The following is a 72089-nucleotide window of genomic DNA, read 5'->3' as shown; positions in this document are numbered from 1 at the left end:
CCGTGCAAGCAGCGCTTGAACATAGTTCCAAATTAGTGGGCACCCAGTTTAAAAGAGAGACTGAATAAGTAAAAGATATTTTTTTTAAAGACGTAAACGTAACATTTTCACTGGCCTCCATGCTGTTTACTAACCCTATGTGGTAGGGGTGGGAATCACCAGAGGCCTCACAATACGATATCGTTACGATACAATATTATTGCAATTTTAAACATATTGCAATATTCTGCGATATATTGCAATTTGACCTTTTTTTCCCAACTTCAATTTTTTTCCCCAATTTCAAATGATGTCCCCAAAAGGAAACTTTGTCAACATCTGTTTTATCTAAAAAGATACATTTCTCTGTTTGTTCATCTCATTTCAATTGTATTGCTGCTTAGAGAAGAGTCCTGCACACTGACCATTACGCAAGCAATAATTTATTTAGAAAAATACAACGTTTCGGTTAGAGGTCGACCGATATGGTTTTTCTCTGGCCGATGCCGATGCCGATCTTTAGAAATCAGGGTCAGCCAATGGCTGATAAATGCTGCCGATTTATTTTGGCCGATATTTGGCCGATATGTGCTTGTTTTTAAACCTCTATTTGAAAGATAAAATGTAACACTAATATACACAGAATTTCTCAACAAAAACATTTATTGAACACTTCACCAATCTACACTTCAACTTCAATTAAAGATGTGTAATGTAAAAACATACTGTATATTGTATAAATAATGTATGAAAAATATATTAAATAAACGAAACAGGTAAGAAGAAAATAAACTTTGTCAAATAAACCTTTCAATGAAAAAATAAAGTTTAGTGCACTTATCAGCATTTATTAAACTTCTGAGAATACAAATCTGCAAGCTTCACAGAAAGTGACGTTATTATTAATCTCAACACTATTTCCTCCTAACTCCTGTTGAATCACATAAGACTAGGGCTATCTAAAGTAGGGTTGCAACTAACGATTATTTTAGTAATCGATTAATCTGTCGATTATTTTTTCGATTAATCGATGAATCGGATAAAAAAAACATTAATTTACCTCAACTCAATACATACTTACATACATGTTGTTTTAGTTAATAGTTGTGTAAAGGTAAGTAACCCAAAGAGAAGATACAGACCACACACACACACACGAAGCTTATTCATTACATTATTACCATCATTGTAGTAAGTGCAAGTTAAGTTCATTTGTACATAGGCCTGTCGCGATAGTCAATAAATCAATTAATCGCACGATAAAAAAAATTAGCTCGATAATTTTTCCAGCCGCGATAACACTCTCTCTCTCTCTCTCTCTCTCTCTCTCTCTCTCTCTCTCTCTCTCAGCGTATCGAGGAGTGAACCCTCTTGTGAGTCGCATGGTCTTTGTGTGGAGGCGGGACTCCTGGCGGAGAGAGAGACAGAAAATGCGAGTAGTTGGAGCGGGGTTTTCCGCAGCACTTTGCCGTTAAGGCGCCGTCAAAAAAAGAAGACGTATATGAGCGATATCCGCCTTGTTACTCGGCGTCCGGTTTTCTCCCTTTCATTCCAAACCACACAATTGACAACCTGCAGGTGGAGGCGGTGGAGACAGGCACGGACATAAACGCCACTGTGGACTTGTCAGTCTTGCAAGCGGTTTCAGGAAAGTTGCTGTATGTGTCCGACAATGCACAGAACATTAACCGGTACAAGCCTACAGCTGTCAGTGTGTCAGAGGCTCCCGGACGGTGAACTGAGACTCCGTTACCTGCTTGTCAAAAATCGCCACTTACTAGCCAATAAATTAGCCTAAGGTAAACGCTAGCTAGCTATCAGTAAACAGAAGTGACGTGGTGGCTGGCGTCTGTTTGTGCGCGCACGTGTGTGTGTGTGTGTGTGTGTGTGTGTGTGTGTGTGTGTGTGTGTGTGTGTGTGTGTCGCCCCCCCGCGAAGCTCCGACCTGCAGAGGAGCAGAAGAAAGTATAGCTGCACCTTCGCCAAAATGAAGACTGAAAAACAGAACTATTTTGGTACAAACATTTACTCGCCATGTGGCAGATAGTCACATAGAAATAGATAGATAATGTATTATTTAAATTTAATATTTAATAAATAATTGTTAAATGCAGTACAGAGTCTGTAGTCTATCACAAACACTCGACTAATGCTGCAAACATTTGACAGCCAGTATGAATTTCCTGGGAGAACATACGTGTCACAAACGGCAATTCCACAACTGTACAACAGCGTGAAAGACGACATACTAAAGGAGATCAAAGACATATTGTGGATATTTAAAATGTCTTCCAGTTAAATATTCTTTAGAAATAAAAGTTTATTGATCTTTGAAAAGGTGTACCTGCATTATTATGTCATTATCATTATATTAGATGAAAATGGTCTCAGAACGACAATATTATCGTTTATCGCAATAATTTCAAAAAAGCAAAATTTGTTATCGTGACAGGCCTATTTGTACACCACATTTAAACACAGCTTAAGATGACCAAGTGCTATAAAAGAACTTTAAAATGAAATTTTAAAAGTACAACACACAAATACTAAGTCAACAATAACTGATATGGGACAAAGCACAGAATATATACATGACAATAGATTGAAAAATGAATGGGCCAAAAAAGGCGAGTGAATAAAAATGTGTCTTTAGTCCTGCCTGCTTTACTACTGTTATTAACGAGCTAACGCTAGCTTGTCATGCTTGTGAAGCTGGATAACGAGTAAACACCACACCAGCATCAGAAGAGCTACTGGAGAGACTTTACATTTCTCACTTCAAAACGGAACAAAAGTAGGATTCTGTAGGGACTTTACCCTGCTGTTGAACTTCCTTCCTCCTCATCAAGGACTCCAACATGTTTACGTTTTAGGTGCTGAATCATCACCGTGGTGCGCCCGTGCCATGCCGTGTCGCTTTTGCTTATTTTGCAATTAACACGTTTTCGATTTATTTAGTGTGAAATGCTCCCACACTTTGGATGACTTAGGTCGTACTGATTTCTCTGCCTCTGCCGTGTGTTTCAGAACAACATTACGGGTCTCTCCGGTCTCTCTCCGTATTTCCTCTACCCCCACTCTGCTCTTTTTTTTTTTTCTTTTCTTTCGCTCCGCTCCACACGGTACTCAACTTAATTGCTTTTATCTCCGCGACTGAGTGGCGTGTCGCGCGACACAACGAATCGATAATGAAATTCGTTGCCAACTTTTTTAATAATCGAATTTTATCAACTTTATCGATTCGTTGTTGCAGCCCTAATCTAAAGTCAATTCTTGTTCACCTTGTTTGTTAGATCATTGTTCATTTGTAAGTGTTTTAACTGTGTTTTGGGGACCCTACTGTTAGCCTACATGTCCTGTTGCACTCATTAGGATCTTATCTGAGCAGATTTCTGTCATTCAAACAACTCTTAGTTGTAATTTAAAACTCGTCCAGCCAATTTAATAAAATTAAGGGTTTTATTCGTGCTCGAGTCCATTGATGCAGTTAATGGATACAGGCACGGAGAACTGAAGGCTCTGTTAGCAACGATTAGCTCCATTAGCGGTTAGCTCCGTTAGCGGTTAGCTCCATTAGCGGTTATCTCCATTAGCGGTTAGCTCCGTTAGCAGTTAGCTCCATTAGCGGTTAGCTCCGTTAGCGGTTAGCTCCATTAGCGGTTAGCTCCAATTAGCTCCGTTATAGTAGTGGATGAGACTGCCATTGACAAGGGTAACAACCAGACTGATAAATGACATTCGGGGAGCTTCCACAGCGGTGTGGCCGCGGTGTTTTGTACGGTTTTATTAGTACAGTTAATCCCAAGGCAAGAACACCAGCAATATGCTACTACTAACGGTAGCGTCTGAGCCTGAAGTGACTGTGCGAGACCATGGATGTATTAAGAGTGCGAGAGACAAGGCGCAAGAATTCACGAGGGGAGGGGCTGGAGGCAGCTGGTCTAGGTGCGCTGTAAAAAATGTCGCCTATTCAGGTTTTTAACACTAGGCTGCCCGCAGATGCGCCTGCCTATTAAAATCGGCGATTATGTAAATAAATGCCAAAAATCGGCCAGCCGATTAATCGGTCGACCTCTAGTTTCGGTCCCAGACCTTCATCAGGTAAATTGTATTGCTGCAAAATGGAATTGTCAAGTGGACAAATGACCAACACATATATAATAAAAGATCGATACTATCGCGATTCTGTATCGATTTTTCCCCCCACCCCCACTATGTTGTAAGCGTATCTCTTTTGGAGAGTGGAGTGCATGTGTGCTGACGGATTTTGGTTACACTCTGAGGTGAAATGAGTCTGGCTAAACAGGTTTCGATTTTAGAGCAGCCTGAAAAATAGTTAAAATATAGCTTTAAATTGGACATTTTCAAAGCTTTTAATTTTAAAATCCTGCATCAGAATGGTCCCATATTAAAGCAGTTACACACCGGGCCGATAATCCGCCGTTGGACAGTCTGGCAAGGTCAGTGACTCGAGTCTGTTCGGTGTGTTCTGTGCCGTCGTCCGTTGGAGGAGCTGTCGGCTTTCATTTTCGCCGACCTGACATGCTCAGTCAGAGACGGGGCAGTCGGGACTCACCGGGAAACGGCAAGCGGGATGAGCGTGACTAAGCCTCTCAAAATCTGACGAAAATCTTTTAAACTGACCTTTGTCGATCTGAAATGAAGACAGATTCAGCAACTGCACGGCCTATTTCTCGCTTAAAATGTTTCCAGAAACACATTTCGGTGAACTATTTTAGTACAATATGAGATCGTATTCTGAATGAGTCGCCAGTAATGGCCGTTCGAAAAATCCAAAATCCGGAAGCAGCAGTCAGACCCATGTGACGCGTTCGTCCAATCAGCTGCCGGTTTTCATTTTTTGGGGGGACAATACAGATTAGCGCCGCCTGCTGTTATGGAGACGTATTACGTCTTGTCGCTTTGGTGTGTTCCGAGGCACTTTTTTGACCAACTCGGGGAGACTGATCAGTCCAACTGCCTTTTCTGCCAACGGTCGGCCGTCTGGTTGGTGTGTAACTGCCTTTACCCGATTGACAGTCTGGGTGTTGTACTATCACTCTGAGGTGAAATGAGTCCATCTAAACAGGAGGTTTCGTTTTTTTTTCCGATCAGCCTGAAAGAGTTATAATATACTGTAGCTTTAATTGGACATTTTCAAAGCCTTTCATTTTTAAATCCTACATCAGAATGGTCCGATATTACCCGAGTGACAGTCTGGGGGTTGAAGAGTGGTGGTGAATGCAGAGCGTGCAGCGAGAGTGGAGTTTGGTTTAGTAGCAAAAGATATCAAGTGAATGTTCATCAGAATTTGCAGTTTTGTGCACTGTATCAGAACACCGTAGCAGGAAAAGTTAACACCTACAGTGTGCACTGTATCAGAACACCGTAGCAGGAAAAGTTAACACCTACAGTCTTTCCCCTATAATTGCCAGGTTAACGAGAACCCCCGCCAGGCCAAAAATAACGGCAAATATCTATTGCGTTTCCCCTATATTCACCGCCATGAACTGCAGCGACGTACTGCCGTGAGTCTATGAACAAGGCAACTGTGAGTGTGTTATCCAAACTACTAAAGTCAGTTGAAACATTGTCAGTAGCCTAACTGTTACAAACAGGCTCGGTAGTGAACGACACACTAACGTGCTGACGGATTTTGTGTTTTTGTCTGTTTTTAGCTGAGCTGGACCAGAGAATATGCGGTTAGAACAGACTGGTGATGCGGTTTTGCCCTCACTGTTCCTGGAAGTGATGTAATGTAGCGTTTTATGTGGAGTGAGCACTGCGCCGGACTCTGTTTAAAAATAGCCTTTTGAATGCTTCATTGCTTGAAAGCAACAAAAAAAAAAAAAAAAACACGTGAGCTTTAAAAGTGACTTCTTTTTTTTTTTTAAATGCTGTTTGGTAGATCCAATTCATGCCGATATGAAGAGTGCTTCATGTGGATTTTGTAAAGTAACTGACAAATATTTAAAACAACTTTAAAATGTTACATTTACTATAACCCATTGTCTTTCTTATTTGCTCATATCTTTCATGTACATAGTCACGCTTTGCCTTCAAGCAGAAAGTGGGAGACAGCTTTCTCATAGCAAAGCCTCCAACATCACCTTCAGGCTGACCTCAAAACTAAAACTTAAAAAGTAGAGCAAAGACAAAAGAACAATACAATTCTGAATGACAGAAGTAGAATGTGTTACAATGTCTATAATGTTAGATGAAAAAAATGTAAATGATTTTAAAATAAACTTGAATCTCATGAAAATTCAGTCCTGCCCTATTTTAAGTTGACACATAATGCCATAGGAGCACTGACAATAACTTATATTGGCTTTAGGCTTTAATTATCCCAGAAACAAAGAATAGTCTTAGCTTTGTCCTTGTGTCCGCCTTCTCAAAAGAACATAGGAGTTGGCTGACAGTGACAAAAGATTTGTTTGCATTTCAAGTGACTGGCGTTTGTGCAGGAAGATTAAACACTAAGGTCAATGTTGAACATGTAAAAGCACTTGACAAAGAATGGCATTACAGTTGTTATTAATGTGTGTGTTTAAACTGGGTACACACACTTATGTTTTGTGTGTGTGTGTGTGTGTGTGTGTGTGTGTGTGTGTGTGTGTGTGTGTATAGTGTGTGAGAGGCTTTTAGCAAAATCAACAGGCAAAGCAGCTAAACAGGCTGAGCAGTGGCGATCACCTGTGGAGGATGTTATGGCTTTACTTAGCACACAAGCCCTGCCTTTTAACTTTCAAACTGTGAAAGCAAGATATTAGGGGATTTTCACAAGTCACATAAAGAATCATCTTAGCTGCTGTCACAACTACACACACGCAAAAATATTCCTGTGTCCAACATGAACTGACTGCTGTCACACTGTTTTGTTATGTATCCAAATCCTTATGATTTATAAACACTGTCAGTCAGACCATTTATGGGAAGTTGGAAAAGAATTCTGACCTGACACCAAGTTGGATTTGATGCCTCCTTGATCTACATCAGTAAATGCTCACCTCTTCAACAAAACACTTAGGTCAGAAAGGAAAAACTACACAAACAACTATTACAGAGTACAGACTGTGACTTCTCATCCTGAAACTGTCCTAAAAATTAAATTCTAATAATTTGCAACAACAAAACCTGTTCACATCACAATTTCCACTGATGGCAACTAAAGCATGATTTGCATTTGGTTATTTAGGCAACTCCAAGTGCTTGGTTAAACTTGAGGGAAGATCATCACCTTAGTTAAATGTTGAAAAAGTCAACAGTGACATGAGACAGGACGTGTTTACTTTTCCAAAAGCATAATCTCTGCCTTACCTTAACCAGAGCAAACTCTGGTCTATTGTGTCAAAGCCATGCACATTGTATGCCCACCATCCCCTAGACTACCTGCCTAAAGTACTACTTCTGTTCTGTGTGGTACAAGAATGTAGCACTTCTTGCCAGTGAATCAGTAATTTTAAGGAGACAAGGTTGCATTTGGCTGTCATTCCTCATAAGGCCTACCTTTCACCCACAATGAAAGCGTCCCATTGGTTAAACCCCATCCTTGCTAAGTGCAACATTATTTACGCTTGCTACACATTTGTTTTACTATCACAAATGATGAAGTGATAAAACTGTGTTGACATTCACTTAACAAGGTAAGGTCTAAGGCAATAGGTATGGACCACTGAAAATTAAACGGAAAACAAGGGAAGCCAATCCAGCTTCAAACCACCATTGTTTACTCCGAACAAACAAGCGCACGCACGCACGCACGCACGCACGCGCACACACACACACACACACACACACACACACACACACACACACACACACACACACACACTTTGTTGACTCGGGAGGAGACACAGGAGGTAGGTGGAAAGACGTGGTTGATGTGGAAGAGGGCTGTCATATATTTTCCAAGACAATAGTGGCAGAGAGTGTAATTTAGAACGACTAGGGGGTTAAATCAATATATTCAGCCATGACACCAATTTTTTATGGTGCTATAATGGCCTTTGTTAAAAATGTATACACAATGGCAACTGATACCGATATCTAACACACTGGCCACATCTATATGGTCATATCTACGTAACACTACTGTATAAAGACAAAGATTAAAAGAAAAATGCCTTGAATGTCACTTGCAAAACAATAGAGTACCTATCAGCCACAGTTTACCTACTTTAATCTCACCATTGTGTTCATGTGAGACAAAGCTATAGCACAATACAGAATGATTGGCAAGACAGGATTCAAAGGAAAATCTTTCACTCCCTAGATGAGCATTCAGGTCAAAAATAGCCCTGCATTACACACAAGGAGATGCATTGGTGTGGGCATGTTGTTACATGTACCAGTGGTAAGATGCAATATGATCCAGAAATAGAATACTATGAGGCCTGATTTACAAAGGAAATGTTATCACACCAACAATCATTTTATCCTGTTGTTACGATTGCAAAGTAGCCTAAACCTACGGTGGCCGACAGGGGCAAACACCCTGCAACTTAAGAAAACACACGCAAATAGACAAAACACAAGCAAATGAAGAATACAACTTAATTATTTTGACAACACATGCGCAGCATTCAGCAAACGCGCTGCACATGCACACAACACAACCAAATACATAAACGCGCTGCAAATATGAAACGATGCAAAAAGAAAAGCACACAAACCCAGAAAACAAATGCAACAAAAAAACGCTGCATCCAGATTACACAACGGAAGTTCTCCAGGCTTCTAGAGGGAGCAGCTAAGTGGAACAGCTTGATTTTCGACCCCACGAGGGGGGGGGGGGGGGCGCAACTGCATAGACTGTAAATATTAAGTCTATGTTTGAGATATGTTTTCTCTCGTTTGGTGGGTGTGTCTCGGCTCAGGTCACAGATGATACTCAATCAGCAGAGACGTGTCTGTAAACTCGTGGTGATAAAACATTTAAAACTGCATCCGCGTTTAATGTTGATGTTTGTTTAAGCCATATTACATGAGAGGGTTTAATTTCGAGCACCGAAAGGCGCATTACTGAAGTATAGTATATTGTATTTATTAGCATGCTTGCCGTACTGTTTAGTTCACAAACATCCAACACACCAAAGTACAAAGACATAGCGGACCAGACGCAAGCTTTTATTTTGAAAAGTCGAAGCTCGGGACGGCACCAGCTGGGACGGCATGAGACTGGAGCATAGACTGTATATTATTAATATTATGTTATTAATAATAATAATAACAATAACAACAACAACAACAACAACAATAATATGAATTTAATATACAGTCTATTAGGGCTGTGCTCGAATGAAGAAATTCTTAGTCGACTAACACTCATTCAATTGTATCGACTAATCGATTAGTTGATTTAATCAACAGATCTGTAAATCTGAGTTTCTCCGCAAAGAGTCATGCAAAAGCACCACTTTAATTCTTGTGTTTACCAGAGATGTGCTCGTACATTTCTTGGAAATAAGTCATTCAGCATGAAAAAAGCATAAAACATGACTAATCGACTAAAGAAATCTTAGTTGACTAAGACCAAAACGACCGATTAGTCGACTAGCTAATCGACTAAGAGGGAGCAGCCCTACAGTCTATGGAGTTCTCCAGGCTGCAGCCATACATGGATTTCTCGGCAACGTCATCACTGCTTGCGCACGCAACCGGGGGGCAGAAAGAAGACGTGTTTCGTGTAGCTAGTAGTAGTAGCAGCATAGCATAAGTCAAAATGCCAAGGAGTTGTTGTGTGGTAAATTGTACAAACAGAGCCAGTGATGGGTGCCTGATGTTTAACATACCTAGGGGGAAGCATGCTTTTGGCAAAACCCGGCAGAGGTTATGGCTTCAAGCCATAAGAAGGGCAGATTGGGGTCATATGTAAGAGTCAGGCTCCCATTGTATCAATCAGAAAAGTTGCAGCTTGTTCAGTTGTTCAGCTAAGTGATATCTACCTGTCAGGGCTGTAGTACTCGAGTCCGGACTGTAGATAGTTAAAGTTCCGGACTCGAGACAAGTTTAGACTGCTAGCTAAAGCTACGCCGATGTTTTGCTAACGTTAGCGCAACAGCGTTAGCCTAGCCTGCTAGCTAGGTAAATATTACGACTGCCTTCGTAGTTTCTTATATCTGTGTCCACGTTGTCAACATAAGACCTGTGGCGTTAGTGCTCCTTTTGTACCATAATGTTATTGAATAAAATATTAAGCTTCGCTCCTACGAGATGGGTGGGTTTTTATTACGTTACACACAAAGCTAACTGGCTATAGTTAGCCTATATGCTAGCGGACATTAGCTAACGTTGCCGAGACAGCGGCAGTAGAGTTTCAGCGAGTTAACCACGACAGTGTTGTCGCCCTCTCGCCCACAATCAACCTCTGCTGCTAAAAACAGTCAACCTGCAGTGATGTTTTAAAATGGAGACACACATATCGTACCTTTTCCCGGAAATCCTGGCCATTATTTTAACACATAAACCAACCATAGGGGTACACTCAGTTGTAACCCTGCTGCTAACATTGGCTATTACATTAGCCTAAAATGATAATTATAGCCATACATATATATCACAGTAACACTGCAAAGTTAAAGACAGACAAACAGATCCAACTAAAATCACGTTTTATTGAGTCAGCAGTTAGCTATATACAAACAATAAGGAAAGCTTAAGGTTGTTGCAGTAGCGGACCAGCTCACCAATCTGGCTTTTTGCCCCTGGTATGCGCACGCACCCTGTAATGTTTGTAAACAGGAAACCCGTCTATACCCAACTCTAATAAAAAGGCAGAGCACTCTCTCCCCTTGGGGTTGAAAATCAAGCTGTTCCACTATCTGCTCCCTCTAGAAGCCTGGAGAACTTCCGTTGTGTAATCTGGATGCAGCATTGTTTTGTTGCATTTGTTTTCGGGGTTTGTGTGCTTTTCTTTTTGCATCGTTTTTTATTTGCAGCGCGTTTATGTATTTGGTTGTGTTGTGTGTATTTGCAGCGCGTTTGCTGAATGCTGCGCATGTGTTGTCAAATTAATGAAGTTGTTTTTCTTTTTGTATCGCTTCTTTTTTCGGGGTTTGTGTATTTTTCTTTTTGCATCGTTTCATATTTGCAGTGCGTTTATGTATTTGGTTGTGTTGTGTATATTTGCAGCGCATTTGCTGAATGCTGCTCATGTGTTGTCAAATTAATGAAGATGTTTTCTTAATTTGCTTATGTTTTGTCTATTTGCATGTGTTTTCTTAAGTTGCAGGGCGTTTGCCCCTGTCGGCCACCGTACTAAACAGCAGAATTATGCCTTACACAATTACAAAGTAATCTCCTAGGAATGTGCTCTTGCAGGCAGTTGATTAGCCATCATTGACAGATAGCGATGCAGCAAAAGTTGAGCCAGGTTCAACTTTTTTGCTAGAGCCCCTGTATCAGCACCCCCACTGTGCCTGCTTTTGTTCTCACTGAAATGAATGAGCAGGCCATGTATTTTTTAAGTGATGTTATTGGTCTAAGTACTGCCCTACAGTACACGAAGCACGACCAACAACTAAGCATATCTGACAGTGACACATGACTCCAACAACAAACTGGGCCCTTTGCCAATGCAGTCTTGAAGAACCCTTTCCTAACACTTCAAAATCTTAAAAATAGAATCAGTACATAAGGGATAGTAAACTGCAGGTGATTGTAGCAAAAATTAACTTATGTTACAAATAGGCTAGCTAATTTTCCAGAGCACAGCATAGTGCATCTCTTCTGTAACTTACTCATCTTGTCTGCTGCTTTCAGTAACATCATCAGATGGCGTGGGGTGCGTTGTTTCTGAGGGCCATGCGTTTCAGGTTTCAAAACATTGCTCACTTGGCCTGAAAGTAAAAGATAATAATCTAATATGAATTTACCAAATGTTATTGTAGCATCGGAACTTCGTCAGAAAAGGCGTTAACGTATCACTATTCTCAGCTAAACTAGCTAACTTAACGTAAGTTAAGAACGCTACTTTGCATGTATTGTATGTGCACTACATGTCATTAACGTTACTCGAACTGCAATAAATTGAGCTAACTAGCTAGCTAGCTAATTAACCGTAACGTTACACCCACCAAAATAAATCAGTATTGACGTTAGCTAACGTTAACGTTAACCTGAAACAGTTACATTAACAAGCTCACCTTTCGTGTGACAGAAATGTGTGTACTTCTTTATCTGTTCCTAACGTATTGTTTTTTTAATGACCTAACTTGACTTGAAGAAATTAGTCGTGTTAGCCATGATCTCTAATCAATCAAACTAGCTACTTCAGGTGCGGACTAAACCGTTTGCGCCGTGAACAAAACTAGACTAATTAAAAAAATAAAATAAAAAAAGACTAATTTTGTGCAGCTTTAGGGCCACAACAAAGTGAGTGGACCTTGAGTTAAGATTTCAAATAAAATCAAATATAAGTTAAGACAATACAAACTGATGGCCACAACATAACAGTATCCTTAAATTATTCAAGACATTTCAGTGTTTCTGTGTAAATTATATAAAAAGAAAATATGAAAAAAAAATGTATATAAAAAGAAAACCTTGCAATGGGAATTTTTTTTTTTTTTTTAAATACTTCCAGAGCCAACAAAACAAACCCAGTCCCACCATCTACTTAATACTGTATACATTTGTTTTAATATAAATACTGTATAAAAATTAAATTACCTTAAAGCAAAGCAGGAGAAACGCTTTTTGGTGCACAATGCCCAATCATGTATGTACTATTGAATCCTAACTGATGACCTTCTGTCCTACTCCACCATATTATTAGTGAACTGGTTGCAGCTTTTTTCATTGGTGTGAAAGAAAGTCCACATGTACAAAAATGCATAAGTAATCATGTAATCTCACACCACAACCTATAACAGTATGCTTGTTTTTTTCCCAGCACATCTTTGTACGTACACATGCCAACAAAACCCACCACACACTGTATATCCACATCATACCCGTTATTCTTATATTCTTATATACTGTCTATGCATCATACTTGTGTCACACCAGAAAGAACATTTGCCTGAAAGTAACAGCTTCAGAAATCAAATACAGCAGTCTGTAATCTTTCACTTTCGCACTCAGAAGTACACAAAAAAGGTGACCTGTTTAATACAATGTACCAAAGCAAACATGAAATCTGCAGCGGATAAGAGGAGCCCTGTTTAAGCAGTCATTAGCAAGTTTGAGTTAAAGAAGCCATTTGGTAAAGCAGTCCTGTCATGGGGTATTTGCTCCGACACTGCTTAAAGGCTGGCTAGTTAAACAGGCAGGGAAGGAAGAGTCAATATTTTCACAGGCAAACCTAGAGACACAAGGGTTGAGATTGGCTGATAGCTACTTCCCACATTCTTACCAATTCCAACTGGTGCTGGGCCACAAGACAGGATGGACATCCTGCAGTCAACAAATATCAACACAGGATGAAATGACCAACTACTATTTGTCAATTTATGGTGAGAAGTAATGCATTAGCCTTCTCAATATTTTTTTTTAGAGAGGTATGCAAAATCCCTGTTAACATACTGTGAGCCAGGGAATAAGAGGTCTATTTATTGACACTTGTCTATAGCTTTATTGGTCTAGATATACAGCACTGTCAACAATATAGTATTTTATTTCTAGGTATTACCAGGCGTTTATTTAAAATCTGAGATCTGAGCATTCAGTCTGTATGACTTCATGATCAGTGGCCTCTAAATAGAAAAAAACCCAGCTCATATTTGATCAACCAGTTCCAGCAACCTAATTGCCTTCCATAGTCAATTTGCCAAGTGCACATTGCCCATTACCACGCACACTGTTCTGCTTAATTTACTGTGAAGTAAAAATGTGGCAATTTCAATCTTAGAGAGACATTAATGACAGCTCATCATCCAGGCAGAAAAGTAGTTCAGCAAATCAGTGACTTCATCATCCTGGTTGTCCAGGCATTCACTGTGAAATGATACCAACGAGGCAGCAGGGCATACTGGGAAGCGCAAAGCTGTCTAAAGTCAGTGGCAGTGACTGAGTGAGTGGCATTACACACCTCCTTATATGGACAACTGTCAAACTATCACATCAGATTTGACCTGAAAAAGATGCAAGCCCAAACTTTAGCCATTTGAAGCCAATCTAAAGCACTTACTGTATTCCTCAATTACCTGTTTGAAAATATGTGCTCTCTAAGGGAATTTAGTTCCACCTGCTGTTCACATTGTAAACTACAAGTGTTCTGTCCCCTCTGCTGAATGGATGCATGGCAATCACTTATAGCTGACCAAATAGTAAATTGTCAATAAAAGTTACTGCATACATAGTACAGCTCCCTTCAGCACAATAATATTAATAAAGCATACATCTTAAAAAATTAACTTTGGAATGTAAAGTTTCTGTTTGGCGATCCATTGGTGCCAATTGTATATTCAAATTACCTGTTAGGAAGGTCAGATTGAAGTTTGTAAAACATTGTTTTTCTCATGAGTATTCATAGAGTACAGCACAGTACACTAGCCTAAATAAGCCTTTGGGAAACTAAAGCATAAAGAAATACTAGGATGAAAAAACTGGTTCTGTGTAACGTGCTTTGTATTGGATGGAGGATGACACACCGCTCCTAGAAAGTGATGCTACAACAATCAGTCATCCAAAAACCAACATCCTCAAAGCATTTGAAACACGTTGTTGGAATTGGAGCCAACAGGAGTGTAAGCAGAGAGCTCCCGTCCACAGGACTTTAGCAGTGGTGAGAAGAAAAAAAATATACAGACTTGCTAGTGTATGCTTCTACCTGGTTGTGTAGTTTGGTTTGACATTTGTCACCTGTTGACAGGCCAAAAATGTTGCACAAACAGGCATAAAGTGTCTACTTGTCAGCAAGGCAAACTGTGCTTAGCCTTAAAGTGAGCCTTTGACTTTAGGCTGACTGGGTCATTGTGGCTTGAGTAAATGTGTGTTTGACCTGGAGCTTGTGGAGTTTAGTCTCTTTGTACAACTTATTGACCCTTGCCATTAAGATTAATTAAACGGTATAATTCCCAGCACAACATGGATGGAATTCAATTCTTTATGCTATCCAATATGCTCAGAATAGGGATTGTAGAATGTATACAATAGTTTTCATTAAGTCAAACTAAAAACAGATACTCAAGAAAATTCAACAAACTAAATACATAGCATTTGTTGTTTGTCTTATTTTCTATTCAATGATCTGATCAAATACGTGGAGAACCTTCCAATACCGATAGTTAATTTACAGTGGTAACAAACAGCTTGATAAAAAGGAAAGCAAAGGATGTCTTTAGGGTATGTTCAAGGCCTTAAAGATAGAGACTAAGCCCTTCTGTCTTCACGGATTATGAAATCATGACAGTGACACTTGGTGTTTGAATAATTTTAATGCCAGCAAAAATGGTATTGTGTTACACATCTCAGGAGTTGTTTCAATAAACTGAAGTAAAAAAAAGCTTCATAATACTTATTTAGTTAGTCAGATTGATTACAGCAAAACCTACTTAGCAGCTCTATTTACGGTCTACACATTGTAATTCTAAAATAACTATGTTCTTTACTCTATTTTTATTTTTTGTAATCAGCCATATGCTCAGTTTAACATCCAATAAATGGAAAAACCCTTGAAAAAAATGGCAAGCAATGCCATAAAGTAAAAGTAATAAACATGTTCTATTGCTCAAAAGCTCAAATATTCTAGTCTTTGGGTAGCAAAAAAAAGGCTGTGACAAAATTATGTAATAAAACAATACATTTATCACAAAACATTTATGTTGAGCTATTTAACATATCCATGTTGCGGTAATATTTCTAGCATTCAAAAAGAAAAAAGGACACAAATCCAGCAAATTACAATGGATATATCTTACATTGTTTAGTCAATCATTTTGGCAATAATTAAATTAAATTTGCACTCTAATAATTTGTAAGAAGATCATCATGAAAGAAAAATGCCCTGACTCTCAAAAAGATGCATAGTTTCACTGGCGGTCCCTTCACTATTCCAAAAGTAAGGCAAAATCTTACATATTTTCAAGAGGAAAAAAAGTTCCTTCATATGTACAGCAAACTTAAGGCTTTCTGCGTCTGAAAGAAAGAAAACAAAAAAATACAAAAGTTTATAACCCTCATTTTAAATCCAAGGCAATTGCTGGAATCTTATATACCATGGTAAACAGTGCATGCAAACAAACATGCTTTAATTGTCTTACTTTTGATACCAAAGGCTTGAACTTGTGCTTGCCACTGGAGGCTAATGGGAAGAAAAAAAGTTGAAAAGGGGGGACCATGTACACAAACACACAAATTATCCAATTCATATTAAATTTAGAATTCTATGAAAAATAATTCTCAAAAGACCCTAATTATTGATACCTAAGGATGTGTTGAAGAATATTAAAAATGATCATATGGTAATTGCACTAAAATGACCAGATTTTTTATTTTTATGTCTTGTTTGTTGAATTTTGTTTAATTAAGAGCTTACCCTGTTTTCTATGTCCTCCATTTGAGCTGCTCCTTCTCCAGATCCTGAGCGCCTCTTGCGACTGAAACAAAACACATAAGGATTGTCCAACTTGAATAAAATTTTTACAAATGAATCACAATACTGAATAGTGTAATTAGAATGTGTTTACGTTCATCACTTAAGAGACAGAGGCTTGATGAAATCGTGGCTACAAAATCGCTGTTGGCGTTAACATGAACCTATTGACATTTTAGCTGTTCAGTAGCACAAACCTTTAATTTTCAGTTTAACCATACTGGTACAGTGCCCGTTGAAAATGTGCCTGTTTGGAATGGGCCGATTGCTTGGCCCGTGGTATTGCTGGTGGTAGAATTCTCCAAAACCAAATTGTAACCCAAAACTACTTACAGAAGGACCCCAAACCACTTATGATGCAACTCCGCCGTATTGCCTACGACTGACTTACAGCGTAGGCTACTTCTACATCAGAGGAAGACATTGTACTACTATATTTACCTGACAGAGAACGTGGCAGATTCAGAATTTAATCACAAAATATCACAATTTAAAGTTCCCATATTATGAAAAAAATCACTTTTTCTGGGATTTGGGGTGTTATGTTGTGTCTCTGGTGCTTCCACACACATACAAACTTTGAAAAAAATCCACCCATGCTGTTTAGAGTGAGATACGGTTTCTGAATGTGTCCTGCCTTCAGTCTCTGGGTGAGCTGTTCAAAATCAGCACAGCTTGTGATGTCACAAGCCGAAACGAGCAGGCTAACCGCAACCATTAGCTCATAGCGTTAGCATGCTAACGCTATGGCTAACGCTAGCATGCTAACACTAGCATGCTACCTCGTTCTCAATAGCAAAGCACTGCTACAACACACACAAGTTCACCATAATCTACAAAAGAACTACTTACATGTGCGCCCCTCATTTAGAAGTCTCCCAGCTAATCCTGCCTTGTAACTGAGCAAAGTTGTAGAAACAGCCTTTCTTTTACTGTCTATGGAGCTAGCTAGCTGACATGATCTACATCTGAGCTACTGGGCATGTGCAGTGCAATCAAAGATAGTACAGAAGAAGAAGAAAAGAGGTCTCACTCTGTAGCTAAAACAGAGACCAGCTGAAAAGAGGATCTGCAGCAGTGAGAGAGAGCACTGCAGTACAACAAAAATATGGTGTTTTTTTGAAAATTAAACCATGTAAACCTATTCTGGTACAACCTTAAAATACAATTATGAACCTGAAAATGAGCATAATATGGCTGCTTTAAACATAGAGTAATCAGACAGTTGCCTCACGGACTCATGGCAATGTGCTACCTACCCGGCCCGTTATGAGAGCTAATCAGCACCTATCTGTGTTAATCAACCACCAGAAACAGAGCGAGAAGCCTACAGAGACAATCTCACATTTAGCCAGGCTCCGGACTGTTTGTGTGTGCAGAGAGAGAGAGAGTGAGAGAGTGAGTGAGTGAGTGAGTGAGTGAGTGAGTGAGTGAGTGAGTGAGTGAGTGAGAGAGAGAGAAAACATTTTAGTGTTCTCTTTTTCGTCACCGATATTGCATGTTGATATCACCACAGTTTAATGACGGCGGCGTTATCTCGTCTTATCGTTAATGAATTGAACACTTCAGCAGAGGTGTTAATTTCCATACAGGTTTAGTGGCTTGACGGTTAACGTTGACATATGGATTTGATTCGCCGGGGTATTTTGCCGACGGTAATGTTATTAGTATTATAAGTTAGCAATAGGCTATACTTAATTAACCGGACCCAGGGTGAGTCTGATGAAAACTGCTGTCTTTGGTCGGTCAGCTCCAAGATTGTCTCGCATTGCACAGCGCTGTGGAGGAAGCTCCGAGATTACGTTATGTTCTGCCTGTGTTTAGAAGTGGTGAATGTACAGCTCACAGCAACTTAATACAATATAGTGTCTGGCTTTTGTTTGATATTTAATGTTGGCAAATGGCTTTTTATTGAGTTTCCTCTTAGCAAAATAATAGACACGGAAAAGCCAGCGTTACGTAGCGCCTTTTTCAAAGACGCACATACATACATACATACATACATACATACATACATACATACATACATACAAATACAGAGGCGTCTCGCTTTATTAGATAGATGACCGAGTTTTTAACAAGGTCCGTTTGATTAAGAAAAAACCTAAAATACACATTTTTGTGGGGGGTTTGGTTTCAATCCACCAGTTTTTGAGAGGGAGAGACAGACAGACAGACAGACAGACAGACAATCCTTTTATCCAGTTTCTTTCTTTCAGTGTATTTAAGTGTAAAACTGTGTGAAACCTTTCAACAGTTTTTTTTGTGGCTTGTATTCAACGTTATCCACTTCCCTGTATTAATGTGTAAAGTGGGCAAAACTCCAGCAACACTTAGACCAATAAAGCTGCTCTATATACAAGTGTTGCTGGAGTTTTGACCTCCTAGACTTCTTTACCCTCTCCATGCACCTTGGAAGTATGTGAAGTTGTGCCAGAAACCCCTACTCTGTTTCTCCTGTATAAATGTTTAAACAGTTCTTGCTGCATGGGAAAAACGTATTTGGCACCTAAATACATTTTTAAACTCAAATAAAATAAAATATTTTGGTTGGACATGAAATTGTGACATGATGTCATCAAATACATTAAAACACACACATAGAAATATCACAGCCTGTAGTACTTGAGCAAATACTGTACCTTGCTGTTGGGCACTCTTGTGTTAGTGTCTCAATGTCAGTGAATTGCACAGCTTGTCCTCCGCCTCTGGTCTTAAAAACATTGCCCTGAGAAAGTCAGAAAGAAAAAAACAAAAAAACTCAGATGTCCAAAGGAGAACACAGGAAAAAACACATACTCACAATCAACAGCTAAAACAATAGCAGTGTCCCAGTAATATATAAATTAGGACCTCAATGTGACATCATACAGAAGTTGATATAGCCAAAGTCATGCAAGACATAAAATAATCAGTCTCAAATTAAGCAATTATGTAGTTTTACCTTGATCAATTTGGTCTCGATTTCCCCGTCTGAGGCAAGCTCTTGATGTCTAAGCACATACTTGTGGCATTTAGACAGAGCTTTCTCGTTTGGGGTCGACACCTTGATTGCATTGGGAATGATTGGCTGCATGACAGTATCTAGGTCCAAATTAGAGGCTGGTTTGTGGTCTACCCATTTCTCCCCACCCGCAGAGTGTGAGCGCCTGTGCGTTGGATGAACCGGAGGGGCCGTCTGGTGATCCCAGTGTAAGAAAGACAAACCAGGAAGTTATTCACAGGTGACACCAGCAGGGACCATTTAAAGTTTGTCGGGTGTTAGTAGTGAAGGTTGATGATTAGAGGGTGCTAGCTTGTGTTGAAAATGAATGTACTACTGGAAGTCCGAGAGGGACTGGGCATGTCCCACTCGAGAGAGTTTTAAATATTCATCTTTAGAATTTCAGGGAGAATAAGTATTTCCATGGTGTTGTAGCCCTCTACATGTAGACTCAAATTACATCCCAAACAAACAATATTCTGGCCTTCCAGCAATACATATTTTCATAAACTAACTAAAAAACACTGCATTGACAACAGCCCAGTAGAGTAAATACAAAATGAACATGCAAAGCAGCGCAAAAGTAGTGTGGAAATGGGTCTAGCAATTAAGACTACATGCAAACAGAATTGAAAATGTATATAGTGAATACATTATACTATTATAAAGATTATTCTGTTTTGGTCCCAACATACTGGGTCAATAAGGAACTCCACTTTTACTTGGTGCTCCTAATATAAAGTTATGTATGGCCTGCTGTGGTTGAAAGAGTTCATTTCGACATGGTAGTGGTTAAAGTCAGCCTGATAATCAGAGTGAAATTTTTCGTTTCACTTCATTAATCATTCATTATGTGAAACGCTGAAAAGAATCTGAGACGCTGGCAGCAATTCAGAAGTCTGGAGCCAGGCTAGGTAAAACTATAATTTTACAATACAGAGCAAATCAAAGGCATGAGTCGGACCTTGACCAAAAGACCAAGCAGTTACACATGTACATATTTTGTAAGAAGCCAAGTATCTCAATATGGAATTGCAGGTTTTAATTTGGTGGTTTGGTCCTCATGTACAGTCATACCATTTCTAATTCAAGTAAAGGTTGTAGTTCACATGTACATGAGGGTACCCAAAACCAATATGTCTGCTATTCCCATGAGGACATTAAAAAAGGAGCACTAGAAGACCAGACTTTTTTAATTATAGCAATAGTTAAAACCGGGACAAGCTGAGTACACTGAAAATGATCAGCGTTGAGTGCCACATCAAATCACTCCATGCAGAGACTAACCAAGCTCCAACATTGCAGTTCAATTTAATTCAAAACAACTTTATCCCTAAAGGGCAATTCAGTTATATGTTCAATGATGATTTTGGTTTTGTTAAGTGTATTTTTCCTTATCCATTTTGGTGTACTTTTTATGAATATCTGATTAATAAATGTGAACTTTCTGCATCACTCTTTTAAAATGTGCAATACTGCTGCTGCCTTGACAGTGTTTTCTGGGATAAACAGGTGTTTTTGTGCGTTTATTTTTGTGGCGATAGTCTGTTTAGTCATTTTGCTATTGAAATGTGTGATGATACAGTACAATGAAAAAGAAATTCTAGACAGCAGTTCGCAATAAGCAACAGAAAGAACTACAAACATGATATAACTATTGCTACTACTGAGGATGAAGTTGCAAGTCAAGAGGATTTACAAGTGAGACAGATCAGTGTGCCTTATAGTCTGGATAAGATAAACACCAGCATACACTGATGCAGCGCTTCTACTTGATGCATTTCTAAAACAAGCAGACTTCTACTGATAACATTACGGGTGCAGTTCTACACTAAGGCAAGGCTTAAAGTTCAGGAGTGCAGAGAAAAACTAAACACATCCTGAAGGACATCTAGGCTCTAACACACAAACTAACCCTTGTGCCTGCCTCTAGGTCGAGCCCATAGACAAGAGTCGTAGCAGGGGCACCAGTGTCTGTGGCCAATCGCTGGCCTCTCCTGCGACCCACGCTGCTGGTGCCGTGGCATTGGGCGGGAGTCCGGCTCCTAGCTTGGCTGCTTGAGTCTACAGGGAACTTGTGCTCCCAATCAGAGATGCAGGAGGCTACTGAGGGATAAGCTGAGGAGGAGGTGGTGGAAGTGTGGTAAGCATCCTGAACTGCCCTAACATTGGCTCGATTTTGGTGGGAGGGAGTTTGGCTGACGTCCTGAAAAGTGAGGGGATGGTGCCAAGCATTGTGGATGTTAGAGGCTCAAGATGAACACAAATACAAAACAGGGTAATATAGACGCTGTGTACAGAAAGCATCGAAATCTCATACAATTCATGATTAAGATTTTCACAAATGATGATTAGCAGCATGCACAATTTAACATTAAATAAAGGTTCATAAGAGAGTGCACACTGAAGGAACAGGCAGTGTTACAGAGTAAATAACTTACATGAAGTGGTGATGGCGAGGCAGACCTCTTCTGGCCCGTTCCGTGATCTCTCTGCCTTGAGGGCCTCTCAGGTTTCTCTGGGCGCTCGGTGGGAAACCCATCGCTGCCACAGCCACTGCTCTCTGTAACAATGGCCTTGAGCTGTTTCAACTTTTCATCCTTCACCCACAACTTGTTCTGCATCTCCAGCTGCTTGGCGTTCACTCGCCTCTCCTGATTAGAAAACACCAGCAGGAAACAAGAACGGTGTCATCATCTAATCCAGTCTCATCATCTAATCCTCATACCTCACTGAAATGTAGAGGGATAGAATACACAATACACAAGCAAAAACCTCTCTGTTTTTCCATGCACAAGAAAGAGTAACCTTACAAAATCTTATAATATTTTACTTGTTTAAGTGTACTGTATGTCACTAGGCTACTAACAAATTAATGTAAATGGACTGGATATGGTTTTTATATAGTGCTTTTCTAGTCTTAACGACTACTTACATAGTACATAGTACAGGAACCATTCACACACATTCACACACTGTGGCCAAGACTGCCGTACAAGGTGCCACCTGCTCATCAGATAAACACTCACACACATTTACACTCAGATGGCGCAGCGTCAACTCAGGGTTCAGTGCCCAAGGACACTTCAACATGGGACTGCAGGGCCAGGGATCGAACCACCAACCTTCCAATTGGCAGGCGTCCGCTCTACCACTGAGCCACAGCCACAATGAAGAGGACAGCATGGCACAAACAGCTCCATTGATGCAAATCATTGACAAGTATGTGCTAGCCCTCAATATACAAACCCAAAAATAGTAGGTAGTACTGTAGATAAATCTACTTACACACTCCTTCTCCCACTTGAGTTTGGTGTCTGTGACCATGCCATGCATTTGCTGCTCCATGCGCCTCCTCTCTGATAGCTCTCTCTGTAGCCGTTGCTCCCGGGTCTCCAGCTCATGCTGAAGTGAGCGCTTGTCATGTTCATACATGTTTGTTGTCTTCTGCAGGATATCGACCTGAAGAGAAGGACCAGTAGTGCGAGAAAAAAAAAGTCAAAACAGTAACTTCAAGCTTCTCTTTAAAATAACAAGGGAATTCACATATCATTACTTGTATAGGCGTGTTTAGAATGTTGTAAACCAAATGTAGAAAAGAGTAGAATAAGATAGTTCTCTAAGTGAGGGAGACACCTTGTATTCCAGGGTTTGGGATTTTTTCTCTAATCGCTCTAGCTCGGTCCTCTGGTTGATGATGAATTTTTCTTTCTCGCTCAGTTTGCTTCGCTGATCATGGAGGAGCATCTCCTTTGCATTGAGTTGACTGTCAAACTGCTCAATCATAGACTTCAGTGTACTGGCTGTAGGAGAGAACACATTAATTTAAACATTTGGCTTGAACTGGTTTTTAAACTTTACAGTGTTTCCCACACAGACTCATTTGTGGCAGTGCGCCACAAAATCAACACCGGCCGCCACATATTGCGTTTCGTTATTCTTTTTTTTACGCAGTGTAGACTATTCGTTCAGCTGCATTTCCTTTCCCTGCTCTCAGTCTCTCTCTCTCTCACACACACACACACACACACACACACACACACACACACTAAGTTCTCTATGAACCAGACAATTATTTGTGGCGTAGAAAATGGGCTTGTACCAGTTTTGTTGAACTGCTCGGCCAACATCTGACGGACACGATGCCTCCTTTCCAGGACGTCAATCAGGCGGGGCAACGTCTGATCATCAGCTGGGTCCACCAGCTCACAACGAGGCATGGCTGGAATGCTTTCCATCAGCTGATTCAGCAGAGCTGGGTCATCTACTGTGTGAATAAGAACACGTCATGGAAAGGTTTGTGTGTAATTAGTGACATACAGTAAGTAAAACAGCAACAATTCTGAAATGCATATTCAACATGTAAGAATACAGCATGACATATGCACAATGAGCTAGTACTAGAGATTTACAGGCATTACTGGGACCTCCTTGCTCTTCCAGGCGACGTGACAGCTCATCCCTGAAGGCACGGTTTCTGTGCCTGCGTCCTGCAGCAAGGGCACAAATTGTCCGGTCAACTGGCCGTGCCACCTCCACCTCCTGGGTCATCTCTGCAAAGCGCATCACCAGCTGCAGCACATTCGATGGAAAACCATTACAAATACTCCCTAACTTCCTTAAAGCACCCAGCAGTGCTACAAATCAAATACTAATGTTTTGAAACTCAACTGTGAAATATGCATCTGTGATGACATTTGTATATTTGGGGGACCAGGGAGTATATATTTAAACTAGGGCTGTCAAAATAACGAGTTAATTTCGATTAATTAATCTGAGAAAAAATAATGCGTTCAAAAAAACCCCGCAGATTAATCCATTCCATATTGACGTTTGACCCGGAGCCGTTCTAGCCACCATTCGACTGTAAAATGAAGGAGGGAGACGAGAATGTGCTGCCTGGATCATTGATTGGAACATTTACTTGTAAAAATCTTCTTCCTGCCAACCCTGGCTACCGAAATCTGGTGCCACTGATATGTCTGCGCTCTTCTCTCTGATGCTCTGAAACAGACGATACAGGCAACACAAACACCGCTGCACGTGACGTTAGTTAACACTATACTCAACAGCAGCTAACGTTAGCCTACCGCTAGCTAGTAGCTGGATTAAACACGGTTAAAATGCTGACAGCTAACGCTAAACGGTGTAAGTTTGACTGTGTTTTACTTTAGAGGATTCCAACACATGTAACAATCTGCAACTGCCATTGTTGGAAAAACAACACAGACGGTGCATTCAATGAAACTGGTAAACTACAGCCTCGTGGTGCATTTGAAGTTATTGTAAATGTCCTTTTCCCATCTGGTGGTTGTTTTTGTCGTTCAACATCAATTTACTAGTGAAATAAGTTATTGTTATACATTATTATTAAATCATTTAATTTTGACCATATGGCCTAGCAATAAAGAAGCCGTTCTTTAATGTCACCGACTGTTGTTTAGTACCCTGTTTTTTTCTTTTCTTTTTTTACTTTCTTAAAAAGTATCGGTTCAGGCACCGTTAATTATGTATGCGATTAATTTTGATTAATTAATCACAGAGTATGTAATTAATTAGATTAAATTCTTTAATCGATTGACAGCCCTAATTTAAACATCCTGTCAAATTTTCATTGTGGTTTGATTGCAAACCAGCCAGCAGTTATGACTTAAGGCCCTGACACACCAACCAGACGGGCCGACCGTCGGCAGAAAAGCCAGTCGGACTGATCAGTCGGGTCCCCGAGGTCCAAAAAATGCCTCAGAACACACTGAGGCGACACCGACTTGAGCGTACGCTCTGCGCGTGCGCGAAACGTAATACGTCTCCATAGCAGCAGGCTCTGTATTGTTTCCATTAACAGTCTGATTATTTACCAGAAAATGAAGACCGGCAGCTGATTGGACGAACGCGTCACGTGGTTCTTTTTTCTCCGGAAATTCACAGCCAGACTGTCATGGCGGCTTGTTCAGAATACGATTTCATATTGTACTAAAATAGTTCACCGAAACGTGTTTCTGAAAATATTTTAAGCGAGAAATAGGCCATGCAGTTGCTGAATCTGTCTTCATTTCAGATTGACAAAGGTCAGTTTAAAAGATTTTCGTCAGATTTTGAGCGGCTCATCCGCTCCCCATTTCCGGGTGAGTCCCGACTGCCCTGTCCCCGACTGAACATGTCGGGTCGGCCCAAATGAAGGCCGACGGCTCCTCGGACGGCCGACGGCACGCGACACACGGAACAGACTCGAGTCACGGACCTCGCCAGACGGCCCGACGCCCGATTATCGGGCTGGTGTGTCTTCTCTCTTAGTAGTAGTTCAGAATCAAGATAAGAATGAACTGGATTTTCTTCTGGGAAAGCATGTGATATTAGATAAGATTTTACATTCAAGCCATTCTGCATCACAAATGCAATGCCTTACCATAGTTTCGTCATAATCATCAGCCTTCGGGTTGACACACACAATCATCCTGACTTTTCCTTCTCCATCAAAGTAGTTTTTAAACAGATGTGTAACTTTAGAGTCCCTGTATGGCACCATCTGGAATAAAATAAAAGGTTCTGTGAAGCTGTACCTACTAGAAAATTACCAATAATAACAAGAGAATCGTCATACACAATAATATACATGATAAAATACCAACCTTATTAGTTCCACACATCTGATTTTCACGTAGGACTTCCATACATGTGCGCAGTGTCATCAAGGACTGGTTAATATTACCTGTTAATGAGACAATACTACAGACGTTTGGTGCCTGAACAAACATAACTTAATACACTGAAAATCTGCCAGATACACAGAAAAAAAACCTATGGTTGATGTTTAGCAGAAGCCCACAGTAAGGAATGAACGGACCTGCTTCACGGAGACGGCTTCCCTCTGCTCTGGTTCTGCTGGTGCGTTCACTGCCTGCCAGGTCAACCAGACACAGCTGGCTCACATTCACCTGGTTTTTGTCCTGCAATTTAATAACACACTGTTAGCGTCACCAAACATCGGATGGAATCCTTTGTGATGTGTACACAGCCTGATTAGCTTCAATTGAATACCAGAAAGGATTCACTGGCAGTCTTTGAATAAACATCAATTTAATCATAAAAACAAAATGTACAAAAAATGAAAAAAAAAAAATTCAATATGTAACTTTGGAGCTGCGTGTTACCTGTAGAATGTGGTCCCCATCAGCATCAAGTGGTGCCTGGGCAAGCTTTACTGTGAATACACTGTGTGAGCGACTGGATTCACGGTTAAGTTGTGTGTTGGCTATCCTCCTTTTCTTTTGCCCTGGAGACACAGCAAGGCATCATTAACAACTGTAACAATATAAGTCAAATCTATTCTTTATAAAGTCAACAGATTTATTGCTTTGTCCTTTTTTTTACTGATGATATGATTGGTAAACTCAATAGGTATGCTAATAATGGCCACTGGAAGCTATAGCTCAAAAATCTGCACAAACATTGTAACAAAGAAAACTCCTGGCTGCCTCCTAAACAGACGTTTAGTTAAAATCTTTGGTTACACTTTACTTGAAGGTATCTACATAAGAGTGACATGACACTGTCATGAACGTGTCATAAACATTATAAACAAGTCATAACACGTTTATGACATAACGCTTCTGTCCTTAAGTGTCATTCGGTTTTTGTCATGACAAGTTAGGGCTAGAGTTAGGGTTCATGTGTCATGACAGTGTCATGTCCCTCTTATGTAGATACCTTCAAGTGTTACCAACTTTTTAATAATTATCCTGTTAAAGTTTTTTAATGGTTTCCATCACGAGAAGATACAAAAAGTTAAGAATAAAAGCATGCCAACCGTACCAAACTTTGTAATTCAAATTGGACGGCATGTAGGGGAATCCGCATAACATAATACATAAAATATAATACAATGCAAGTATGCAAGAAGAAAGTTATTATTAACACTCACCCTTCCAAAAAACCCCAAAAGCCTCCTCTGTAGATTTGACCTCAACTTCTGTGCAGCCAGCCACATACATATTATGATTCTGATCTTCCCGGAGAATCTTAGATTGGGGCGGTCTGAAACAAGTTAATGAAAAGAATCAACATAACGTAACACACTTACGTGTCGCTTTAGTAAGACAAGCAGCAAAAGCTAAAAAGACAAATGCTTGATGTTAGTGTCAACGTTAAAATAAAATACAATCTAGGAAGACACATACAGGGATAAAGACTACGGGTGTAACGATACACATATTCGTATCGAAACTTTCGGTACGAGGCTTTCGATTAGGTACGCATTACAAATATTAAATTGCGAGAAATATAATGTTCTCAGTGCCGCTGCACTCAACAAGGCAGCCCAAACGACTTAACAGGCAACGTGCTGTCTGCTCCTCCCACTCCCGAAGAAAAACACTCTACTCCAGTCAAGCATGCTACACTGAACTAGCTCATTGCAATATGGCTAGTAACGTTAATGCGACTATTACCAGAGCAGAATTAGAAGATCCTCCAATAACCAACAATTCTGGCGTTTGGAGCCACTTTGGTTCCCCTGTAAGTTATGAGGGTGATGGCACGAGAGTGGTGGATAAAAAAACAACGGTATGTTGCATCTGCTACACAAGAATAGGCTACACCAGTGGGAATACTACAAACATGTCAACTCATTTACGCCGACATCACCTCAGTGTGTCAATAACTGGAACTAGATGAAAACGAGGAGCAACACACACGCTACAAACTATCCTCGCAGCATTTAAGCAGCAATTTCCAACTGATTCAAACCGTGCAAAAGATATCAATGCGGCGATTGGTACATTTATAGCTGCGATTATGTGACGAGACCCTACTCTGTAGTGGAAAACGCAGGTTTTACGATCATGGTTAAAGTAATTGAGCCCCGTTACACTATTCCTTCACAAGCCCATTTCTGCCAGACCGTAATTCCTGCTTTGTACAAAAAACCAAAAGCCCAAATAGAGAACCAATTGTCCGAAACACGGCTGGACGTCAAGGGCTACACAAAGCTACCTGACTGTAACATGTATATTAGGAGCTGTTTTAATTTTATATGCTGCTAAGAAGACACCCCAGAAGATGGGTCAAGTATAGCTCTGTCATTGTTCAAAGTAAAACAGATCATACTTTATGAGGTTAGTTTTAATAAATAAAAAAATTGTAAAAATCAAGTAAATTTCTCTGGCATGTCTTTCTTTTTGCTGTATCGAAAACGTACCAAAACGTGACACCACTGTCTCGTATTCAACCGAACTGTGAATTTTGTTACAACCCTAGTAAAGACACATGCAAACTGGGTTTTCACACAGGCTTCAGCCATTCAGGGACGTTATGTTTCAGGGAGCCAATCCTTGAAGACAACAACCACCAAAATGATACAAAGCAAGAAAGTTACACCTATGCTTTTTACAGGACTTTGGATTAATGGTATGTATGCAGACAAGTGGTTGCACAACTACTAAAAAAAAACATTTGTAGATCACATTAGTAGCGAGCTATTGTGTGGGTTCAGTTGGTATATTTGTAGAGCCATCTCATACATGAAAAGTACCACAAATAACCTGAATACAAATAAGTGTTGTACAGACAACCCTTCAACATGACATTAGGTTTCAAAAAAGCATGGACTGATTTGAAATCCTGTCTCCTACTTGGGTCTGATTGGGTCAAAAGGAGCATCTTCGAGGAGATCATAGATGTAGTTGTTGTAGACCTCGATGTAGGACACAAAAACGCTGTAACAGCAGTCTTCATCCACATTCTCAGATTTACACGCCTCCTCTGAGCTGATCATATCTGCGCACTCTGGGTCAGCCTTCAGTCTAAAAACACAAACCGCAAGAAAAGCAACGCGATTAACAGCAGTCAACATGTACTTTAAATTAGGTTCTCTCCAACTTTATTAGTACTTGTGAACACCATAAATCGTATAGAAAGTAAAAAGTGAAATATAGCTACCTGGAGGATGGCGTTCTGGGCACTGACTGCTGACTGTCTCGCTTCTGTCTCTCCAGGAGAGCATCAACTTGACCCTGGATCTCCATCCCATTTTTGTCATCGGGTTTGAACACCTGAAAAACAAATAAAAAGATACAAAAGGTCTAGTTAATATCCCACCATTCATCCAAACATGTAATCCTTTTTTTTTTTTTTAGAGACAAACTACACAACACATTAATGAATGAAAGACTTACAAATCTTTTGGCCTGAACAGGGTCGATGCTGTTGAAGAGCATGTCTAGACAGCGGGGGAGGAGTCCACCTTCCCCAGGAGAGCCGGTCATGGTGAAGGTCTTACCACTTCCAGTAACACCATATGTAAACAGCAGACCTATGAACATGGGATATTACAAATAAATAACCACTTTTCACACAGAGGATTAGGGCAGATGTTGTTGATACAGTATATTAAGGCTGTTTTATGCTTCTGCGTCGAATCGACAGCGTACCCCCACAGACTCCTCTGCGTCAACGCAAACCCCTCTCCGAGCCCTCCGCCAAAAAATGTGTAACTTCGCATCGAGGCTACGCAGACCGCAAGGACTGTGATTGGTCAACTCGTCCTGTGTGTTGATAGTTGGTGTTTCAAGCAGCATATTGTGGGGAGTAGCAACATGCTAGTTCACTGACATAAGCTTTGCAAATAAACTCATATATTTGGTTACAATGACGGGGTTATCCGTTTGTAAAGTGTCTATATGTCAGTAACGTTTTGAAATTAGCACTTCGCCAGCAAGCAGTACTTTGTGGGCAGTTGTGCAAAAGTTTGCTTGCTAACATAAACTGGCTGGCAGACACCTCGCAAATAACCTCAGACTTATCATCCCCTAGCGTTATGGCGGTGAAATGCACCGCGATGCAAAGCAACCCCGACGCAGAACTCCGAAAGGGTCACGGCGCCGTAGCTACGGCGTGGAGTTGACGCAGAAGCATAAAACAGCCTTTATGTTGATCAGAAAAAAACGTATGTGCGTGATTACATGTTGTGTCTGAGCAACGGTCCAAATCCCAATCAGACTTCAATAATTAAGCAATTATCAAATTTGTTTGTTTTCAAACTAATTTTCTGTTGACCTAATCCTTTTCAGCACTGGAGGATACATAGTCAATTGATGGGATTCTGCACAGCGGACATAATACGTTTCATGCTTCAAATAACCTTTAATTCACTTACCATTTTTACAATGAATAAGGTCCTCGATCAGAGGCTTGGCAACATCCTCAAACAGCTCCATTTGAGTAGTATTAATACCAAATACTTTTTTAAAGGAGTACTGTGTCTAAAGGATAAACAAAGAATAACATACAGTACATGTGAATGGCATTTAACAGCAAATGGGGTAACAAGAGCAATTATTTTACCATCATGTATTAAACCTGTTAGTATCAAAGAAAGTCTCAGGTCTCTACTGAATACAATTATGACCTAACCACTAGGTAGGGATTTGTTCAGTATTGTATCATTGTACAGTATCTTTGCTTTGCAACAATAAAAACATCCAACCAAATCACAGACTTAATAAAACCATCAGGGTCGTTTGACAAGACAAACTAAGTACTGAGAGCTGTGCAATATATCGATATCGTGATATGAGACTAGATATCGTCTTAGATTTTGGATATCGTAATATGGCATAAGTGTTGTCTTTTCCTGGTTTTATAGGCTGCATTACAGTAAAGTTATGTCATTTTCTGAACTTACCAGACTGTTGTAATTGTTCTATTATTTGCCTTCACCCACTTAGTCATTATATCACCATTACTGATGAGTATTTATCAAAAATCTCATTGTGTAAATATTTTGTGAAAGCACCAATAGTCAACACTACAATATCGTTGCGGTATTTGGTCAAAAATATCGGGATATTTGATTTTCTCCACATCGCCCAGCCCTACTGAGAGCAGACATTTGTTGAGGTTAGGGCTGAACGATTAATCGTTTTCAAATCAAAATCGGGATTTGAAAGAACGCGATTAGCTAATCATGAAGACCGCGATTAATTGAATGCAAATATTTAGTTGAATGTTTGGTGTAACATTTGGTTTAACATTTTTTTATTCCTCTTTTTATTATTATATTTATTGTTTGTTCACAAGATAAATGCTGGAATAATGTTACATATCACAGATTGTTTTACAGAAATGTCCGATTTTTAGTGGATTTTTCATTTACTTTTTTTCTTGATCGTAGAAGGTGCAATATGTAGCAAAAAAATAATAATTGCAAATTGAATCGTAATCGCAATACCTGGCAGGAAAAACGCAATTCGATTCCCCAAAATCATTCAGCCCTAGTTGAGGTCAACTGAAATATACGACCGGTGGCGTCAGATATTTTTTTCTGTTTACCTGCTTGTTTAGAAAATAGCTCTTGAGTGAGATATCAGGAGGGAACAAGAACAGGTGTAGATTGTCAATTTGCTTTACATGCTCAGATGACTTGCCAAGCAGAGAGGGCTGCAACACACTTACCTCTTTGTATTCCCCATTGCGGTTGGCTTTAAGGCCATCAGGAGCATGTAGCTGAATAGTGGAGCTGCTGATCATCTCCACACAACATTCCTCATCTTCTGCTCCAAGTGGACGTATACGGCAATATACCTATAAAGATGAGGTCTACTTTGATGAAGCCATCACAACTGGAAGAACTACATTCAGACAAACCTAAATTGAACAAAATATCTTGAAGACTCCATGAGCCTATGATGCCAGTCACCAATTCCATGTTTCCATCATTAACTCCACAAATGTCTACTTCTACTGTTTCAGTTTCGGGAACAACAAAGTAAACAGTGGTCACTTACTCCAACAGGATCTTTCTCTATGTTGGATGCCTTTTTTGGGCCTGGCCTCCGAGGAGTCTTCCCTTTGCTGTAAGTGATAAAGAAATACAGAATCAATGTCAAACACACAAAAATGTATGCTACATGAATAAGACACATGACTAATTAATAATCCAGGTAATTCACCTCAGTAATTTACACTATGTGAACACCTGAACCTTACCTAGCTCACAATTTGAGGTACATTCCATCCCCAAACTCTTTCACACCAAAAGTGTCCCCATACTTTTGGCCATATAGTGTAATATTATGTGGTATACTCTGTCGCTTAACCTTACGTTATTATCTGTTACGCTAACTAACGTTATTTAAGGTGTATATCAGGTGTCACTTGCTAACGACAATTCACAGGTGACGGGTCAACAAAAATATGAACTTCACGTTATGACATTTGCCCCTTTAACATGAAGCTAACCAAAGTTGGATTAAGTTTGTATAGAAATAGAACACACATTGGTGACAGATTAATGTACTGTCAGTTGAAAAGTGAATGCAGAGCTCACACACCGATCAGTTGCCAACAGTCAAGCAGCGTTAGCTGACCAGACAGCAGCGAGCTATGCTAACAACACGAAGCTAACACTCTTTTTTGCAATAACTTTACAACTGCAAGCAGGTTACGTTATTTACTTGGATCGCTTTGCCAACACAATGCATAGTTGTAGATTGTTAGTCGTTTATCGAGCTTAATATAAAAGATAGATTGTAATACTCACTTTGGTCTCTGCATTGTTTGTGTTGTTAATCTCCTCTCCACTGAACACAGAGCGCCTCCTCTTCTCGATTTGAAAAATTCCCTCTGTGAAACGTTTTTCCGCGTGGTTAATATTTCAACCAATCACAGTGCAGATACGGTGGTCCGCAGCGGAAGTCCTACCCTATATACAGTCTATGGTCCTACCTCCAGCACCTAGCCCTGTAGAAAACGTTGACAATTTGCGTTTCCTATGATGGCAAAGGCATGACCAATGAGTATAATAATAATACCGGTAAGTATTATTATAACCTATTTGGATCATGGATCTATAATAAGAACGAGCATGATCCGCCCTACTCTGCCTCTGATGGCTAGTTCTCGTTGCCTTCGTTGGATGGATTGGTACATGAGGAGTGAGATTGGTAAGGGTAGGCTAAGAATACCATGGTAAACCAAATAGGTTATAATAATATAATATAATATAATATAATAATTATTATATAATCTCTTTGACAGCCCTGCGTTTTTTGTTATATCTAGGATATATCATGTAGAGCATGTTTTGGAAAGGTTTAAACTGAATATTTACTATGTTTGTGATTTACAGGCTGAGTAGTAGCCTAGTACGGAAGCGTATTGCATTCACCATAGAAAAGGCTTTTCTCAATATTACGAGATAAGGATCTCGTAATTACGAGATAAGGTGTCTAATTTTTTTTTTCTATGGTTAATGCAATACGCTTCCGTAGTACGAGTCCTCATAATTGTGTCTGAACAAAAAACAGAAAGTTTTATTTGCATGTAGAAGTTAATTCCTGACTTTTGACAAAATAACTCAAGGTCCACTAATTTAGCCTAGTACTAAAATACATTAGCATTACATTACAAGTAGTGGGTACTTGTAATGTAATGCTAGGAAGCTACTCAAATATTATTTAATTTTATCCATAAAAACATTTAGGAAAATTGGCATTACATAGTGTGTGATATTTTATTTCCAAAACACATAAAATGGACAGAATTGTTTATGTATTCATTATTGGTTTTTTTGGTTTTTTTTAGCTAATTCTACATAGAAATAAACCCCACCATTAGTCACTTCCTTAATAATAAATATTCACGAATATTTGTGGGCAGGTTTGGTTAAGTTTATTTGAAAAATCATAATAAATAACAATGTACATAAATACTTTCAGTTTTGTATCAAAAGAACAATGTGACATGTCTCACAGGTCACAGGGACAGAAACAGCAATCATATGAGGGAAATAAACAAACCTGAAAACATTTACTCTGTATTCATGCATTAACAGTAACTAAACTTTGAATTTTTTAAGTTTTAAGCTACTTTGCAGGCATTTCAAACTCAAGAGCAAAACATTTTCTTTCTCTTGTCATAACTTCCCTTGTCTTTTTTGTCTCTTTTGTACATAACAGTACAATCCAATAGGCTGTGTATAAGCACTATAAATATGAAAAGGTCCAGTCAGTGTCTAAATGCAGCACTACAATTAGAAATTGACAGTGAAACTAGCATTTAGAATTTTAAATATTTTTGTTCCCTGCAGCTGACAGTGTCTTCTTAACCCACATGTGGAAATCAGAGAATAGAGCAAAAAAATATTTTATACATATTTACAGCACTGCACTCATAATGTAGCTAACATGCTACATTTGTAGCTTTTTGTAGGAAACAGTTTCCTCAGAAACATTTAGATTCATTACATATTATGGCAACCATTTTGTTATATTTCCATTGTATGCTTGTGCAACTAATACCCTTGTTTTCAGTTTACCTAATAGAAGTAATCCCATTGTTGACTGAATGCCGTATCCCATCATTGGTTTAATGCCGACTGAAAGTTATGATTATGTCAGTTCCTCATAGCTGTGTTCTTCAAAATCACCCATATTGCACTCTTTTCACATGTCCATACTGTATGTCTCGTAACCAGCCGGAATCTCTCAGCCGTGACTTGAAGCCGAAGGTTTAGTAACAGGGGCAGACCTTGGCTGAGGCTTTCCTTGGACCTTTATCATGTTTCTTTTCTTGATGGACTGGAGCAGAGAGGAGAGGTAGACTGTAGAGGATGATGATAGTCAAATTTACCACCACACAAAGCAGCGCTGCACCCACTGAGTTGGCAAAGCTAATGGGTATGGAGTGTTCAAGGAGCCAGGGGCGCCGGGTTACCATGTCCTGTTCCATGGCCTTCATCTGGAAGTGGGTAGCTAGGATGCCGCACACATGGAAGAGTTGATGGCTGTGACCTGCAGAGGGAGCAGTCGAGTCGTGTTTGAGCCAAGGCAGCACAGTGACATGTCACAGTAGAAACAGTAGTTGTACATTTCAAAGCCCTCACCACTGAGCAAATGAGTCACTTGAGTCCCAATGGATTTCAACAGAATGAACAAATGTGGAGGTGGTTATGCATTAGCTTTACTTTACAATGTTTAACACAATGATAATACATTTAAAGTATGTGTTTATGTGAATCATGTGTTTCACAAAGTTTGACAATGTATTTAAGTTGTTTAAAGGGAGCTGTAAAAAAGCTGACTTTTAGATCAGTAAATTGCATATGAATGCATCATTATGGCATAACTTTTCACTCAATCCACTTTTTAAATTGGTTTCATACTTTAAAAAAGAGAGAATTAGTTTAAAAGTTTAAAACATGTTTTATATAAGCACAATTTTTTTAGTAATCTTTGACTTTTCCCAAATGTTTCCTTGCATATAATGAGTAGTAGCCTGTGATACATGCATATTACTGTAGTCTCTTAGATCTCTTCTGAATCTTGGGCTTTGCTCTGCTCCCACATTACACACTTCATGTTGTTCATTAATTGACCATTGGTTTGTTACATTTAAGTACTTTGTTGTCTTTAAACTCATTTGAGACAAGCTTGTGAGAAAGGGATATGTAAGGAAATGAAACTGCTTAGCGTAGCTGCCGGGTGATTTGCAACATGAAACTGTGGTTCTAGTCTCAGGGTGAATTATTTACTGTTCCACTGTAACAGGACCAGATTCATATAATATATCATATTTGGCGTGTGCCAAATGCTTAACTACTGCTAATAACCATAGACTGTTAATATTTACAGTCTATGCTAATAACCCTCGTCATGGACATTAACAAAAAGCAATATATGAAAGTGTAAGCATGGAGCACCAGAGCCCTAAAAAATTTATGACTTTCTATTTTAGTTCCTTGCTGTTTACCAGAAAATTCACTAGACCTAACTACACTGGGGCACAAGCCCCCCTAGGGGGGTCCATGGGCATGCTTCCCTGTAAGAACATTTTGTCTATTTTAACAATTAAATGCATCAATCTGGTGCACTTTGAAAAGAAATTCAGAGGTTAGACTTGATTATTCTTAACTATGGATGAAAATATTTGTGCTGTAGCCTGAACTATTTTGCACTTCAGAATTATAACCATGCACACACAGGTGGAATAGTTTTTTCTTCATATTTTTGTATATATATATATATATATATATATACACACACATACATACACACACAGTGGGGCTCGAAAGTTTGGGCACCCAAGGTAAAAAAATTGTATTAATGTGCATAAAGAAGTCAAGGAAAGATGGCAAAATCTCCAAAAGGCATCAAATGACAGATTAGACATTCTTATAATATGTCAAAAAAAGTCAGATTTTATTTCCATCATTTACACTTTCAAAATAACAGAAAACAAAAAAATGGCGTCTGCAAAAGTTTGGGCACCCTGCAGAGTTAATACCTTGTACTGCCCCCTTTGGAAAGTATCACAGCTTGTAAACGCTTTTTGTAGCAAGCCAAGAGTCTTTCAATTCTTGTTTGAGGTATCTTCGCCCATTCTTCCTTACAAAAGTCTTCCAGTTCTTTGAGATTTCTGGGCTGTCTGTCGCGCACTGCTCTTTTAAGGTCTATCCATAGATTTTCAATTATGTTGAGGTCAGGAGATTGTGAAGGCCATGGCAATCCTCTCTTTAACTTCAGCTTTTTCACAGATGGCATCAAGTTAGCATCCAAAATTTGCTGAAATTTTATTGAATCCATTTTTCCTTTTACTTGTGAAATGTTCCCTGTGCCACTGGTTGCAATACAACCCCAAAGCATGATTGATCCACCCCCATGCTTAACAGTTGGACAGAGGTTCTTTTCATTAAATTCTGTGCCCTTTCTTCTCCAAACGTACCTTTCCTCATTCCGGCCACAAAGTTCTATTTTAACCTCATCGGTCCACAGAACTTGTTTCCACAATGCATCAGGCTTGTCTATATGTTCATTTGCAAACTTCAAACGCAGATTTTTGTGGTGAGGACGTAGAAGAGGTTTTCTTCTGATGACTCTTCCATGAAGACCATATTTGTACAAGTATCTCTTTATAGTGGAATGGTGTACCACAACTCCAGCGTCTGCCAGATCTTTCTGGATGGATCGTGCAGTCAAACGTGGGTTTTGACTTGCTTTTCTCACAATCCTGCGAGCTGTTCTGTCTGATATTTTTCTTGGTCTTCCAGATCTTGCTTTAACTTTCACTGTTCCTGATGACTGCCATTTCTTAATTACATTCCAAACAGAGGATATTGGCATCTGAAAATGCTTTGCTATCTTCTTATAGCCTTCTCCTGCTTTGTGAGCGTCAACTATTTTCAGTTTCAGTTTTCTAAACAACTGCTTAGAAGAACCCATGGTGCTGATTGTTGGGGCAAGGTCAGATGAGTCTGGGCATTTAAAACCTTTGAGATTGACATCACCTGGTCTTTCCAGACGATGATTGAGAACAATCCATGACACTGTCAGGTCTCAGCTTTCCAAAGGGGGCGGTGCATGCTATAAACTCTGCAGGGTGCCCAAACTTTTGCAGATGCCATTTTTTTGTTTCTGTTATTTTGAAAGTGTAAATGATGGAAATAAAATCTAACTTTTTTGACATATTATAAGAATGTCTAATCTGTCATTTGATGCCTTTTGGAGATTTTTCCATCTTTTCTTGGCTTCTTTATGCACATTAATACAAATTTTTACCTGGGGTGCCCAAACTTTCGATTTCGATTGTCTGGAATCTGGCAATATAATAACCATTATGGTGGGTCTCTGTCAGAGGAAGAGCAGGAGTGCAGTTATGAAGAAGATGGTAATTTCATGGTGCAGATTAACACTTTTGCATACACTATATTTGTGTTACATTCTCATTAGGGGCTGAGCCCCCCTAAAGGTCTGCTCCTAGAATCGCCACTGTGGCTACTTCACAAGTACTCCACCTCAGAGGGAAATGTTGCAATGTTTACTGTACTACATTTATCTGACAGCTTTTGCTTTATTGCTTCACGCTGGACTTGTTTCTGCAACAGCTCATTGAGTATCAGATGCAATTAAAACTATTGAGGAAATATTTTCCTTTGACATTGGTCCAGTGTCATATGAGATTGCTGGCAACGGTGAAACAAGCTACAATGTAAGTTAATAGGACGTCAATTGTCCAGCTTGTATTTACGTTCATAAAAGTGCTCAGACTCAGATTAATATTCAAAGTGTCTGACAACATTATGGAAAGGATTTCTAAAGGAGGTCGATCTTTCTGTTAAAGAGTAAGATGTTGTAGTGAGCAGGGGAAAGAGGACCCAAACGCAGAGAGAGGCAGGCAGAGGGTAGAACACGAGGATTTATTTCAACAAAAAACGGGAGTACAGCTACTGGAAAACACCAGGGAAAAATGCAAAAAAAAACGCTGAAACAAACTGACTGAATACCAACAAGAAGTACGAGGAACACAAACTCACGGCACGAGGACACAAACTGACCGGGCGAAGACACAAAACACTCTGACAAAGGACAAGGGGAAACACAGAGGCTAAATACACTAGGAAACAAGCAAACCAGGAACAGGTGAGACAACAGGTGAGACACATCAGGGCGGGGCAGGACAATCAACAAAGGTGGGAAAACACAAGAAGTAAACTGGACAAGACAAGACAGAAAACCAGACTATCAAAATAAAACAGGAAACAGGAAAAGCAGACAGAAAACATGACATCAACTAAACAGAAACTTGACACAACACTAAACAAGGGAGGACAGGGAACACAGGAATAACAAAACATACACACTTCAGAATAAACACAAAAACAGGAAATCTACAAAACAGGGGCATAAGTATACAGAATAAAATATACAACAACAGAACATACACAAATGAACAATACAGACAACAGAAATGAACCAACGTCCGCGAATTTCATTTTAGCATCGTAAAATGGGCATTCTAGAACATCTCTGAGCTCTGAGGCTTGCTCTGGCTGTCTTGAGCCTGTGCGTGTAGGGTGCACAACTATTTCGTTCCAATTTCGGGTCTATCAGTCACAGTGAAAACCGGGGACATTTCCGGGGACAGCTCCATCCGGGGACAGGTCGCCAAAACCGGGAACTGTCCCCAGAAACTGGGGACGTCTGGTCACCCTAACCTAACTATATTTTGCAACACCTCGCTACGACGAGAGGATGGCCAGCAAGTTGCTGTGCTAACCGCGCTAGCAGCCATGTTAGCAGACCACAAGGCCGCGCTTATGACTGAGTTCAAATTGGAATTGAAACACTGCGTTCTCCAAACTCAAGGCGAGGCTAGATAGTTTCCAGACTACCTTATTGGATCACCAACAGCATCTCTCCTCACTGGAGACATTTGCCAACTCCACGAGTCAAGACATGAAAACCACGGAGGCCGAGCTAGCTGCGGTGTCTGAAGCTAACGCTAGGCTTCAAGCTAAACTCATCGATTTGGAAAACCGATCTCGAAGAAATAACATAAGGATAGTCGGCCTCCCTGAGAACATTGAAAGTGCTCACCCGACGGCTTTTTTCTCTCAACTCCTGGTTGAGGTTCTCGGCTAACAAATGCTGAACTCAGCCCCGGAGCTCAAACGGGCGCACCGCTCTCTCGCTCCAAGACTGGGCCCTGGCAGCAAGCCCCATCCTGTTGCGATGCGCTTCCTCAGATTTCAAGTCCGGGAGTTGGTTGTGAGTGAGGCTTGCAGGCTTCGGGGCAAGCTGAACTACAAGGGATCCCCGATTCACATATTTGAGGACTACTCCCCTGAGGTGGTTGAACAACGCTCCGAATACCGTGCTCTGATGAGGGAGCTCTATAAACTGGTCTTTAGGCCGGCTCTCCACTATCCCGCTAAGCTCTACATCAGGCTCGGAGAGGGACTGCGGCGCCACCTCTCTTCCCCTAAGGATGCCCAGGACTTCATCTCTTCTCAGCGCTGATGCAGCCAGGGACCCACGGAGGATTGAATTCACCTGGCGACGTAGCAGCTAAGCTAAAGCTGCGCGAAGTGCTGGTTGCTACCAGCCTCATTCCCTCACAATGGACTATTATAACTTAACGGCTCCCGGCTGCGGGCCACTGTTAGCACCCAGCCTGCTATGGCAGGCTAACCCCCCACCTCGCTGTGTGCTGAACTGGTAAGAAAGGATTCATAGCTATAAGCAGCTAATACTGCCTCATATTTTTCCTTGCTAATGTTACCTCTAGCCGTTCTTATGGCTATCTGTGCATTATGTGTTTGAATTTCTGTCATTAATAAATATTTCATTTTCTTTTTTGTAATGGTAAAAAGAGCAAGAGAGACAGAGAAATCCCCACAGACTCCCTGCAATGTTGCTAACTGGCATGTCATTGAACACAATGTTGCTCACCTTCTTCACTGGGACAGGGAGGGGCACAGTTAGGGGGAGATTGGGGTGCTGCTGACTCATCTGTTGTTAAATCTGCTAAAAAGGGGAAGGGACAATGATTTAACATGAATATCTTGCTAAACGTTTCCCTGCACTGATTAAATGGTGATTAAATGTAAGCTAACACTAGTCTGTAGCTAGCTAGCTTATTTCACTATGGACATTAAGCCAACAGGTTAATACCACTCACAGACTATATATCTCTCTCTCTCTCTGTGTGTGTGTGTGTGTGTGTGTGTGTGTGTGTGTGTGTGTGTGTGTGTGTGTGTGTGTGTGTGTGTGTGTTTCTACCAATATTCTTGGTCCAGTGTTTGTGGTCCAGCACCTTCCAGCAATACAGTCTCTGCCCACGTTTGGAATGTGGTGGGGTTGTTTCTGAAACAGATTAATTTGAAGCTGTTATTATAATTATTTATGGAATGCACGTACTAATTGCACCATATTTATCGTGCAAGGAATGCACATAAATACTGACACAGTATGTGTCACAAATTTTGTGTACTTGTGACATATATGCATGACATTACTGAGCAAGTAATTGTATGTTTTTAGCACCGACAACTATAATGCAATGTAACGTGCTTGCAAAATATAGTGCACACAGCTGCTCTGTGCGTTTTATGTTTGACCACACATGCTAGCCATACAGAATGAAAATGTCAACATGTCAAAACCGCAGTGATGGACGACACCACACAGGCCTGACTCCGCTCCTTAGAATCACACACACACAGAACCTGTTGCAAAGTGCTTCTATCTCTCTGTGTGTGTGTGTGTGTGTGTGTGTGTGTGTGTGTGTGTGTGTGTGTGTGTGCCAAAACAGTTTAAAAGTGTGGCTACAGAAACCCACAGACCCAGAAGACAGCAGAGGGCCACCTGATCGCTTAATCTTCTCTGCAGAAAAGGTAGGTTTATTTTGCTAAATGTAACCTTAATTGTCATTGTGAAACTTATAACTTTCCCTCAGTGTTGGTCATGTTTTCCACATGTTCCTTGTCACTTTTGAAGCTTTTTGACCGATTACAAACCTGTTGACGCTGAGAGGCACATTTGAAGGATTGCAAATCAATTGTTTTGACTCGCAGAACCAGTGTTGACTGTAGAGACAGAAAACAGAATGATAAGAGTGTTAACAGGGATAGAATGTGTACAACCACATTTACACATTGGTTATTTAATTTAATTATTGTGTTAGTTGGCGGACGGATGTAAATGCTAAAAACAGTAGTTTGTATATGATTAAAGTGGTGATAATGGTGACACTTGAATTATAATAGGTGTTTTTGGTTTGACCACAATGTCTAGCATAAATGGTCAAATATTAGCTGGGTGTATCTATCCAATTATTATAGCAATCTGTACCAGCGTTAAAGCATTTAGTTTTACATTGTAACACATTAAATGGACAATTCTGTCGCAAATTAACCTACATTACAGCATTTACACAGGCTGCCTATTGCTACATATTGCATTATAACTTTTCATGTTTTGTTTTTGTCTGGCTCTTGACTACATCTCAGCAATGTTATTCATTATACTGTGTTATTACCAACTTCGGTAAAGTTAGACAGAAATTGGCAGATTCGCAAGATTCGCGGGTTTGCGGTTCAATAAATCTTAGATGAAACGTGTTACTTACACAATAGGCAGCTCTATCTAACCGTAGTAAGGTAGACAACAAGCTACAACCTGGTTTTTATCTGAAAGAACCGTCCACATATGTGGATAAATACAACGCGTTCCTGTGAGCGTTCTGCTTTCAGCCGAGCGTCTAGGGACCGTCTACAAAGTGCAAAACCGAAAGTGGATACAAAGATAAAATTCAACAGCTTCACTGTTATTAAGCCTAGCTCTTCCAAAATCACTCCACACATCTAGGGCCTCCCTCTGAACATACTACACCCACTATTTTTTGAAAATCTGGCTCAGCCTATTTTTAATGAATTTTTATTGGGGAGAAATTCAATGGCTTCACTGTTATTGAGCCTAGTGCTTCCAAATTTACTCCACACATCTAGGGCCTCCCTCTGAACATACTACACTCGTTAATTTTTGAAAATCTGGCTCAGCCTATTTTTTATGAATTTGTATTGTGAAAAAATGCAATACCGTCAATGTTATTGAATCTAGCTCTTCCAAAATCACTCCACACATCTAGGACCTCCCTCTGAACATACTACACCTGCTAAGTTTTGAAAATCTGGTTCAGCCTATTTTTAATGAATTTGTATTGTGAAAAAATGCAATACCGTCAATGTTATTGAGTCTAACTCTTCCAAAATCACTCCACACATCTAGGGCCTCCCTCTGAACATACTACACCCACTAAGTTTTGAAAATCTGGCTCAGCCTATTTATAATATATTTTTATTGGAAAGAAATTCAATACCGTCAATGCTATTGACTCTTGCTCTTCCAAAATCACTCCACCCATGTAGTGTGTCCCTCTGAACATACTACACCCACCACTTTTTGAGAATCTGGCTCAGCCTATTTTTAATGAATTTTTATTGGGAAAAAATTCAATACCGTCAATGTTATTGAGTCTAGTGCTTCCAAATTTACTCCACACATCTAGGGCCTCCCTCTGAACATACTACACTGCTAATTTTTGAGAATCTGGCTCAGCCTATTTTTAATGAATTTGTATTGGGAAAAAATTCAATACCGTCAATGTTATTGAGTCTAGTGCTTCCAAATTTACTCCATACATCTAGGGCCTCCCTCTGAACATACTACACCTGCTAATTTTTGAAAAGCTTGCTCAGCCTATTTCTTAGGAATTTTTATTGGGTTGATAATTCATTACCGTCATTGTTATTGAGCCAAGTGCTTCCAAATTTACTCCACACATCTAGGGCCTCCCTCTGAACATACTACACCCGCTATTCTTTGAAAATCTGGCTCATCTTATTTATAATATATTTTAATTGGGTAAAAAATTCAATGACTTCACTGTTATTGAGCCTAGCGTTTCCAAATTTACTCCACACATCTAGGGTCTCCCTATCAACATACTACACTTGCTAATTTTTGAATAGCTGGCCCAGGCTATTTATAATATATTTTTATTGGAAAAAAATGCAATAGCTTCACTGTTATTGATTCTAGTGCTTCCCAAATCACTCCACACATACAAAGCCCCCTGCTGGTTGTACTACAGCACTTACTTTTTAAAAATAGGCATATATGCATCATTTTGGGGAATATTCTTTGCCAAAAACATTTAATATATGTCATATAAACAAAGAGTCATGTCTCCAAAACTTCTACACACATACAACCCCCCCTGCTGGTTGTACTACAACATGTAGTTTTCAAAAATAATCATATGCATAATTTTAAGGATTGCTAAAAACATGTAATACTTTAATTATTACAAAGAGAAGTGTTTCCATACTTAGCTCACTATTACTAGTATTCAAAAATACTAACTAAAATAATTTTTGGGTATATTTATCTCAAGAAATGTTAAAATTACATAGAAAAATGTCTGACAAAATACTCCAGAGAAGGTAGTTGTACTACAACAAAAACTTAGTGTAAAAACAAATATATACAGTACATATATATATATAAACAAAAAAGGTGGCAGAATGGCAGTAGCTAGTCTGTATTAGAGCCTGGATCGGGCCGAATTTTTCCGTCCGAACCCGGCCCGAGTCCGACAGAGCCGTGACCGAACCCGGCCCGAGCCCGTCAGGCATTATGATATTTATGTCCGAGCCCGATACAGTTAAAATCTCGTTGTTTTTTTTTCTCATACTAATGACACATGTACGTTTGTTTGTGTGGAAAGCCCGCTTTTATTAAGCAACTGGAAGGCATTCGGAAATGTCAACAGATAAGCGCATCAGCGCACACGGGGGAACAAGCGCACGTTAATAAGCTGTTTAATTTAAAATGTTCAATGTGTTAACCTTTCCTGCTTGCTTCGATTCTGACCGTGATCAGAAAACCAGGGGAGACTCGTTACCTCCAGGGCCGACGTTATATAACGTCGGGGTTAAAATCCCGTTTCTGGTGAGCAGATGAATGAACTTGGTTTTCAGTCTGGGGTTTATCTCGGACACCGCACACACTGTGTACAAAACTTAAACTTATTCCACCAACTCTGCTCCAGTCGCATCTACACGTCTGCTTCCTCTTTCTCTATCTCTCTTCTGCCCACTTTACACACACACTGAGCTCTCTTAAAGGAGCCGCAGCACCATTTTACAACAAATGCCTTATCACGCTGATGTGACCGAGCCCGGCCCGAACCCGACCATCATTTCTAAATATCTGTCCGAACCCGTCGGGACCCGTCGGGCTCGGGTCGGGTATCCATGCCTTAGTCTGTATGGAGTTGGGTTTGGAACCGGAGTTCAAGTCCCCATACGGACCAAAGTATGGTGGTGGACTGGTAGCTGGAGAGGTGCCAGTTCACCTCCTGGGTACTGCCAAGATGCCATTGAGCAAGGCACCGAACCCCAAACAGCTCGGGGTGCCTTTCCATGGGCAGCCCCCTCACTCATCTCTCAATTAGTGCATGTATAGGTACTGAGCATGTGTGTGTGTAATTCAGACCCGTGTGTAATAACAAGAGTGAAAACATTGGAATTTCCCCTTACAGGATTAATAAATTATACATTATAATAATAAAGTATACATTATTATTATTAGAACAAAATAAAATCAATATCACATTCATTCATAATGAACACCTGATCGCTTAATCTTCTCTGCAGAAAAGGTAGGTTTATTTTGCTAAATGTAACCTTAATTGTCATTGTGAAACTTATAACTTTCCCTCAGTGTTGGTCATGTTTTCCACGTGTTCCTTGTCACCTTTGAAGCTTTTTGACCGATTACAAACCTGTTGACACTGAGAGGCACCAAAGTATGGTGGTGGACTGGTAGCTGGAGAGGTGCCAGTTCACCTCCTGGGTACTGCCAAGATGCCATTGAGCAAGGCACCGAACCCCAAACAGCTCGGGGTGCCTTTCCATGGGCAGCCCCCTCACTCATCTCTCAATTAGTGCATGTAAAGGTACTGAGCGTGTGTGTGTAATTCAGACCCGTGTGTAATAACAACAGAGTGAAAACATTGGAATTTCCCCTTACGGGATTAAAAATTATACATTATAATAATAAAAGTATACATTATTATTATTAGAACAAAATAAAATCAATATCACATTCATTCATAATGAACACATCCACAATGTTAATTTTCACACAGAAAATAATCTCAAATCTGTATTAATAATGCGAATAATGGAAAAACACATTAAATACAAATTGTCTAGCTCTTGTTTACTTTTCTGGGTGGGGTTACTGTTCCCTTATATGCAGTTCGTGTACAATTACCATCGTGGCAGTAGTTGAAATTTTGGATCCCTTAGTTATCCAGACCAAAACCCCAAACTCACCTAGAGCCTCTTCAGCTAGGGCTGTAACACAACACACAAGCCCAAGGGGTAATTTTTTTGTTTGGTATTTGTGCTGCTCTCACTCCAAGGCACTGCATGTGAAACAATCTTGTGCAGGTTCCTCACTGAATCCACACATACTGTACATTAAAGGTTTTTCGCCAAAATATTCCCCAAAATGATGTGCCTATTTTTAAAAAGTAAGTGCTGTAGTACAACCAGCAGGGGCCTTTGTATGTGTGGAGTGATTTGGGAAGCACTAGAATCAATAACAGTGAAGCTATTGAATTTTTTCACAATATAAATATATTATAAATAGGCTGAGCCAGCTATCCAAAAATGTGTGGGTGTAGTATGTTGATAGGGAGGCCCTAGATGTGTGGAGTGATTCTGGAAGAGCTAGACTCAATAACATTGACGGTATTGAATTTTTTCACAATGAAAATTCATTAAAAATAGGCTGAGCCAGATTCTCAAAAAGTGGCAGGTGTAGTATGTTCAGAGGGAGGCCCTAGATGTGTGGAGTAAATTTGGAAGCACTAGGCTCAATAACAATGACGGTATTGAATTTTCATCCCAATAAAAAATCCTAAGAAATAGGCTGAGCCAGCTTTTCAAAAATTGGCAGGTGTAGTATGTTCAGAGGGAGCCCCTAGATGTGTGGAGTAAACTTGGAACACTAGACTCAATAACATTGACGGTATTGAATTTCTTTCCAATAAAAATATATTATAAATAGGCTGAGCCAGATTTTCAAAACTTAGTGGGTGTAGTATGTTCAGACGGAGGCCCTAGATGTATGGAGTGATTTTGGAAGATGTTAGACTCAATAACATTGACGGTATTGCATTTTTTCACAATAAAAATTCATTAAAAATAGGCTGAGCCAGATTTTCAAAAAATAGTGGGTGTAGTATGTTCAGAGGGAGGCCCTAGATGTGTGGAGTGATTTTGGAAGAGCTAGGCTTAATAACAGTGAAGCTGTTGAATTTTATCTTTGTATCCTCTTTCGGTTTTGCACTTTGTAGACGGTCCCTTGACGCTCGGCTGAAAGCAGAACGCAGTTGTAGCCATAGGCTTTTTTTTCTTTTTAGCTTTGCCACTCTTTAAAACAGTTTATGCACACAATTATACAGAGAGCTACATTAAAGGCCTTGCATTCCCAGAGTATGACGGTTCCCAAATAGTGCAAATACAACATAGAAAAAGGTAAAATTGAGATAAAATCAATCTAATCAAATATATACAGCAAAAAGCAGGTGTGGCAATAGGCGTTTTCTCTTTTTTTTTTGCTTAGAAACTCTACAAAACACTTCATGTACAATTACACAGAGAGCTACATTGCCGGGCTTTCATTCCTTGAGTAAGAGGGGTTCCTAAATAGTGCAAATATGTTCTGCAGGGCATGAACCTACTGGTTTGTGGGGCAGTATCAGGATCGCTCTCTGTTTCCCAGGGCTCAGAGCTGTGGTGTGGCTGTCCTGACTTGGCTGGAGATCTTGACCTGGTTTGACTCTTCCTTCCACCCCCTCTCTGTCTCTGTCTGTCTCGGCCTTTGTCTGCTTGTTGTCGGGGTTGTAGATGGCCCAGGCTGCTCATCATCGCTGTACATGTCAAGACACATTGTACATCAAAAGTTAAATATGCTCATTGGCACATATGCACAACAATTACAGTGAAGCAGTTGTTGGCAATTAAATTGTTGTTCACAGAACCACACACACACAAATATACACACAGAGATCTTCGGTGCGAGGCAGACACCGCCGTCTCTCGATGAGCGGAGTCACGAGCGCCCTGCCCAGCTCCTCGAGGAACGCCCTGTGCCTGTTGAGCTTACCGCGCATCCACTTGGGCCTGAGCTCTCGCCAGAGCACAAAGGCGTTGTAGGCGGACACGTCGAGGATGTTGTGGAACACGGCGAGGGGCCAGCGTGCCGTCTTCCTGCGGCAGCTGTATGTGCCGACGAGCTTGTCCAGGTTGTCCACGCTGCCCTTGGTGCTGTTGTAGTGCAGGATGATGTCGGGTTTGGCGTGCCTGCCGGCGCTGACTCGAGCATCCCCCATGTGCAGCGTGCTCAGCAGCACCACGTTCTTGTTCCTCTTGGGCACGTAGGACACCAGAGTGACGGTGGGCGTGAAGGCAAACTTGGAACTTTGACTTGGCAGCTCGGGCTTGTTTTTGCGCACCGTACCCACCATGGTGAGGTGCCTCTCGATGAGCAGCAGCCGGGCCAGTTCGTAGGAGGTGAAAAAGTTGTCGCACGTCACGTTGCGCGGACCCCGCAGGCCCTTGGTCAGGTCCATCACCACCCGGGCGCCCTGATTCCTCTCGGGAGCGCCGCTCACGGACTTGCCCGTGTAGATCTGCATGTTCCACGCGTAGCTGGACCCGGCGTCGCAGGCCACCCACGACTTGAGTCCGTACCTGCCGGGCTTGCTGGGCATCTAGTGGCGGAAGGAGCATCGACCCTGGTGTTGTTGTTGTCGTTGTTGGACGTGTCGTCAAAGAAGGAGAATGAGAAGGACGCGGAAAAAGAACTCAAAGGAAGACGAAGAAGAGGGAAAGGAGGGAACGTGAAGAAGAAGAATGAGATAGAAATTATAGATGAGAATACAAGCACAAGAGAGAACAACAAAATGTTTACAAACATCCGCATGCGCGCGCGCACACACGCATTGTAAACTACGAGGTGGAAAAAGACAAAGAAAAAGACAAGACAATTGTGCCATGGCGGTGAGAAGAACAAACTGGAACAAATTAGCCTAGACACGATGTACACGCGCTCCAGAGGCAGCAAAGGTTACATGCAGTGGCTAGGCCAGGCTTGCTCGCTCAGTCGGTCTGTCTGACTGGCAACTCTCCTCCGTTTGGAGGGCTTGTGAGCAGCTGCCGGAGAAACCAAACTCTAGTCAGGCCACGCGCACTGTGTAGCACATACAGTCTGTGGGGGGGCGCTGGTTCCGTGCGAATGCACCACTCGAAACCACAGAAGCGTTGCTCTGGCTGCTTGCAGCGCTGCTATCCTATTGATCTGTTGCGTGCACAGGGACTGTGAAAGACAACTGCTGCTCTTTATCCAGCCACCCCCTCGGATTGAGCCCTGCCAATGGCCGGTTCCCAGACCTGAACACGACGCGGGGTCTGGCGGCATGTCGTGCTACAAACACATGGCGCGATAGTAATAACAGCGACGACGATGACGACGATGATGACAACGACGACGATAATAATGATAGTGACGATGACGACAATAGCTGCGGCCGCGGCGAGACTCACCTCAAAAGGGAACCAGCTGCTTGTCCACGGTCAGGTCAGGGCCCGTGTTGTAGAGGTTAGGCAGCCGCCGCACCCAGGCATCCCACACGTCTCGTACGGCCGCCAGTTTGTCCGAGGCTCGTCTGGTGGCTCTCGTCTTGCGGTCGTCGAATCGCAGCAGTCTCGAGAACGTGTGAAACCGTTTGAGCGACATCATGGTGCGGAAAATGGACCTGCTGCTCTCCTCGTGCCACAGGCTCTCCACGGTCTCGTTTCGGGACCTGAACACGCCGACGAGGAGCAGCAGCTCGAGGTAGCCGCGCAGGTCCGTTGCGTCCATGGCTTTCCAGTCTGTTCCGTATCGCCTGCGGACCTCCATGGTGGTCACCACGATCTCTTCTATGCGCCACGTGGTCTTGTTCGTCATCGTCTCGGTCGTGTTGTTCTCGTTCTTCGTCTTGTTGTTCCTCTTCGTATTCGGCGGCGAGGTCGAGGGCGACAGGGATAATACGTTGTTGAGGACCATTCGATTTCGCCGTTTCTCGACACGAACCTTTCGCCCTCCTCCTCGTCCTGCTCCTCGTCGTCTTCGCCCTCTGTCTTCTTCTCCCCTTTGCCGTCCACCCGCCTGTGCTGCGTTTGCTCCTTGTTCTTCTCCTCGTTCTTCTCCTTGTTCCTCGTCCTGCTAGTCGTCTTCGCCCTCTCTGTCTTCTCCCCTTTGCTCGTCGTGTTTGTCTCGGTCCTCTTCTGACTCACACCCGCCGGATGACTCTTCTTCTTCTACAACTTCCACTTGGGGGACATTGCGTGCCGCGAGGGCGAGAACCCGATGCAGCTCCAAATTTAGAGTCACACAATGGGCCATGATGGCGTCGCATCCGGCTGCTGAACAGAGTACAAAGGTCCAAAAGAAGAAGAAGCAAAGATGACAAAAACAAGAAGACAAATGTGTACAGTGTATATGTATATATGTGTGTGTATGTTTGTGTATAATAAAAGTGTTTAGTAGGACGAGACGAGGTTTGTTTCTTTTCCCCTTTCCTTTTCTGTTTTACTACTACAAGCCAGGCCAGGGTCCCCCGAATACCATGGAATGGGTCAGAGAGACCCGAAGGCCAGGGTCGCGGTAGTGGAGAAATACCATGGAATAACGTGCGGGTCACAGAGACCCGAAGGCCAGGGCCACGGTAGTAGAGAAATACCATGGAATAATGTGCGGGTCACAGAGACCCGAAGGCCAGTAGTAGAGAAATACCATTGAATAACCCGAAGCGCAACGCCAGGCCAATACAAAAAGTCAAATAAACTGAACGGGTCCCTGTGACCCGATGGACAACACAAGGGTTAAACATTCTAAATAACTTAAATGAATTAACCACTTAAGCCTTTTACATGGAATAAAGAAAAAGATAATTTCATGAATTTCCAAATTTGTTAGCAAAGTTTTAACATTTAACAGCATTTTAAAAATTTTTACTTTGTACTATCCTTTTGTATCTTATACTTTTACTTTCTCAAACTGAAATATTTTAGCACAAACCCATTTACCACAAAAACAATGAAGTCAATGCTGCAATGTGTTCCTTAACCAATCTACACAGCAGTGAAACATACCTCAAACATATTAAGCAGCATTTCAAACACCATGAAAGTAAATAAAACATTTCACTGACCACTGGCGTCTTTGGACTGAACCTATGAGTGAACTTGGAGTGTCTTTTCTCTGAAGTTTGAATGACTGAGTATCTCCATGCCTTCACAGGTGCTCCAAATCAGTGACAATTAATGATCAGGTGACAAGCAGCCGGTTTGCTGCTGCTGGTGCACTCTGGGAAGTGTAGTTCTTTGAGACTCATTCCTGAGATTCAGCTCAACACATATTAATGCCCAGCATGTCCATATCTACCCTGGAGTTATGGAGAAAACCCAGCTCCAACCAAATCAAGATTTTGAAAATTCTATTGCTAAAGTGCCTGACTTTGCACTGGCCCCAAATGGCCAAATATGGCTCCCTGTTTAATTTGAAAGCTGATTCACATACTACAGCTCCTCCTGTTCACATTGATGCCCAGCATGTCCATATCTACCCTTGAGTGTGGTGCCTTAAATAGTAATGCTGTGATGCTGTATGAAGAGGAATCCGCCGACACTGTTCTTGATTATAAAAAGGTTTATTACAAGCAAAGATTCAGCATCAATTTTACAAACTCCTGCAGAGAGCTTGGAGAACGACCAACCCAAACCTCAAAATTTGCCGCTCTGCCTTTTCTTTGTGTGAACAACGTATATATTCCATGCATACATTAACATAAGACGTGATATGTGTGAGTATATGATTGGAACAGAAGACTGACCAATCAATGCCTGTTATCTGGCACAACTCCAAAAAAGGTCTCTTCTGTCTTGGGGGGACCTCTACTCATGTTAACAATTTCCAGATGTTCTTAGTAAATGTAGGGTAAAGTTCATGCATCTCTCAGTTCGTGTATAGAAAGTTATAGACTGTCAATATACCACTATAGAAAGTTATAGACTGTCAATATACCACAGGAGTTATGGAGAAAACCCAGCTCCAACCAAATCAAGATTTTGACAATTCTTTTGCTAAAGTGCCTGACTTTGCAGTGGCCCCAAATGGCCAAATATGACTCCTTGTTGAATTTGAAAGCTGATTCACATACTAGAGCTCCTACACTTCTCATTGATGCACAGCATGTCCTTATCTACCCTAAAGTGTCTGACTTTGCACTGGCCCCAAATGGCCAAATATGGCTCCCTGTTGAATTTGAAAGCTGATTTACATACTACAGCTCCTCCTGTTCACATTGATGCCCAGCATGTCCACACCTACCTTGGAGATATAGAGAAAACCCAGCTCCAACCAAATCAAGATTTTGACAATTCTATTGCTAAAGTGCCTGACTTTGCAGTGGCCCCAAATGGCCAAATATGGCTCCTTGTTGAATTTGAAAGCTGATTCACATACTAGAGCTCCTACACTCCTCATTGATGCCCAGCATGTCCATATCTACCCTGGAGTTATGGAGAAAACCAAGCTCCAATCAATTAATGATTATTGACAATTCTATTGCTAAAGTGCCTGACTTTGCAGTGGCCCCAAATGGCCAAATATGGCTCCCCGTTGAATTTTAAAGCTGATTCACATACTACACTTCCCATTGATGCCCAGCCTGTCCATATCTACCCTGGAGTTATGGAGAAAACCCAGCTCCAATCAAATTAATATTTTGACAATTCCAACCAAATCAACATTTTGACAATTCTATTGCTAAAGTGCCTGACTTTGCACTGGCCCCAAATGGCCAAATATGGCTCCCCGTTGAATTTTAAAGCTGATTCACATACTACAGATACTACACTTCCCACTGATGCCCAGTCTGTCCATATCTACCCTGGAGTTATGGGGAAAACCCAGCTCCAACCAAATCAAGATTTTGAAAATTCTATTGCTAAAATGCCTGACTTTGTACTGGCCCCAAATGGCCAAATATGGCTCCCCGTTGAATTTTAAAGCTGATTCACATACTACAGATACTACAATTCCCATTGATGCCCAGCCTGTCCATATCTACCCTGGAGTTATGGGGAAAACCCAGCTCCAACCAAATCATGATTATTGACAATTCTATTGCTAAAGTGCCTGACTTTGCACTGGCCCCAAACGGTCAAATATGGGTTCCCGTTGAATTTGAAACCTGATTCGCATACTATAGCTCATCACCTTTCTAGGGATGCCCAACATGTCCATATCTACTGTGGAATTATGGCGAAAAGCCATCTTATAGAACCCATCTTATACAATTCCCGATTTCCAAAAATTCTGTTGCTGAAACTCCTTATTTTGCGCCTCCCCCAAACTGCCAAATATGGATTCCCGTTGAATTTGAAACCTGATTCGTATACTACAGTTCCTCACCTTTCTAGGGATGCCCAACATGTACATATCTACTGTGGAATTATGGAGAAAAGCCATCTTGTAGAAGCCAACTTGTACAAATCCCGATTTTCGACAATTCTGTTGCTGAAACTCCTGAATTTGTGCTGCCCCCAAACAGCCAAATATGGATTCCCGTTGAATTTGAAACCTGATTTGCATAACACAGCTCCTCACCTTTCTAGGGATGCCCAACATGTCCATATCTACTGTGCAATTATGAAGAAAAGCAATCTTATACAAATCCCGATTTTCGACAATTCTGTTACTGAAGCTCCTGACTTTGTGCTGCCCCTAAACGGCCAAATATGGATTCCTGTTGAATTTGAAACCTTATTCGCATACTACAGCTCCTCACCTTTCTAGGGATGCCCAACATATCCATATCGGTAACACTTTATAATAACCATCATTAATAGATAGTAAATTGATAGTTAATTAATCTTTAGTTTATTGTCATTTAACTGTCAGCAAACAATTAAATTATAATTAATAATGTTTACTAATTATTAGTAGTGCTGTTAATTAACGGATTTTTGTTACACACATTATATACCTCATATACTATATTAGGTATCTGGTAATGATTAAATCATATTTGTAAACCTTTAAGAAACCATTTTAAAACATCTATAAACATTAAATAGATGAACCAGATCTTCCTAACACTTTGTTAAGGGTTACTAGTTGCTTTGTAAACAGTCTATAAACAGTGTCTGGATGGTTATTATAAAGTTGCAATAGATGACTATAATATCTTGTTAAATAGTTAATACTTTGTAAACCATCTATAAACATTATCTGGATGGCTATTGTAAAGTTGCGACTGATGTTTTTCATAGTTAGATATTGGTTAGTAAATGCTTGGTGAAGCAATGATACATTTTTTTCCCTTCATTAAATTATATAAAAAAAGTATCTATATACATACATATGTACATATAGACACACCGTGTTCCAAATTATTATGCAAATGATATATGATATATACACTGATTTTCCTAAATAGTCAATGCAAATGACAGTCACCAACCATTATAAGTCTAATTTCATTGAACAACCACATTGTGGCCCCCATCCTCCCCTGACCTCAACCCCTATTGACAACTAACCCTAACAGTTGGTGACTTAAAAGTTATACATACATACATACATACATACATACATACATACATACATATTCTATTGTTAGGAATAGAAGTGTTTGGAAGATATGGTCCATGTATCTATGTAATGTTTATATATGTTTTAAAATGGTGTCTTAAAAGGTTTACAAACATTTTTTAATCATTACCAGATACCTAATATAGTATATGAGGGATATAATGTGTGTAACAAAAATTAACAGCACTAATAATTAGTAAGCATTATTAATTATAATTTGATTGTTTAACAGTAAAATGACAATTAACTAAAGATTACTTAACTATCAATTTACCATCTATTAATGATGGTTATTATAAAGTGTTACCTCCATATCTACTGTGGAATTATGGAGAAAAGCCAGCTTATTCAATTCTCGATTTTCAACAATTCTGTTTTAAACCTCCTGAATTTGCGATGCACTAGACACCCACAGTGGCAAGTCATGTTAACTTGCCAACATTAAAAATCCACCAAAGCACTTTTACATACGTTTTAGTAATGTAGTTAGTCTGTCTGTTAAGTATAATGTTACAGTAAATGATGACGATGTAGCTTAAATCATTCATTAAAGTTTCTCATCTGTAAATAACAACTTGGTAGCTAACATTAGCTCAGGTGCTAAGGGGTATGACTGTTGATGGTAAATGTTGATTTTGTTTAGATGTTCCAAATTGTAATTATATTAGTGATTATTGGTCAGACCATTGAGATAAAGTTATACTAGTTGAGCTACCACTTGTTGCCATAGCAACTTGAAAAACCCTGCGCTCAAGCCAGAAGACACCTTCTGTTTACGTTACATTATCTGGGTCACCTGACATGAGATATTGCTAAAAGATTTTTTTCCCGGGGATTAATTCAAAACTTACATCTTTGAACAACTAATGACTAAAATGAATGAATAAAAACATTTTCATATATTGGACTAAAAGAGAAAATTATTTTGTTAATCTAACTTTTTGTCTTAGCCAATTAATGATTAATTAACATAATCAAAGACAGTTAGAAAATCAAATAAGAGAGATAATGTTTGAAGTAGAAACAATGTGTGCATTGTAGAGATGTAACAACCAAATGATGTGGGTTAATGTAAAGCACAGCAGGAGAGAGAGAGAGAGAGAGAGAGAGAGAGAGAGAGAGAGAGAGAGAGAGAGATGGCATGGTGGCCTACTGGAAAAACAACACACAAATTAAAATGACACTTTTTGTAGATCTACCTGAAATTTCAAACACATGAGAAGATATGGTTTCAGGTTGACACAATGACACAAACGAGCAGCTGATGTCTTCTTACCTGATGAGGGAATTTAAGATTTGCATCGTTGTCTGTTGAACTTCTTCCAGAAGACAGGTTTAGTGTTAAGCTTCGTCTGAAACTCGTTCTGTGTGATTCAACAACAAAGAAACACAATAAATGTAGTCCACCACTTACCATCAAACATAACTGCACAGATCTGATATATCAGATGTAAACTTATCTGTGACACAAGTTTATCTTAGTAAACAGAAGGGAAGTTGGGGTGCTCAGTTCTGACCAGTGTGAAACAGAAAAAGATAATTCCCAAGAATTTAGCAGACATGAAATAATTTATTTTTTTGTGCTTGTTTTGTTTCATAAATAGTGACATTTTGCAAATAAACTGGCATTTAAAAAGAGTAAAACTCTGAACCTGAATGAATTGTTGGTAGTTATGATCAAGACTAAAGTTGGTTAACATTTATCTCAGAGAAAATTAAAAATGAAATATTAATTCATAACATACTATGGCAGTTTTTTAGGTGGACATGTTTGTCCTCCAATGACACCAGAGGAACTTTTTATTTCAGATATTTTTCTTTTGGAGTTAACTCTTTCCTTGTTTTCAGGTGAACAGGTTTGAAATACAGGATTCACCATTTAACTCAAATATCACTACAGAACAACACTGCTACATAGTCCATTTAACTCAGACATCACTACAGAACAACACTGCTACATACAGTCCATTTAACTCAGACATAACAGAACACTGCTACATACAGTCAATTTAACTCAAACACTACAGAACACATGACATCAAGCAAGTGTCCTTTAAATACCTAGGAGTTTATAATGATAATGACCTGAGTTGGCGCACAAATGTAACAAATGACTGTACAAGAAATCAGCATCTCCACTTTTTGCAAAAGGTGGCTACTTTGAAGAATCTAAAATATAAACCACATTCTGGTTTGTTTAACACTTTTTGTTTACTATATCACTCAAAATGTGTTCCTTCATAGTTTTGATGTCTGTAATATAAATCTACAATATAGGAAATAATACAAATGAATTAATACAAACTTTTGACTGGTTCTGTTTGTATATAATAATATAATATATATATTTATTTATTTAAGTCCTTGTAAGTTCGCTTACGACAGAAATAAGCAGTTTTACTCCACAGAAGTTAAGTTAACATGGAATAGTTTTCTCCAATAAACACAAAATGAACTCATTAAGTATTTCAGAGCCATTTCCCTTATTTTTCAAAACAATATAACCATACACTATTTTAACTCAAGATTCTCTCTTTTAACGAAACAACAAACAGCAGCAGACAGGTGAAGGACTGAACCACAATGAGCAGGTAACACTGATTGATTAATGAGCTGATTGCTGATTGAACTCAACCTGTTGTTTAAACTGGACACCAACAGTCAAACTCACCGGAACCATGAAGTCTCTCCAGAGTTTCACCGCTCAGCGGCTCAGGGTTTGGTCTGGGTTTTATCCTCAGGGGGGGGGGAATCTCAAGTTTAAGTAAAAGGGATTGTCAAAACATCTCCTAACCTCGTTTAAAAACTGTATAAAACTAACCGCATGTGTTTAAAACATACTTTAAATAATGCTTTAAATTGGTTTTATAAATTACAAGAGTGACAAAAGTGCTTCACAGGGGCAGAAAACAGGAATCATAACATAGTCTATATCCACGATGTTCCACTTCTGGGATTGCTCCAGTGCCGCTGGATGTCCCTCATTTGGGCTGGACATCCATCACCTTCCTCTTCCTTTGTGTTGGCGTTGTAAACTCCAGTGGGTTTATGAAGACTATGGTAAACTGCTCCTCAGATCTCTGCAGGGTTAGGGTTCCAACAGCTGGAAATCATTGTCTTAAACCACTGAGCTATCTGACCTGACAAATCAGTCTGTTTGTGATGTGTTTGTCTGTCTCTCACTGCAACATATAGGTTTGAACACAAAACTTTCAGTCTCCCAATCACTCTCTAATCACCCTGAGCTATCTGATCTCTCTGTCACAGTGTCGTTTGAAGAAACTCCAAAATGCAGAAGTTTATCATGATGAGAATAACTGTTTGGTATGTTTCCAGTAGTAACACGCCAAACCTGAGGACTGTGGGGCTGTTGAAGAAGAAAACCAAACCAAACCCCTTTAAGAAGCACAGGCCTTTTGGAGATGGAACAGCATAACTGCTTTACAAATCAGAATCCAAATGGGATGTTGAATCATTGAAATCTTTCTGTTATCTTGTAATATAGTCTTATTTTTAAAGGCTGTAGAAAGTGAACCTCCTTTCCTGTGATGCAGCCACTAGATGTCGCTGTTCACCAAGGATAACCCACCATCATGTTCAAGCTAAATGACTGCAGGATGGTTCTCTCTTTAGGTCTTCTCACATGCAAACTCCAAACAATTTCAATGGAATCACAAGTTGACAAGAATCTTCATAGAAATCTTCTGTGAAACAAAATGACACACTTGACAATGAGTCACATGTGTTGTTTATTTTTAAAGTAGCCTACTCCCAACAGAGTTTGGAGCAAACTGGAGTTCACTTGGACATCGAGATATTGGGTCAGAGTTAGAGTGGGTTAGGGTCTGTCACAGCATGTTCTAAAACAAAGCGACAAAAACACCCAAAAAGGAGACAAAAATGTAAAAAAAAAAAAAATGAGTCTGCCTAAACAGGAGGTTTCTTTTTTTTCCTTTTCAATCAGCTCGGAAAAGAGTTGAAATGTAGCTTTAATTGGACATTTTTTGAATGGTCCGATATTACCCTAGTGACAGTCTGGGGGTGGTGTACTATCACCCTGAGGTGAAATGAGTCTGGCTCAACAGGAGGTTTCGTTTTTAGAGCAGCCTGAAAAAGAGTTAAAATATAGCTTTAATTGGAGATTTTCAAAGCCTTTAATTTTAAAATCCTACATCAGAATTGTCTGATATTACCAGAGTGACAGTCTGGAGGTGGTGTAATGAGTCTGGCTAAACAGGAGGTTTTCTGAAAAAGAGTTAAAGGGGTGATAGAATGCAAAACCGATTTTACCTTGTCATAGTTGAAAAACAACAGTTTGGTGGGTAAATAGGACATACATAGAACCTCAAAATCCCATTGACACCCCTTTCCTCTGCAAATCTCACAATTTGAAACTGCTGCTGAAAACGGGCGAATCTCAACAGAGCTAAAATTTGACGTCAACTCCTCAACTCCCAGTCTTTGTCACGCCCCAACATTTGCATAGGCTACACCACTGGCCTGAGGTCAGCTTAGTCTTCTAAATCTAGCTAGGTCACGCAGATATCCAGAGGTCCACTATTTAATTACTAAATTCACTTCTGAGACTTTTTTATGCGAGAACTCAACTATGTAGAGGTCAAATATGGGCCGTTTTACGAAAATGGATGGCTAATTACAAATTTTGTCCGACTGTGTGTCGCAGTTCAGCAGGAGCTCAGCAAGCTAACGTGACAGCGGCCGGTGCTGCCTCGCCGCCCAGCGTGTCCTTCATAGACCCCAGCTCGCTGTGAGCTAGATGGATCTCCGTCACGACCGGAAGCCCGCTGCGCTCCATACCCACGCAAAATCACCGTTTCTGGGTTACTGGACAACCAAATGCCGAGGCCCTGACGGAGCTCCAGGGCCTGCAGCTAGCCGCAATCTTTACCCATAGGATTGAAGGGACACTAGCAGCTAACAAAACCCCTTAAATTCACAAAAATGCATTCAATTGAAATCAGACACAAGCGTTAGCTTTGTAAGACCTTAGGGTAGCTGTTCTATAAGTGGCGTGACGAAATTCAAACTGTAAATATATTATAGTTATGCCGAAAGTGTAGCTAGCTAGCTAGCCTCGATCTTTAGCTACCCATAGGATTGAATGGACACTAGCAGCTAACGAAACCTCTCCTATTCACAGAAATGCATTAAATTGAAATCGGACACAAGCGTTAGCTTTGTAAGACCTTATGGTAGCTGTTATGTAAGTGGCGTTAGGTTAGGTTACTTTATTGGTACCCGTAGGTAAACTAGTTTTACAGTCTAACCGTGGATTTCCACAGGATGCAGAACGTCTGCGGACCGGCTCTGCTGCGGAACGGCTGCGTGCTCCGCCGTCCGTCAATACCCACCAGGTCCGGATTTGTTGCGTAACGGCTGCGGCCAGCCGACCACGAGATCTCGCAAATTCATGTATGTTCGCGCGATATAACAGGATGTAGTTTCTATAAACAGAACCACAAAACCAACAACAGTTTGTTTCCATCCAGAGGAGTAGAGGGGAAACAATTCTGTGCTGTGTTTTCAAGGTGTAGTTCAGGGAAATATGACCTGCCGTGAGCACGGTGTATTTTATTTTGAAAAGTAACCGGATGTTTTATTTTGTTTCTGTGCTCGACTTCCTGTCCCGCACAATCTGCCCTGTGCTGAATTGCTGCGGAGCTCTCCGTCGTCCGTCAAAAATAGAAGCTCTGCGTATCTGCTCCGGAGGGCTGCGGACTGACGGAACTGGGACGGAGTAGGGACGCAGACGTTCTGCAGTCAGTGGAAATACACACATTGACTTTAATGGAAACCTATTGACTCCGTCGACGTTCCGGAGACGTTCCGCAGACGTTCCGCATCCAGTGGAAATTGCCGGTAAGAGAGGCGGGACATCCTTAACATAACATGCAACACACAAAACATTAAAAGATATAAAAACAAGTAATAAAACATGGATAAAAAGGAATAGAAAACAGTACATGACCAAAGTGCTTGTGCGTTTTGTGCACATAATTTTACCGTTTGTTTAACATAATAATTGCCGCTGGTACAAAACTGTTTTTAAATCTTGTAGTTCTGTAACTAGGAACTCTTAGCCTCCGTCCAGAGGGGAGATATATACTGGAGTTCCTTATTCAGAAGGTGTAGGCTATCTTCTTTGATAGCCATAGCTATCCGCTGTAGTTGTTTGGCATACAGGGATGTGGGGTGCAGCTGGGACTCCCCAGTCAGCTTACTTGACCATTTTACAATTTGGTTTAGGCGATTCTTGTGCTTGACTGGAACACACCCAAACCATGCCACTAGGGAGAAAGATATGATGGTTTCGATAAAAGCATGATAGAATAATGTCATCATGGTCTTATCTATATTAAAATGGTACAATTTTCTCAAACAGTATAGACGCTGTTGTCCTTTTTTACAGACAGCCTCACAATTCTGCTGGAAATTTAATTTAGAGTCAATAATTGTCCCTAGGTATCTATAGGATTGTACTTGATCCACTAGTTGACCATTTATAGTTATAGCCTCATATCCTGGAGTTTTTCCAAAATCAATGTACATATCCTTTGTTTTGGATACGTTCAATTGAAGGTGTGACTCCTCACACCATTGGACAAAGTCTTCAATTATTGGACCATGACCTCTGTCATTTTTATGGAGCAAACTCACTATGACGGAGTCGTCCGCATATTTAATAATGGTCTTATTTACATATTTGCTCTGACACATGTTTGTATATAGAATGAACAGAAGGGGTGAAAGTACGCACTCCTGTGGTGAACCTGTAGAAGAGCAAAGCTGACCAGACAGAGCTCCATTCACCTTTACTCTCTGTGTCCTGTTTGTTAAAAAATCCAGAATCCAACCAACAAGATTAGGACAAAAATCAAATTGCTCAACAAGACGGTTGGCTAAACTATATGGTTGAATTGTATTAAAAGCAGATGAAAAATCAATAAAAAGAATTTGTGCATGGGACCCACTTCCCTCAAGATGTTTGAGGAGCAAATGAAGCAGAGTGAGAGTGGCGTCTTCTACACCCCTGCGTGGCCTGTAGGCAAATTGCATGGGATCCAATGCATGTTCAGTTATCCTTAAATTTTTCATTAAAATTGAAGTGAGAGCACAGGTCTAAAATCATTGAGAGTTTTAAAACTACTACATTTTGGAACTGGGACCACTACCGCATCCTTCCAGATTTTTGGTACATGTTGCGTCTGCAAATATATTTATTAAAAATATATTGGAATATGTGACTCAGCTCTCTTGTACATGATTTGATCACACACCCACAGATGTTATCAGGTCCTTGGCTTTTATTAATCTTTGTCCTACTAAAGACATTTTCAACATCTTTATATGTGATGTTGAAATGTTGATTATCCTTGAGTTTGTGTTGGAGTTCTTGGACCTCCTGGCTGAAATCAGACTTGTCAAAATGTGTATAAAAAGAGTTGAAAGCATTGGCAAGCTCCGCATCAGATCCAAAACCCTGTGGAAAGACATGGCTACTGTTACTGTGCTTCTGGGTACCTGCTAGGTCGTAGTGACACAGACAGGAGTTCGATATCGGGCAGGCATATTTTTTCTCTAACAGTCACAGAGGTACAATACAGTCTATTAAAGTACATACATACCCCGCCACCCAGTGTCTTTCCCGTTGCACTGGCCTCCCGATCCATCCGAACAGGTAATCCAAAGCCGTCAATCCACAGGTCTCAGTCTTGATCCCGGTTGGACAACCAGGTCTCCGTGAAGGCCATGGCGCAGCATTCCCTGAAATCCTTCTGTAGCTGGACATTTCCCTGGAGTTCATCCACCTTGTTCCTAAGGGATTGCACATTCCCCATTATCATCGTGGGCAGGGGGATCCATCTCATTCCCTGCTTTCTCAGGCGTAGTCTTGACGCCTCTGCATTTTCCCCACTTCCTCTTTTTTCTCTGCCATGTCGAGGATCCGGGCCTGTGATCCTTTTGTATACAGTCTGGTAAATTTAAGATTACATGTGATATACTAGGCAGGTTCCCAGAGCTAAGATGAAGCAATTGGTCTCTGCTGTACTTGAACCTGGCGTGACGAAATTCAAACTGTAAATATATTATAGTTATGCCAAAAGTGTAGCTAGCTAGCTAGCCTCGATCTTTAGCTACCCATAGGATTGAATGGACACTAGCAGCTAACGAAACCCCTCTTATTCACAAAAATGCATTAAATTGAAATCGGACACAAGCATTAGCTTTGTAAGACCTTAAGGTAGCTGTTATATAAATGGCGTGATGAAATTCAAACTGTAAATATACTATAGTTATGCTGGCAGCCGACCAGCTCCGCGGAGCCCCGGTTGTCCAGTAACCCAGAAACGGTGACTTTCTCCTGGGTATGGAGCGCAGCGGGGCTGCCGCTGTCTCATCACTGTCTGGACCTCCTGAAATCTGACACGTCTTACCAAATTTGCAATTAGCCATACATTTTCGTAAAACGGCCCATATTTGAGCTTTATATAGTTGATTTCTCGCATAAAAAAGTCTCAAAAGTGAATTTATTAACGAAACATTGCAGTGTCTGAAATATGAGACCTGGGGACTGTGTCACAAAAGCAGAATATATAAATCCAGGATAACTGATAAAGCGAGGCTTGACCTAGTCTAATCTGTGCATCCTGGCTTGGTGCGTTTCATGAAGGCCAAGCCAGGCTGAGGAGGAGCGACTAGGTTGAGCCAGGCTGAAGTAATTCAGATAGATGCGCGTCCACGGCTTTCCTCAAAAGACCACAAGGTCGATAACAGATTTACTGATGCTAAAATGGAGAATATGCGTTGTTCATACGTTATACAGAGTGAGCAGCAGCTTCTTGTGGAAGTATGATGATGTGAAACACATTATTTGTATAAAAAGAAAAGAAACACGGCCGCTGTAATGAAACAGCGAGAGAAAGCATAGCAGACGATCACGGACCGACTGAATGTGTAAGTAGCCTAAATATATACATTAACTGACCACTGCTCTGTATTGAAACCATCATAATCATTCCATTCAAGGATTAGGCTACTAATCATTTGCACCAATTAACAGTTGTACTCTTTGCCTTAAAAGTAAGCAGAAGATAATGTTACTCAGGAAATTTACCATGAAGATCAATTTTCTACAACGCTAGAGTATAATCCCCACTAACACATAACGTTTAGGGAACGTTGGGGAACGTTAGTTTCTGGTTCCCTAAAGGTTAGTACGAACCAGACCAAAAACTAACGTTTAGGGAACGTTATAATAATAATAATTCATTACATTATCATTCCAATATGCATTTTATGCATCCAATATGCATTTTATGCATCATTTGCACTCTACATCCCACTCCATTGTTTTTTTTTCTTATTTGTATAGTTTCTGATTGTTATATTATTTTTTTTAGGCCTTTTATATTTTTTGTATTTTGTTAATTTTATATTAAAGTTTTAAATCCCATCAAGTTTGCCTGTTGCCTGTTCTTTCTTTCCTGCCAATATATAATAATTCATTCCTGCTCATGCACAGACAGTTTAAACTAATAAAAAAATTGGTACCACAGTCGTTACTTATTTAAAGATTAGGGGAATGTAAAAAATAACGTTAGGGGAACGTTCTCTAAAGGTTACAACGGTAGGGGAACATTAGGGGAACGTTCTCTAAAGGTTATAACGGTAGGGGAACGTTAGGGGAACGTTCTCTAAAGGTTGCAACGTTAGGGGAACGTTAGGAGAACGTTCTCTAAAGGTTGCAACGTTAGGAACGTTCTGGGAACGTTCTGGGAAGGGTCGATGTAACCAAAAACTAACATTCCCTAAACGTCAGGAAAACTTTCCATGGGAACCAAAAACTAACCAAAAACTAACCTTCAAAAAGTTCCTGCAACCAAAAACGAACGTTCCCAGAACGTTCTGGGAACCAAAAATTGTTACCTGGGATGCGTAAATATCCCTTTCACTCTGTTTCTCCCTCTCTCTCATGGGCTAAAATATAAATGTCCTAAGTCATTAACTTCCACTGCTCGCTTTTAATGCAAAGTGTAGGCTACAACTGTTCGTTTTTGCAAATGACAAGTGACTCATTCAATGGTTTCAGTTAAGAGCAGTAGTTCATAAATGTATATTTTTAGACTATCATTCAGTCTGTCCGCTATATCTGCCACGCGTTTTCTCGCGTTTTTTTTATTTTTTATTTTTTTTATAGAGGATGAGTTTCCTTCTCTACATATTATATGCCTTGCTCCCTTGTATATATGGACATAGAAAATAAAGACACTGAAGAAATTGGACTCTAAAATCTAGAAACTATAAAGATAATTAAGTGATAAATTCCATGCACACTGTAAACATGAATGGAACAGAGTATATTCATCAGTTATTTCCTCCCCAGCAAAATATAAGGTCAAAAACCATTGGGGTGTCCTCTCCCTGTTGTTACATGAATGTACAGTAGCCTACATCACTAGATAGTTACTGGTCCAGTGAACTAAGACTATAATTTGGGAGGATTGTACAATTAGGATATGTTCTTTAAATTGTACAATCCTCCCAAATTATAGTCCCAGTTTACTGGACAACACAATTTGTGTGCTAAGAATGCCAAATACAATGCACATGGAAGCGGAAAAAACATGATAGTTATTGTTAAAGAATTTAAAATAAAATGAATCAACTAAAATAATTCAAGGTGCATTGGTCAACTATAGAAATGTACAGCATTGTATGTATTGCCCTTAGTAACAGACTTCATTTAAAACACATTTGAAATTGTATCAGCCTTTTCTAATTATCTCAACAACTGCATATTCATCAAACTTCTAACAAAAATATGAACAGCAGTCTTCATACAGCAATATAATAGTAACAATGACTGTCACATGAATAATTATTAAAAAAAATGATGGTCCCAACTTTAAATAATAACAGTACTTGAATGAACAGCAATATGCACCTGTTGTATTTTAATCCAGGCTGATAACAATAGGGTAAAACCACTGCTGGGTGATCAGAAAAGGTTCCAGGATTAAATAAATCCTGGCTGTTAGCCTGGTCGGGAGCAGGCTAGCTGTACAGAATAAATCTCCATGGTGATTTATGTGCCTCCGCTTTCCTGAAACCGAGTCAAGGCTAAATTCATCCAGGATAACGGGGAAATCCCGGCTTAATCCCTTATCTTGGTTTTGTGAAACAGGCCCCAGCTGTCTCGTCTCCAATGTGTTTGTATGTGGTTCGCTCAAACCAATCAGCGCGCAGCTCATCTAAATAAATAATCATGAGCATACCATATTTGGAAGAAAAGCTCTTGTCACAAATACGGCCATATTCACAGGGTAGTTAAGGGCCCATAAAATAGCATTCGGGTAATTTTCAGCCCAACCAATGTTACATACCCTATTAGGAGACATTAAGGAACAGTGTGAAATACCCTATATAATCATTCTATCACCCCTTTAAAATATAGCTTTAAATAGCATCCTGAGAAAGAGTTCAAATATAGCTGTAATTGTTTTTTTAAAGTCTTTAATTTTAAAATCCTACATATCTGATATCACCCACGTGACAGTCTGGGGTGGTGTACTGTCACTCTGAAGTGAAATGAGTCTGGCTAAACAGGATGTTTCGTTTTAAGAGCAGCCTGAACAAGAGTTAAAATATAGCTTTAATTAGCAGCCTGAAAAAAGTTAAAATACATTTTCAAAGCCTATAATTTTAAAATCCTATATCAGAATCATCTGAGATTACTCGTGTGTGAGGTTTCGTTTCAAGTGCAGCCTAAAAAAAAAAGAGTTAAAATATGGCTTTAATTAGCAGCCTGAAAAACGTGTCATGGAGCTTCAGGGAATGTTGGACCCAAGTGCAGAGACAGCAGGCACAAATAGGGCTTGAAGATTCAATAAATGAAAATACATACAAACAAAAGGTGTCCTGAAAACAGCAGGCGAAACACAAAAACGGAACAGGCAGAATCCCAAAAACAGGAATAATAAAATATCACTCACTCACACTCACTCACACACACTCACTCACACACACACACACACACACACTCACACACACACTCACACTCACACTCTCACACACACACACACACACACACACACACACACACACACACACACACACACACACACACACACACACACACACACACACACACACACACACACGCACACACACACACACACACACACACACACACACACACACACACACACACACACACACACACACACACACACACACACACACACACACACACACACACACACACACACACACACACACACACACACACACACACACACACACACACACACCAATGACCTGACAACAGACAAGCGAAACACAGATACTAAATACAGGAGGTAACGAGCAAACAAGGCACAGGTGATACAACAGGTGAAACACATAAGACAATCACAAGGGTGGGAAAACTAAAGACAGGAAGTAAACCCAGACAAGACAAGACAGAAAACCAGAGACTTCAAAATAAAACAGGAAACAGAACATATAAAGAAACATACAACCATGACAAAAAGGTTAAAATGTGGCTTTGATTGGACATTTTTAAAGCCTTTTGTGTCTCGGGTGGTGTACTATCACTCTAAAGTGAAATGAGTCAGGCTAAACGGGAGGTTTTGTTTTTACAGCAGCCTCAAATAGAGTTAAAATATAGTTTTAATTAGCAGCCTGAAAAAGAGTTAAAATATAGCTTTAATGAGCAGCCTGAAAAAGGGTTAAAATATGGCTTTGATTGCACATTTTTAAAGCCTTCATTTTAGAATCCTAAATCAGAATGCTCTGATATTACCCAAGTGACAGTCTGGGGTGGTGTACTATCACTCTGAAGTGAAATGAGTCTGGCTAAACAGGATGTTTCGTTTTAAGAGCAGCCTGAAAAAGAGTTAAAATATAGCTTCAATTATCAGCCTGAAAAGGGGTTAAAGTATAGCTTTAATTGGACATTTTAAAAAGCATTTAATTTTAAAATCCTGCTATAATAATAATGCTCTGATATCACCCATGTGACAGTCTGGGGTGGTGTACTATCACTCTAAAGTGAAATGAGTCAGGCTAAACGGGAGGTTTTGTTTTTACAGCAGCCTCAAATAGAGTTAAAATATAGTTTTAATTAGCAGCCTGAAAAAGAGTTAAAATATAGCTTTAATGAGCAGCCTGAAAAAGGGTTAAAATATGGCTTTGATTGCACATTTTTAAAGCCTTCATTTTAGAATCCTAAATCAGAATGCTCTGATATTACCCAAGTGACAGTCTGGGGTGGTGTACTATCACTCTGAAGTGAAATGAGTCTGGCTAAACAGGATGTTTCGTTTTAAGAGCAGCCTGAAAAAGAGTTAAAATATAGCTTCAATTATCAGCCTGAAAAGGGGTTAAAGTATAGCTTTAATTGGACATTTTAAAAAGCATTTAATTTTAAAATCCTGCTATAATAATAATGCTCTGATATCACCCATGTGACAGTCTGGGGTGGTGTACTATCACTCTAAAGTGAAATGAGTCAGGCTAAACGGGAGGTTTTGTTTTTACAGCAGCCTCAAATAGAGTTAAAATATAGTTTTAATTAGCAGCCTGAAACAGAGTTAAAATATAGCTTTGATTGGACATTTGTAAAGCCTTAATGGTGTGACAGTCTGGGGTGGTCAGTGTTTGGAATAGCGCTGTTTAAAAGAATGGCGTTAGGTAACAACGTTATTTTTTCAGTAACGGGGTAATCTAACTTATTACTTTTCCCGTCGTTACAACGCCGTTAATGTTACTGGACGTTAAATGTGGTGCATTACTATGCATTGATTGAATAAACTGTGTAATCAGAACGCACCCCTGGCTAACAGCTAGTGAGGAGGTGGGTTAATAATGAGGTAAGCGATTATGATTGGCTAAGGCAGAGTCGTGTGTCATGGTAGCCAATCAGAGCCAGTGTTTTTACACACATGCCAGCACACGGCACGCGCCACACACACAGACACACAACAGCTAAACAGAGATTCGATGAAGCAGCAGAGATGGCGAGTCAGGAGCAATCCGATGAAAAGTTGGCATTTTCAAGGTGGAGATATAAGCACTACTTCAAATTCATTGTGGTCAAAGGCAAGAACGTGCATGTACAGTGTACATTATGTCCAGGAGCGAAGACTTTGTCGACATCCACTGTAAGCAACTCTAATTTAATGAAGCATCTCACAACGACACACGCATCTTCAAAGCTAGTGGCCAAAAACACCGATACCTCCACCACAGATGATAGCTCGCCATCCACTAGCAAAGAAGGACTCGGAGCAGAGATACAGAGATGCAGCAAAAGCTAGATCTTTCTGCCTCACAACAAAAAAACTGCTCAAAAAAATCCAAATTCTTTGACATATAGCAACTTTTTTTTTAACAGTAACACAAATAGTTACTTACCCTGGTAACAAGTTACTTTTATTATAGAATGATTCAGTTACTAACTCAGTTACTTTTTGGAACAAGTGGTGAGTAACTATAACTAATTACTTTTTTAAAGTAACGTTCCCAACACTGGGGGTGGTGTACTATCACTCTGAAGTGAAATGAGTCTGGCTAAAGAGGAGGTTTCGCTTTAAGAGCAGCCTGAACAAGAGTTAAAATATAGCTTTAATTAGCAGCCTGAAAAATGGTTAAAATATAGCTTTAATTAGACATTTTTAAAGCTTTGATTTCAGAATCCTACATCAGAATGCTCTGATATTTCCCAAATTACAGCTCCCCTTTTATTTAACTACAACTCATCTTCCCATTGATGCCCACCATGTCCATATCTACCCTGGAATTATTGAGGAAAGAAAAGAAATCAAGATTTTGACAATTCTGATTGCTAAAGTGCCTGACTTTTCACTGTCCCGAAATGGCCAAATATGGCTCCCCGTTGAATTTGAAAGCTGATTCACATACTACAGCTCCTCCCGGTCCCACTGATGCCCAGCATGTCCATATCTACCGTGGAATTATGGAGAAAACCCAGTTCCAGAGAGAAAAGCCAGCTCCAAAATTAATATTTTTACAATTCTACAGTTAAAGTGCATGACTTTGCACTGCCCCCAAATGACCAGATATGGCTCCCCGTTGAGCCATATATATTCTGCACATGTCCATATCTACCATGGAAATTTGGAGAAAACCCAGCTCCAAAGAAATCAAGATTTTGACAATTCTATTGCTAAAGTGCCTGACTTTGAACTGCCCCCAAATGGCCAAATATGGCTCCCTGTTGAATTTGAAAGCTGGTTCACATACTAGGCAAGCCAATTTTATTTATATAGCACATTTCAGCAGCAGTGCAATTCAAAGTACTTTACATAAAACAATTTAAAACACAGTTAGAAATTAAAAAATAATTAAAACAGAATTAAAAACAATTAATACAAAATTAAAAACAGACAGAATACAGGAATAACATTCACAATGCAGTACAATGAATTAAGAAAAAGCAATGTCAAAAAGAAAGGTCTTCAGCCTTGATTTAAAAGAGCTGAGAGTAGGTGTCCCGACCTACAGTTTTCCGGTAGTTTGTTCCACATATGTGGAGCATGGAAACTAAATGCTGCTTCCCCCTTTTTGGTTCTGATTCTGGGGATGGCAAGCAGACCTGCCCCAGATGATCTGAGAGGTCTGGGTGGTTCGTAGTTCACAAGCATATCCAAAAGGTATTTTGGCCCTATACCATTTAGTGATTTATAAACCAGCAGAAGTATTTTGTAATCTATTCTTTGAGGCACTGGAAGCCAGTGTAGAGACATCAGAACTGGAGTGATGTGATCCACTTTCTTGGTGTTAGTGAGGACTCGAGGAGCAGCGTTTTGAATCAGCTGCAGCTGTCTGATTGATTTTTTAGGGAGACCTGTAAAGACACCGTTACAGTAGTCAAGTCTACTGAAGATAAAGGCATGGCCAAGTTTTTCCAAATCCTGTTGATACATAAGTCCTTTAACCCTTGATATATTTTTAAGATGATAAAAGGCAGACTTTATTAATTTAATGTGACTGGTAAAATTCAGGTCATAGTCCATAATAACACCAAGATTTCGTGCTTTGTCTGCTGTTTTTAACATTATCGTTTGAAGCTGAGCGCTGGTTCTTGATCGTTCCTCTTTTGCTCCAAAAATAATCACCTCAGTTTTTTTTTCATTTAGTAAGGAAGTTCTGGCATATCCAGTCGTTAGTTTCTTTTTTATTGGACTATAGTGCCCAGGCGACATGGTTATGTAGATTTGTGTATCCTCTGCATAACTATGATAACTTATGTTATTATTTTTCATAATCTGAGCTAGTGGAAGCATGTAGATATTAAACAGGAGAGGTCCCAGGACAGAAAGTGCGTGACTTTGCACTGCCCCCAAATGGCCAAATATGGCTCCCCCTTGAATTTGAAAGCTGGTTCACATACTACAGCTTCTCCCCTTCCCATTGGTGCCCAGCATGTCCATATCTACCCTGGAGTTATGGAGAAAACCCAGCTCCAACCACATCAAGATTTTGACAATTCTATTGCTAGAGTGCCTGAATTTGCACTGCCCCCAAATGGCCAAATATGGCTCCCCGTTGAATTTGAAAGCTGGTTCACATGCTACAGCTCCTACCCTTCCCATTGGTGCCCAGCATGTCCATATCTACCCTGGAGTTATGGAGAAAACCCAGCTCCAACCAAATCAAGATTTTGACAATTCTTTTGCTAAAGTGCCTGACTTTGCACTGCCTCCAAATGGCCAAATATGGCTCCACGTTGAATTTGAAAGCTGATCCACATACTACAGCTCCTCCCCTTCCCATTGGTGCCCAGCATGTCCATATCTACCCTGGAGTTATGGGGAAAACCCAGCTCCAACGAAATCAAGATTTTGACAATTCTATTGCTAAAGTGCCTGACTTTGCACTGCCCCCAAATGGCCAAATATGGCTCACCCTTGAATTTTAAAGTTGAATATTACCCGCTTGACAGTCTAGGGTGGTGTACTATCACTCACTATCAGTGAAATGAGTCTGGCTAAACAGGTTTCATTTTTAGAGCAGCCTGAAAAAGAGTTAAAATGTAGTTTATTTGGACAATTTCAAAGCATATATTTTTAAAATCAGAATGCTCTGATGTTAAACTAAACAGGAGGTTTCATTTTTAGAGCAGCCTGAAAAAGAGTTAAAATATAGCTTAATTGGACATTTTCAATCCTACATCAGAATGCTCTGATATCACCCGAGTGACAGTCTAGGGTGGTGTACTATCACTGTGAAGTGAAATGAGTTGGGCTAAATAGGTGGTTTCATTTTTACAGCAGCCTCAAAAAGAGTTAAAATATGATTGTGATTTTTTTCACCAATATTGCGATTGCGATTTAATATTAGATTATTGTTTGAGCTCTTTGTCTTCTGTATTATTCAACAAATACAAGCAATAAATCATTGTATAGTATGTGTAGTATATGATTTACTTACACACATGGTTCCATTTGGCTAAAACAAATGGTTAGAGGTCACCTTCTAGAGGAAGTGA

General features: G+C 40.2%; 2 protein-coding genes across 7 annotated transcripts; both read right to left on the bottom strand.

The window, feature by feature from the left end:
* Positions 1-15340: 15340 nt before the first annotated feature.
* Positions 15341-33195, bottom strand: LOC116067604 (kinesin-like protein KIF23). Of its 6 annotated transcripts, none has more exons than XM_031324061.2 (23): positions 33037-33195; positions 32282-32348; positions 31950-32078; positions 30652-30757; positions 29672-29808; positions 29436-29548; positions 29129-29299; positions 27421-27533; positions 26651-26772; positions 26344-26446; positions 26129-26208; positions 25906-26025; positions 23912-24071; positions 23602-23766; positions 23136-23302; positions 22788-22961; positions 21941-22153; positions 21415-21705; positions 19461-19694; positions 19159-19244; positions 16460-16520; positions 16185-16225; positions 15341-16059 (listed from the first exon to the last, which is right to left on the bottom strand). In XM_031324061.2, the coding sequence occupies exons 1-23, from the start codon at positions 33048-33050 to the stop codon at positions 16044-16046; spliced, it is 2883 nt and encodes a 960-aa protein (XP_031179921.1). In that variant the 5' UTR covers positions 33051-33195; the 3' UTR covers positions 15341-16043. The 6 variants fall into 6 exon arrangements, with proteins under 6 accessions (XP_031179921.1, XP_031179922.1, XP_031179923.1 ...); XM_031324062.2 differs by having other exon boundaries at positions 23927-24071; XM_031324063.2 differs by having other exon boundaries at positions 23602-23763; positions 23927-24071.
* A 12996-nt stretch (positions 33196-46191) lies between these two features.
* Positions 46192-48736, bottom strand: LOC118494664. Its single transcript, XM_035999102.1, has 3 exons — positions 47915-48736; positions 47592-47767; positions 46192-46197 (listed from the first exon to the last, which is right to left on the bottom strand). The coding sequence occupies exons 1-3, from the start codon at positions 48621-48623 to the stop codon at positions 46192-46194; spliced, it is 891 nt and encodes a 296-aa protein (XP_035854995.1). The 5' UTR covers positions 48624-48736.
* Between the last annotated feature and the right edge of the window lie 23353 nt (positions 48737-72089).

Source organism: Sander lucioperca, chromosome 3 (genome assembly GCF_008315115.2).
Source record: "Sander lucioperca isolate FBNREF2018 chromosome 3, SLUC_FBN_1.2, whole genome shotgun sequence".
NCBI classification, from domain to species: Eukaryota; Metazoa; Chordata; class Actinopteri; order Perciformes; family Percidae; genus Sander; species Sander lucioperca.
This window is presented reverse-complemented; position numbering and strand designations above follow the sequence as displayed.

Coding starts and splice junctions, on each gene's coding strand:
- LOC118494664 (XM_035999102.1), bottom strand. CDS start 48,623: ATGCCCAGCAAGCCCGGCAGGTACGGACTCAAGTCGTGGGTGGCCTGC. Junction 47,768..47,914: donor GCCTCGCACCGAAGATCTCT/GTGTGTATATTT, acceptor GATGATGAGCAG/CCTGGGCCATCTACAACCCC.
- LOC116067604 (XM_031324061.2), bottom strand. Junction 32,079..32,281: donor TAGAGAAAGATCCTGTTGGA/GTAAGTGACCAC, acceptor TCATCTTTATAG/GTATATTGCCGTATACGTCC. Junction 29,549..29,671: donor CTGTTCAGGCCAAAAGATTT/GTAAGTCTTTCA, acceptor TTTGTTTTTCAG/GTGTTCAAACCCGATGACAA.